This window comes from Cetorhinus maximus, unplaced genomic scaffold, assembly GCF_964194155.1.
Source record: "Cetorhinus maximus unplaced genomic scaffold, sCetMax3.hap1.1 HAP1_SCAFFOLD_540, whole genome shotgun sequence".
In the NCBI taxonomy this organism is placed as follows: Eukaryota; Metazoa; Chordata; class Chondrichthyes; order Lamniformes; family Cetorhinidae; genus Cetorhinus; species Cetorhinus maximus.
The window spans coordinates 168,419-238,897 of record NW_027596482.1 but is presented as its reverse complement, the minus strand read 5'-3'; the positions used below and the strand labels follow the sequence as shown (position 1 = coordinate 238,897).

At 52.3% G+C, this 70,479-nt stretch overlaps 3 non-coding genes and 6 pseudogenes across 3 annotated transcripts; all 9 read right to left on the bottom strand.

Annotated features, from left to right (window-relative positions):
• Nucleotides 1–10,495: 10,495 nt before the first annotated feature.
• LOC144674018 (U2 spliceosomal RNA) lies at nt 10,496–10,673 on the bottom strand (annotated as a pseudogene).
• Nucleotides 10,674–14,022: 3,349 nt separating this feature from the next.
• On the bottom strand, nt 14,023–14,200 carry LOC144674017 (U2 spliceosomal RNA; annotated as a pseudogene).
• A 7,473-nt stretch (nt 14,201–21,673) lies between these two features.
• On the bottom strand, nt 21,674–21,861 carry LOC144674039 (U2 spliceosomal RNA). The gene has a single exon (XR_013574462.1). It is a non-coding gene; the product is annotated as a U2 spliceosomal RNA (small nuclear RNA).
• Nucleotides 21,862–39,571: 17,710 nt separating this feature from the next.
• LOC144674016 (U2 spliceosomal RNA) lies at nt 39,572–39,749 on the bottom strand (annotated as a pseudogene).
• A 3,349-nt stretch (nt 39,750–43,098) lies between these two features.
• Nucleotides 43,099–43,276, bottom strand: LOC144674015 (U2 spliceosomal RNA; annotated as a pseudogene).
• A 3,349-nt stretch (nt 43,277–46,625) lies between these two features.
• On the bottom strand, nt 46,626–46,803 carry LOC144674014 (U2 spliceosomal RNA; annotated as a pseudogene).
• Nucleotides 46,804–50,152: 3,349 nt separating this feature from the next.
• Nucleotides 50,153–50,330, bottom strand: LOC144674013 (U2 spliceosomal RNA; annotated as a pseudogene).
• A 7,470-nt stretch (nt 50,331–57,800) lies between these two features.
• LOC144674041 (U2 spliceosomal RNA) lies at nt 57,801–57,992 on the bottom strand. Its single transcript, XR_013574463.1, has one exon. It is a non-coding gene; the product is annotated as a U2 spliceosomal RNA (small nuclear RNA).
• A 7,468-nt stretch (nt 57,993–65,460) lies between these two features.
• LOC144674038 (U2 spliceosomal RNA) lies at nt 65,461–65,648 on the bottom strand. The gene has a single exon (XR_013574461.1). It is a non-coding gene; the product is annotated as a U2 spliceosomal RNA (small nuclear RNA).
• Nucleotides 65,649–70,479: the final 4,831 nt, after the last annotated feature.

Here is a 70,479-nt window from a genome sequence, read left to right as displayed (position 1 = left end):
CTCCTCTTATGCCCGGATCCTTCCTGATGGACTCGGCAAAGGGTTCTATGCAGCACACAAAAAGGACAGGCGAGAGAGGGCAGCCCTGCCTGACTCCAGATTTAATCGGAAAGCTATCTGTTTCCCACCCATTGATTGAGACTGCGCTACTGATGTTAGTGTAGAGCAGTTGGATCCAATTTCGAATTCCCTCCCCAAAGCCCATTTTGGAGAGCACATCCCCCATGTAGGTGTGCGATATTCTGTCAAAGGCCTTCTCCTGATCCAAGCTGATGAGGCAGGTATCCACACCCCTGTCCTGTACATAGGCAATCGTATCCCTGAGCAGCGCCAGGCTGTCAGAGATCTTCCTGCCTGGCACAGAGCAGGTCTGGTCAGGGTGAATCACCAATTCCAGAGCGGATTTGACCCGGTTGGCGATGACCTTGGACAGAATCTTATAGTCCATATTCAACAGTGAAATGGGTCGCCAATTTCTAATTTCCTCCCTTTCCCCCTTGTGCTTGTAGATGAGGGTGATGATGCCTTTCCTCATGGATTCTGACATGCTGCCGGCCAGGAGCATACTCTCGTACACTTCTAGCAGGTCTGGGCCGATCAAGTCCCACAGAGCCGAATACAACTCCGCCGGCAGGCCGTCGCTTCCGGGGGTTTTACTCTTCTCGAAGGACTCGAGGGCCTTAGTCAGTTCGTCAGGAGTTAGCGGTTTGTCTAGGCTCTCCCGCGTACTGTGGTCTAGGACCTCCGTGATAGAGGACAGGAAGGACTGGGAGGCCGTGCTGTCCGTGGGCTTCACGTCATACAGTCCGGCATAAAAGGATTTGCTGATCCTCAGAATGTCGGACCGTGATGACTTTACTGAGCCGTCTTCTTCCTTCAGGCTGCTGATCACAGAGCGCTCTCTGTGTACCTTTTGGAAGAAGAAACGTGAGCACGTCTCATCCTGCTCCACGGAGCGGACTCTGGAACGGAAGATGATCTTGGAGGCCTCCGAGGCAAAGTGCGAGGCTTGCTGGCCCTTCACCTCTTGGAGCTCCTCCTTGACATCGACCCCCATCGACCGCAGCCGGAGCAGATTCTGCATCTTTTCCTGGAGTCGGGACATTTCCCTCTGTTCCTTTCTAGCTTTCTGGGTGCCTTTGAGGATGAAAAACCTCTTGATGCTTCCCTTGATCACTTCCCACCAGTGTGTCAGGGACTCAAAGAGGGGTTTCACGGTTCTCCAACCTTTGTAATCCCTCTTGAGCTCCTCAATGTTCTCTGGGGTCAGCAGTTGCACATTTAGCTTCCATGCCCCCCTGCCCACCCTCAGGTCTTCCTCCAAGTGGCAGTCCGCCAGTAGGAGGCAGTGGTCAGAGAAGAACACCGGCTTGACCTCGGTGGATCTGACTGTGAATGCACGGGACACAAACAGGAAGTCTATCCTGGAACGAATGGACCCGTCTGGCCGCGACCAGGTGTATCTACGCTGCGCTCCGTCTGCAGGGTTGCTGAAGACGTCGTGCAGCTTGGCATCCTTAACTGTTTCCATCAGGGATCTGGACGTAGCGTCCAATCTGCTTCCGGCCCTGCTGGATCGTCCAGCCGCATCGATGATGCAGTTGAAGTCCCCGCCCAGAATGACCGGCCTGGAGGTCGCCAGCAGCAGTGGGAGCTGCTGAAAAACCTCCAGCCGCTCAGCCCCTTGTGCCGGGCCGTACACGTTAATTAACCGGAGTGGAGCGTTCTTGTACATTACGTCTGCTACCAGGAGTCGCCCGCCCACCACCTCCTTGACCTCGGAGACGGTGAAGTTGCCTCCCCGCAGCAGAATACCCAGGCCGGAGGAACGAGAGTCGTTTCCGCCCGACCAGATCGATGGCCCGTGGGACCACCATCGTGACCATTGCCTGTAGGAGCTGAGGTGCGGTATCGCACACTCCTGCAGAAACAACAGGTCAGCTTTGACCTTGGCTAGGTAGTCCAAGGTCGCAACACATCGCGTAGTAGATTTAATGCTACGCACATTTATGGATACAATCTTTAAACCCATATTAAAGCATTTATTCTCCTACCAAACCCACTGTCTCTGAGAGTCCCAGACCTTTAGTCTGCTCCTTCATACCCGTAGTGAGCTCAAATTCCTTCACTTTGGATGGGCTGAGGTAGATCTCCTTGGCCGTGTTCTGCTCCAGTGGCATCTGGAGGTTCACGTAGTGAGCGGATTTTGAGATGACCTTTGCTGGAGAAGCTTCTCCAAAACTCACCCCCTCTGGGGGGTTGCTGTTCCCGGCTTCCTGGAGCTGGGGTGCGATGATTGCCTCACTGCTCCCAGATTCCAGGGGCTGTGGTGCACTGGCCTCCTCAGGTTGCAGGCAAAGTTGGGGTGCGTTGGTCTCCTTGTTGTCTCCAATTTTCTGGAGCTCGGGTGTCTCGTCCTCCAACGCCCTGGAGCTTTGCCGCCTCTTCTGTCGGTGCCGCTCTGGCACTTCCTCATCCGAAGAGCTGCTGCCCTTGTCATCCGTGTCGGATGGGAGACGCCTCTTGCCGCTTCTCTGGGAAACGCCTTTGCTTCTTCTTCGCTCCCTCTTACTTTTCTTGTTCTTCACCGTCCGCCACTCCCCCTGCTGCTTTTCCACTGCTGCCTCCTCCTCCATTGATTCGCTGTCCTGAGGACTGGAAGGTTCAGGGGGTGGTGCTGTTGATTGGCTCTCTGTTGCCTCAATCTCTTTCTCCACCTTGTCTCTCTCTGTGTCCTCCTTTGTCCCGTTGAGCTCCCTGGGGGCCTTGGTGGTTGGAGTGACACGGAACATTTCTTCTGCTTCCCCCTGGTCGGCTTTGGCTGCCTGTGCGTAAGTACGGCAGCGTTTGGGGCAGGTCCTGTAGAGGTGACTTGCCTCGCCACACAGGTTGCAGCACTTGGCCTGTTTGCAGTCTTTTGTCTGGTGCCCTTCCTGTTTGCAGATCTTGCAGAGGGAGGCGCTGCAGTTGGCCGCCACATGACCAGCCTTGCCGCATGAGCGGCAATGCTTGGGTTGCCCAGCGTAGACCAGGTAGCCACGGTTTCCCCCGATTGCGAAGCTGGAAGGAGGGTGGAAAATGGCTCCCTTACCATCGGTCTTTAGCGTGACCTTAAACAGGCGTTTGCCTGTCCAGATCCCCAAGTCGTCTCGAATCTCAGTGCCGCTCCCCACCTTATCGAAGTACCTGGTGAGGAAGGTGATCACGTCGGCGACAGGGACGAAGGGGTTGTACACATGCACCATCACCTCACGTTCCCGTTGCAACGGCAGAGAAAAGTGCGGCTCCGCCGTCAGGATCTTCATCTCCGGCAGGTCTCTCTTCTCCTCGAACACCCTCAGGAGCCGGACGCAGTCTGCCACTTGCTTGAAAGTGACGTCAAAATAACCACCTTTGCGGGAGTCGTGCAGGGTGAAGATCTCCGTAGCTTGGAAGCCGCACGCCTTCAACAGGATCCTCCTGGTGAAGAAGCCCCGATCCATAGGTGATCCTCCTTCGTCGCTGTGGTTCACCGTGACTCGGACGGTGATAGGTAACCCACGGTATGAATTCGGATTGCGATTGGTTATCGCCCTTCCATCCCGACCTTGCCATGGCAGGACCATGGTGTCGCCCCTGCAACACTTGATCTTAGCCAAGAGGCCGAGAAGCGATGCCGGCGCCGCCCTTGACTTCCCCGAGTGCCATCTGCCTTCCCTCCTTTAAAGCAGACTGACAGCGTTCAAAGACTTATGTATATATATATCTAAGCACTGACGGTTTCACTGTTGGCATATTTGTCCCGGGATTTCTAATTGGAAAAGTTGCCTTTGTTCTCTCTCTTTCAGTGAGACTGCATCAGAGTTATGTAGATCGGCAGTATTCCACCAATCAGATGGGAGAGGGTTGTGCCTATCCACATGGACGTCAGTGTCAGAGGCTGCTGTGGAAGAAGCTTTTGAAAGCAGTTGCGTGTCTTGCAGGGCGTGAGTGACAATGCAGCAAGCAAGTGTGCAGAGCTGCACACATAGAGTCCTAGATTGGTTAGAGCAGAAAAGGAGGCCATTCGGCCTGTCGTGTCTGTGCTAGCTCTTTGCAAGAGCAACTCCCCTAGTGCCACTCACCTGCCTTTTCCCCATAGCCCTGCAAATATTTTCTCTTCAGATAATTATCCGATTCTCTTTTGAAAGCCACTCTTGAAAGTGCCCCCAGCACACTCTCAGGCAGTGCATTGCAGATTCTAACCACTCGCTGCGCAAGAAGGTTTCTCCTCATGTCGCCTTAGTTCTTTTGCCATTCACTTTAAATGGGGGTCCTCCATGTTGTGTTTTCCACCTTACGCAAACACACCGACGACACAAAGAGGATCGCTAACTCAATTCTTTGATTTGAAGAGATGAAATATATACAACAATATCTAGGTCTCTAGGACAGCTCCTATCATCGGCCCGAGAATTATACATGAGTATATACACGTCACACCCTGCCTGGCGATGCACAGCAATTTTAGATACGCTCTTTAAAGGTATACCACAACAACTCCAAGCTGTACCCTTAAATAATAAGAACTATTTACATTACAACAAATTGCTCTTCTGTGTTTGAACCTACAATTGTACAAAGTGATCACCTTATGAGTCCCTGGGACGGAATGGTGGTTCGTTGATACTGTGAAGTTGGTTTGAGATTGCCGTACGTTCTCACAATTCTGGTTGTCTGTAGGAGTCTTGCGCTGGGATCGTGTCTTAGATCGCGTTCTGCTTGCGATGGGGTTACTTGGTGTTTCTTGTTCTGGTACTTCCCTGATTCGCCATCGGTTTCTTCACAATGGGTGCTCGTACTTGATCTGATCATGGTTCTGGACAGATGCTGCTGATTTCTGCCGGATTTCATGTTCCATCGGTTGGGTGTTGTAGTCATACCTTTTGTCCAATGATGACTGGGAAGGGTTGTTCGCACTGTAATTCTGCTGGTGAAGGAGTGGTTGCACTGAGCGCTGTCGCTCTAAGGTGTAGCATTGTGACAGGCCGTCACAAGCCTTGTTTACTTTGCTGACATTTCATAAGTAAGCACTTTACAGTATATACATTCCGCCATGCTATTGGACCTGGGGCAGTGTGGTGATGCGGTAGTACGGTCAACTCCCCACTTTTCACACATCGGTGCGCAGACCGATCAACACCTGCGACCACTTCGAACCGGCCTCGGGTGCCAAGGGTAAACCGTGGCAAGAGCGAGGCCGTGCCCTTTGGGAACTGAACTAAGCTTTGTCCCTTTCACCAGCAGGTCAGACTGCCTGAAGCTGCTGGGGATATGGTTCGGAGGGACCAGGGAATGCGTTAGAAACTGGAAGGAGCGAGTAGCCATGGTGAGAAAAGAACTGGGCTTGTGGGAGCAAAGCTCCCTCTCCATTGCGGGTAAGAACCTGCTCATCAGGCGTGAGGCACTCTCAGTGTTGTACATGGCGCAGGTCTGGCCCATTCCTCACTCCTGCGCTGTGGCGATCACGCGAGCCAACTTCCGCTTTGTCTGGAGGTCAAAAGTGGACCATGTTTGCAGGGACATGATGTAAAAAACCTCTGGATGAAGGGGGAGAAAACATGCCCAACATCACCCTCATCCTGATGGCCACCTTTGTGTATGGCTGTATCAAGCTGTGTGTAGACCCAAACACCAAGCGTCACTACGTGCTGAGGTTCTACCTGTCCCTGGTGTTGCGAAGGATGGGTCTGGTCACGCTGCCACGGAAAGCTCCAAGTGCCATATCACCTGTCCCGTGTGGAAAAATTATGCAGAGGAACCGCAAGTCCATCAGGCAGTGGTTAGCACGTATCACCCTAGAGGCCCTGCGGGAAAAGGAGATGGTGGATCCCGTCGGATGGTTCGCCGAACAGACTGTCAGGGTCATTTGGCAGAATGCCTCATCACCAGAACCTTCCAACAAGCACAAAGACGTAGCTTGGCTGGTGGTGAGAAAGGACCTTGCCGTCAGGTCCTTCCTACACGCCAGGAGCCTCACCCCCTCTGCACGTTGCCCTCGAGGTGGCTGTGGTGGGGAAGAGACCGTTGCCCACCTCCTTGTGGAATCTGCCTTTGCAGAAAAGGTCTGAAGAGAGTGGCCGTGGTTCTTGTCGAGGTTCATCCCGAGCAGTTCCGTGACACAGGTCCGGACACTGTGCTCTACGGGCTGTTCCCAGGGACACACGCCGAGACAAGCATCAACTGCAGCCGGAGGATCAACTCGGTGAAAGACGCTCTTTGGCTGCCTGAAACTTCTTGGTCTTCCATTGCAAAGAGTTGGCACATTCCAAGGTCCAGGACTACGTGCTGAGGGACGCACTAAAGTTTGGGGCAGAGGCGCAATGGGGAAAGGTGGCTGTCTACGACCTTTCAGCCATAGTGCACCAAGGGGCTGGGATTTGCATAGGCTCCTCGGGCTGTAAGACACACGGTGAATGTTTCCAGTGAATACTACATGTATCACTTTTGCCTTGAAGCACCTCAGAGTGAAACATGATCTATGTAGGCAACTTAAATACCATTGCACTGTCTGACTGTCTGTTATGACCATTTTGAAATGTCTGCAATGTTCCTTCCTGCAATGGTTGCGCTAGATGTGTCGTGTAACTGGCAGGTAATGGGAAATTTCGAGAAACGGTCAGTCACAAGGGAGAACACGTGACAGGCATGAGAGACAATCCACGAGTCTTTGTAGCTGAGTTTCCGTGTGAGCAACTAGCTCACAGCGCAGAGGAGTTCTTCGATCGAGGCCTGCTGTATTTTTGTCTTTGCTTTCAGTTTGGGCAGTCAAAGAACAAAGAACAAAAAAAACGTACAGCACAGGAACATGTATTTCGGCCCTCCAAGCCTGCGCCGATCAGTCTGTGGAGCTTGCCGGCTGACCTGGCATGCAGCTAAACTCCTTCCACATCTACAGGGAAGGCAAAGTCAGGAGCGTTTCTCTCAGAGCGTAGTGAGTCTTTGGAACTCTCTTCCTCAAAAGGTGGTGGAAACAGGGTCTTTGAATATTTTCAAGACAGAGCTGGATAGATTAACAAGGCGGGGTGGAAGGTTATCGGTGGTAGGCAGGAATGTGGGGTTGAGGTTGCAATCAGATCAGCCATGATCTTCTGAATAGTGGAGCAGGCTCTTGGGGCCCAGTGGCCTACTCCTGCTCCTAAGTTGTATGTTCGTACATGTAGGGGCATTAGTTTTTACTGATTCCAGTACTTCTCCTGCACTGAACCTGGAGAGTACTACGTCAGCTGCTGTTGAGTTGTTTCCTGATGCCCTGCTTTCTTTTGTACGAGCTGTCTAGCATCCTCGTTATGGGCTTCCTTTGCTTGGCATTGGGCCTTCTTTTGGGCTGACTGTTGGTCTATTTCCTTTACGGGATGTCAGCATGACATCACCAGAAGGGAAATGTGTCATGTTATGAAGTCACAGTAAATAAGTCCAATGCATTATATCATTATAATAACACAAGATGATGATCAGCAGTGAGAAGACAGGTGGCAGCAAGGATAAGTACAGGTACGACACAGTGAACAGCCTTAGATCCTGTTAAAATGTTGAAAATGTTTCTCCCCTTCTCAAAGATTATTTCCTTCAAAATTTTAGAAATCTTTCAGCTTCAACCAGAAGTCACATACAAGCCAAACAACAAAACCACCTGCATGCACAGCACAGCACAGCACAGCACAGTATCTGCCAGCCTGCAATGATGTCGGCTCTCTTTTAATCACCTTTTCACCTCCAATCAGTCCTATTCAGCAGGCAAGCAAAGGAGCGCAGAAAATACATCTGCACGGCTGCTTCTAACTTCTAGAAAGGGAACAGCCTTATCCTAGGAAAGTGAAAAATATCTATACTGTCACAAAGTGATGCACTTGAACTGCAAAACACCACGCTTACCTGAGCTTGTGTCACAGTTTTTGCTGTCTACCTCAGCCAGTATTTTTCTGTATTCTCAGTCGTCCATCCTGGCTTCTTGCTTTCTCTGCAGCTTTCAGATGCCTCCCCTTGGCCGGCCTCAGTGCTCAGTGACAGATCAGCGCTCGCTATTATTTGTCCTCAGTGGTAACTGCTAGGGGAGAAATGCTTGACTTTTTCAATCACCTTTTACCTCAGTAAAATCCAAGTAGAACCTAAAGTGGCAATGCTTCTCCCTCTCAGCACCCAACATGTCTTGCCTTTTCTTCAGGTTGGCTTTGAGTAAGCACAACAGTTGCTGCCTGGCTGCCATTAGAGACAGTTTTCAAGTACAGAGACAAGGGGCAGCCCCATGACCCCTCCCCCGACTCCTGCACAATATGCAAATGTAGCACATTGTCTGAGTGCAATTTGGGAGCTGAAGATGGTTTCACAGTGGGATACAAGATATGAGGAGAGGTCACAGTCAACGTTTCCTCACAGACACACCGCCACATAAGCCCCTTTAAATTTGCGCGGCTGTGCAAAAAATTTAATGGGCCCGCACACTTAAACAAATCGGTCACGCACTGTAATGACTCGCCTCATTCAGTTCAACAGAAATTAGGATCATGTTTTTAACCTGTGCCCTCGTTTTAAAATATTTTGTGTTCCATATTTACTTTCTCAATTTGTTATTAACTTACTTTACACTGCTTTATATCCTATCTTGTCGCAGATGTGGATCAGTCTGCGCACCGACAGCGGATCCGACCAGAAGACGGCGACGTCGTCCATGTACAGGGAGGCTTTTACCTGAATGCCTCCACTGCCTGGGATCGTCACTCCTCTTATGCCCGGATCCTTCCTGATGGACTCGGCAAAGGGTTCTATGCAACACACGAAAAGAACAGGCGAGAGAGGACAGCCCTGCCTGACTCCAGATTTAATCGGAAAGCTATCTGTTTCCCACCCGTTGATTGAGACTGCGCTACTGATGTTAGTGTAGAGCAGTTGGATCCAATTTCGAATTCCCTCCCCAAACCCCATTTTGGAGCGCACATCTACCATGTAGGTGTGCGATATTCTGTCAAAGGCCTTCTCCTGATCCAAGCTGATGAGGCAGGTATCCACCCCCCTGTCCTGTACATAGGCAATCGTATCCCTGAGCAGCGCCAGGCTGTCAGAGATCTTCCTGCCTGGCACAGAGCAGGTCTGGTCAGGGTGAATCACCAATTCCAGAGCGGATTTGACCCGGTTGGCGATGACCTTGGACAGAATCTTATAGTCCACATTCAACAGTGAAATGGGTCGCCAATTTCTAATTTCCTCCCTTTCCCCCTTGTGCTTGTAGATGAGGGTGATGATGCCTTTCCTCATGGATTCTGACATACTACCGGCCAGGAGCATACTCTCGTACACTCCTAGCAGGTCTGGGCCGATCAAGTCCCACAGAGCCGAATACAACTCCGTCGGCAAGCCGTCGCTTCCGGGGGTTTTACTCTTCTCCAAGGACTCGAGGGCCTTAGTCAGTTCGTCAGGAGTTAGCGGTTTGTCCAGGCTCTCCCGCGTACTGTGGTCTAAGACCTCCGTGATAGAGGACAGGAAGGACTGGGAGGCCGTGCTGTCCGTGGGCTTCACGTCATACAATCCGGCATAAAAGGATTTGCTGATCCTCAGAATGTCGGACCGTGATGACTTTACTGAGCCGTCTTCTTCCTTCAGGCTGCTGATCACAGAGCGCTCTCTGTGTACCTTTTGGAAGAAGAAACGTGAGCACGTCTCATCCTGCTCCATGGAGCGGACTCTGGAACGGAAGATGATCTTGGAGGCCTCCGAGGCAAAGTGCGAGGCTTGCTGGCCCTTCACCTCTTGGAGCTCCTCCTTGACATCGACCCCCATCGACTGCAGCCGGAGCAGATTCTGCATCTTTTTCTGGAGTCGGGACATTTCCCTCGGTTCCTTTCTAGCTTTCTGGGTGCCTTTGAGGATGAAAAACCTCTTGATGTTTCCCTTGATCGCTTCCCACCAGTGTGTCAGGGACTCAAAGAGGGGTTTCACGGTTCTCCAACCTTTGTAATCCCTCTTGAGCTCCTCAATGTTCTCTGGGGTCAGCAGTTGCACATTTAGCTTCCATGCCCCCCTGCCCACCCTCAGGTCCTTCTCCAAGTGGCAGTCCGCCAGTAGGAGGCAGTGGTCAGAGAAGAACACCGGCTTGACCTCGGTGGATCTGACTGTGAATGCACGGGACACAAACAGGAAGTCTATCCTGGAACGAATGGACCCGTCTGGCCGCGACCAGGTGTATCTACGCTGCGCTCGGTCTGCAGGGTTGCTGAAGACGTCGTGCAGCTTGGCATCCTTAACTGTTTCCATCAGGGATCTGGACGTAGCGTCCAATCTGCTGCCGGCCCTGCCAGCGAGTGTTGGGTGAGAGTGCGTGTTTTTTGTGTGTAGCTGCTGCGGGTGAGTGAGTGAGTGAGAGAGAGAGAGAGAGAGAGAGAAAGAAAGAAAGTTGGATTTTGGAACATGTACATGTTGAGAAGTAAAGAAAGCAGATGTTTGTAAGAAAACTATTTTTAGCATTGAAAATCCCCTGGAAAGGGGAGGGTGCACCGTTCCCAGAGATACTGCAATACCGGGTCGATGCGTGGAGTGGACGGAGCAAGCCCCTATTCCATCTCCCTGCTCCAAAAATCAATTTAATATATGGTCCCCAGATAAGGGACGTATCAGATATTAAACTGATAAGAACAGATTTTTTTTTTTTTTTGTAAAAATATACTTTATTCATAAAATATCTTCAATCACATTCCACACCATTTCAAAAACAACCTTACAAGGGTACAATCCAGGGTTAAACTTTTACAAAATGTATCACCAGGTGCATTAGTACAAACAATATTACAATCATTTACAGCCTTTCATTTTGATCTGTACAGCCCGAGGGGCTCTAAACAGTTCCCAGTCTCTCGGTGCGCTGTGGTAGAAAGGTCTTAGACAGCGACCCTTCCCCATTGCGCCTTTGCGGCAGCTGCCCCAAGCTTTAGTGCGTCCCTCAGCACGTAGTCCTGGACTTTGGATTGTGCCAGTCCGCAACAATCGGTCGGGGACAACTCTTTGTGCTGGAAGACCAACAAGTTTCGGGCAGACCAAAGCGCCTCTTTCACCGAGTTGATGATCCTCCAGCTGCAGTTGATGTTTGTCTCGGTGTGTGTCCCTGGGAACAGCCCGTAGAGCACAGAGTCCTGTGTCACAGAACTGCTCGGGATGAACCTCGACAGCAACCACTGCATCTCTCTCCAGACTTTCTTTGCAAAGGCACAATCCACAAGGAGGTGGACAACGGTCTCTTCCCCACCACAGCCACCTCGAGGGCAACGTGCAGAGGGGGTGAGCTTCCTGGCGTGTAGGAAGGATCTGACGGGGAGGGCCTTTCTCACCACCAGCCAAGCTACGTCTTGGTGCTTGTTGGAAAGTTCTGGCGATGAGGCATTCTGCCAAATGACTTTGACAGTCTGCTCGGGGAACCATCCCACAGGGTCCACCCTCTCCTTATCCCTCAGGGCCTCTAGGACGTTACGTGCTGACCACTGCCTGATGGACTTGTGGTCAAAGGTGTTTTTCTGCATCAATTTTTCCACCAGGGACAGGTGGTACGGCACGGTCCAACTACTTGGAGCGTTCCGCGGCAGCGTGGCCAGACCCATCCTTCGCAACACCGGGGACAGGTAGAACCTCAGCACGTAGTGACGCTTGGTGTTTGCGTACTGAGGGTCTACGCACCGCTTGATGCAGCCGCACACAAAGGTGGCCATCAGTATGAGGGCGATGTTGGGCACGTTTTTTCCCCCTTTATCTAGAGGCTTGTAGATCGCGTCCCTGCGGACACGATCCATTTTCGACCTCCAGATAAAGCGGAAGATGGCTCGAGTGATCGCCGTCGCGCAGGAGTCTGGAATGGGCCAGACCTGCGCCACGTACAGCAACAGCGAGAGTACCTCACACCTGATGACCAGGTTCTTACCCGCAATGGAGAGGGAGCGTCGATCCCACATGCCCAGTTTCCTTTTCACCATAGCCACTCGCTCCTTCCAGTTTCTAACGCATGCCCCGGTCCCTCCGAACCATATCCCCAGCACCTTCAGGCCGTCAGCCCTGACAGTGAAGGGGACAAAGGATCGGTCAGCCCAGTTCCCAAAGAACATGGCCTCGCTCTTCCCACGATTTACCTTGGCTCCCGAGGCCAGTTCGAACTGGTCGCAGACGTGCATCAGTCTGCGCACCGACAGCGGATCCGAGCAGAAGACGGCGACGTCGTCCATGTACAGGGAGGCTTTTACCTGAGTGCCTCCACTGCCTGGGATCGTCACTCCTCTTATGCCCGGATCCTTCCTGATGGACTCGGCAAAGGGTTCTATGCAGCACACGAAAAGGACAGGCGAGAGAGGACAGCCCTGCCTGACTCCAGATTTAATGGGAAAGCTATCTGTTTCCCACCCATTGATTGAGACTGCGCTACTGATGTTAGTGTAGAGCAGTTGGATCCAATTTCGAATTCCCTCCCCAAAGCCCATTTTGGAGAGCACATCCCCCATGTAGGTGTGCGATATTCTGTCAAAGGCCTTCTCCTGATCCAAGCTGATGAGGCAGGTATCCACACCCCTGTCCTGTACATAGGCAATCGTATCCCTGAGCAGCGCCAGGCTGTCAGAGATCTTCCTGCCTGGCACAGAGCAGGTCTGGTCAGGGTGAATCACCAATTCCAGAGCGGATTTGACCCGGTTGGCGATGACCTTGGACAGAATCTTATAGTCCACATTCAACAGTGAAATGGGTCGCCAATTTCTAATTTCCTCCCTTTCCCCCTTGTGCTTGTAGATGAGGGTGATGATGCCTTTCCTCATGGATTCTGACATGCTGCCGGCCAGGAGCATACTCTCGTACACTGCTAGCAGGTCTGGGCCGATCAAGTCCCACAGAGCCGAATACAACTCCGCCGGCAGGCCGTCGCTTCCGGGGGTTTTACTCTTCTCGAAGGACTCGAGGGCCTTAGTCAGTTCGTCAGGAGTTAGCGGTTTGTCTAGGCTCTCCCGCGTACTGTGGTCTAAGACCTCCGTGATAGAGGACAGGAAGGACTGGGAGGCCGTGCTGTCCGTGGGCTTCACGTCATACAGTCCGCCATAAAAGGATTTGCTGATCCTCAGAATGTCGGACCGTGATGACTTTACTGAGCCGTCTTCTTCCTTCAGGCTGCTGATCACAGAGCGCTCTCTGTGTACCTTTTGGAAGAAGAAACGTGAGCACGTCTCATCCTGCTCCATGGAGCGGACTCTGGAACGGAAGATGATCTTGGAGGCCTCCGAGGCAAAGTGCGAGGCTTGCTGGCCCTTCACCTCTTGGAGCTCCTCCTTGACATCCACCCCCATCGACTGCAGCCGGAGCAGATTCTGCATCTTTTTCTGGAGTCGGGACATTTCCCTCGGTTCCTTTCTAGCTTTCTGGGTGCCTTTGAGGATGAAAAACCTCTTGATGTTTCCCTTGATCGCTTCCCACCAGTGTGTCAGGGACTCAAAGAGGGGTTTCACGGTTCTCCAACCTTTGTAATCCCTCTTGAGCTCCTCAATGTTCTCTGGGGTCAGCAGTTGCACATTTAGCTTCCATGCCCCCCTGCCCACCCTCAGGTCCTTCTCCAAGTGGCAGTCCGCCAGTAGGAGGCAGTGGTCAGAGAAGAACACCGGCTTGACCTCGGTGGATCTGACTGTGAATGCACGGGACACAAACAGGAAGTCTATCCTGGAACGAATGGACCCGTCTGGCCGCGACCAGGTGTATCTACGCTGCGCTCGGTCTGCAGGGTTGCTGAAGACGTCGTGCAGCTTGGCATCCTTAACTGTTTCCATCAGGGATCTGGACGTAGCGTCCAATCTGCTGCCGGCCCTGCCAGCGAGTGTTGGGTGAGAGTGCGTGTTTTTTGTGTGTAGCTGCTGCGGGTGAGTGAGTGAGTGAGAGAGAGAGAGAGAGAGAGAGAAAGAAAGAAAGTTGGATTTTGGAACATGTACATGTTGAGAAGTAAAGAAAGCAGATGTTTGTAAGAAAACTATTTTTAGCATTGAAAATCCCCTGGAAAGGGGAGGGTGCACCGTTCCCAGAGATACTGCAATACCGGGTCGATGCGTGGAGTGGACGGAGCAAGCCCCTATTCCATCTCCCTGCTCCAAAAATCAATTTAATATATGGTCCCCAGATAAGGGACGTATCAGATATTAAACTGATAAGAACAGATTTTTTTTTTTTTTTGTAAAAATATACTTTATTCATAAAATATCTTCAATCACATTCCACACCATTTCAAAAACAACCTTACAAGGGTACAATCCAGGGTTAAACTTTTACAAAATGTATCACCAGGTGCATTAGTACAAACAATATTACAATCATTTACAGCCTTTCATTTTGATCTGTACAGCCCGAGGGGCTCTAAACAGTTCCCAGTCTCTCGGTGCGCTGTGGTAGAAAGGTCTTAGACAGCGACCCTTCCCCATTGCGCCTTTGCGGCAGCTGCCCCAAGCTTTAGTGCGTCCCTCAGCACGTAGTCCTGGACTTTGGATTGTGCCAGTCCGCAACAATCGGTCGGGGACAACTCTTTGTGCTGGAAGACCAACAAGTTTCGGGCAGACCAAAGCGCCTCTTTCACCGAGTTGATGATCCTCCAGCTGCAGTTGATGTTTGTCTCGGTGTGTGTCCCTGGGAACAGCCCGTAGAGCACAGAGTCCTGTGTCACAGAACTGCTCGGGATGAACCTCGACAGCAACCACTGCATCTCTCTCCAGACTTTCTTTGCAAAGGCACAATCCACAAGGAGGTGGACAACGGTCTCTTCCCCACCACAGCCACCTCGAGGGCAACGTGCAGAGGGGGTGAGCTTCCTGGCGTGTAGGAAGGATCTGACGGGGAGGGCCTTTCTCACCACCAGCCAAGCTACGTCTTGGTGCTTGTTGGAAAGTTCTGGCGATGAGGCATTCTGCCAAATGACTTTGACAGTCTGCTCGGGGAACCATCCCACAGGGTCCACCCTCTCCTTATCCCTCAGGGCCTCTAGGACGTTACGTGCTGACCACTGCCTGATGGACTTGTGGTCAAAGGTGTTTTTCTGCATCAATTTTTCCACCAGGGACAGGTGGTACGGCACGGTCCAACTACTTGGAGCGTTCCGCGGCAGCGTGGCCAGACCCATCCTTCGCAACACCGGGGACAGGTAGAACCTCAGCACGTAGTGACGCTTGGTGTTTGCGTACTGAGGGTCTACGCACCGCTTGATGCAGCCGCACACAAAGGTGGCCATCAGTATGAGGGCGATGTTGGGCACGTTTTTTCCCCCTTTATCTAGAGGCTTGTAGATCGCGTCCCTGCGGACACGATCCATTTTCGACCTCCAGATAAAGCGGAAGATGGCTCGAGTGATCGCCGTCGCGCAGGAGTCTGGAATGGGCCAGACCTGCGCCACGTACAGCAACAGCGAGAGTACCTCACACCTGATGACCAGGTTCTTACCCGCAATGGAGAGGGAGCGTCGATCCCACATGCCCAGTTTCCTTTTCACCATAGCCACTCGCTCCTTCCAGTTTCTAACGCATGCCCCGGTCCCTCCGAACCATATCCCCAGCACCTTCAGGCCGTCAGCCCTGACAGTGAAGGGGACAAAGGATCGGTCAGCCCAGTTCCCAAAGAACATGGCCTCGCTCTTCCCACGATTTACCTTGGCTCCCGAGGCCAGTTCGAACTGGTCGCAGACGTGCATCAGTCTGCGCACCGACAGCGGATCCGAGCAGAAGACGGCGACGTCGTCCATGTACAGGGAGGCTTTTACCTGAGTGCCTCCACTGCCTGGGATCGTCACTCCTCTTATGCCCGGATCCTTCCTGATGGACTCGGCAAAGGGTTCTATGCAGCACACGAAAAGGACAGGCGAGAGAGGACAGCCCTGCCTGACTCCAGATTTAATGGGAAAGCTATCTGTTTCCCACCCATTGATTGAGACTGCGCTACTGATGTTAGTGTAGAGCAGTTGGATCCAATTTCGAATTCCCTCCCCAAAGCCCATTTTGGAGAGCACATCCCCCATGTAGGTGTGCGATATTCTGTCAAAGGCCTTCTCCTGATCCAAGCTGATGAGGCAGGTATCCACACCCCTGTCCTGTACATAGGCAATCGTATCCCTGAGCAGCGCCAGGCTGTCAGAGATCTTCCTGCCTGGCACAGAGCAGGTCTGGTCAGGGTGAATCACCAATTCCAGAGCGGATTTGACCCGGTTGGCGATGACCTTGGACAGAATCTTATAGTCCACATTCAACAGTGAAATGGGTCGCCAATTTCTAATTTCCTCCCTTTCCCCCTTGTGCTTGTAGATGAGGGTGATGATGCCTTTCCTCATGGATTCTGACATGCTGCCGGCCAGGAGCATACTCTCGTACACTGCTAGCAGGTCTGGGCCGATCAAGTCCCACAGAGCCGAATACAACTCCGCCGGCAGGCCGTCGCTTCCGGGGGTTTTACTCTTCTCGAAGGACTCGAGGGCCTTAGTCAGTTCGTCAGGAGTTAGCGGTTTGTCTAGGCTCTCCCGCGTACTGTGGTCTAAGACCTCCGTGATAGAGGACAGGAAGGACTGGGAGGCCGTGCTGTCCGTGGGCTTCACGTCATACAGTCCGCCATAAAAGGATTTGCTGATCCTCAGAATGTCGGACCGTGATGACTTTACTGAGCCGTCTTCTTCCTTCAGGCTGCTGATCACAGAGCGCTCTCTGTGTACCTTTTGGAAGAAGAAACGTGAGCACGTCTCATCCTGCTCCACGGAGCGGACTCTGGAACGGAAGATGATCTTGGAGGCCTCCGAGGCAAAGTGCGAGGCTTGCTGGCCCTTCACCTCTTGGAGCTCCTCCTTGACATCCACCCCCATCGACTGCAGCCGGAGCAGATTCTGCATCTTTTCCTGGAGTCAGGACATTTCCCTCTGTTCCTTTCTAGCTTTCTGGGTGCCTTTGCGGATGAAAAACCTCTTGATGCTTCCCTTGATCACTTCCCACCAGTGTGTCAGGGACTCAAAGAGGGGTTTCACGGTTCTCCAACCTTTGTAATCCCTCTTGAGCTCCTCAATGTTCTCTGGGGTCAGCAGTTGCACATTTAGCTTCCATGCCCCCCTGCCCACCCTCAGGTCTTCCTCCAAGTGGCAGTCCGCCAGTAGGAGGCAGTGGTCAGAGAAGAACACCGGCTTGACCTCGGTGGATCTGACTGTGAATGCACGGGACACAAACAGGAAGTCTATCCTGGAACGAATGGACCCGTCTGGCCGCGACCAGGTGTATCTACGCTGCGCTCCGTCTGCAGGGTTGCTGAAGACGTCGTGCAGCTTGGCATCCTTAACTGTTTCCATCAGGGATCTGGACGTAGCGTCCAATCTGCTTCCGGCCCTGCCGGATCGTCCAGCCGCATCGATGATGCAGTTGAAGTCCCCGCCCAGAATGACCGGCCTGGAGGTCGCCAGCAGCAGTGGGAGCTGCTGAAAAACCTCCAGCCGCTCAGCCCCTTGTGCCGGGCCGTACACGTTAATTAACCGGAGTGGAGCGTTCTTGTACATTACGTCTGCTACCAGGAGTCGCCCGCCCACCACCTCCTTGACCTCGGAGACGGTGAAGTTGCCTCCCCGCAGCAGAATACCCAGGCCGGAGGAACGAGAGTCGTTTCCGCCCGACCAGATCGATGGCCCGTGGGACCACCATCGTGACCATTGCCTGTAGGAGCTGAGGTGCGGTATCGCACACTCCTGCAGAAACAACAGGTCAGCTTTGACCTTGGCTAGGTAGTCCAAGGTCGCAACACATCGCGTAGTAGATTTAATGCTACGCACATTTATGGATACAATCTTTAAACCCATTTTAAAGCATTTATTCTCCTACCAAACCCACTGTCTCTGAGAGTCCCAGACCTTTAGTCTGCTCCTTCATACCCGTAGTGAGCTCAAATTCCTTCACTTTGGATGGGCTGAGGTAGATCTCCTTGGCCGTGTTCTGTTCCAGTGGCATCTGGAGGTTCACGTAGCGAGCGGATTTTGAGATGACCTTTGCTGGAGAAGCTTCTCCAAAACTCACCCCCTCTGGGGTGTTGCTGTTCCCGGCTTCCTGGAGCTGGGGTGCGATGATTGCCTCACTGCTCCCAGATTCCAGGGGCTGTGGTGCACTGGCCTCCTCAGGTTGCAGGCAAAGTTGGGGTGCGCTGGTCTCCTTGTTGTCTCCAATTTTCTGGAGCTCGGGTGTCTCGTCCTCCAACGCCCTGGAGCTTTGCCGCCTCTTCTGTCGGTGCCGCTCTGGCACTTCATCATCCGAAGAGCTGCTGCCCTTGTCATCCGTGTCGGATGGGAGACGCCTCTTGCCGCTTCTCTGGGAAACGCCTTTGCTTCTTCTTCGCTCCCTCTTACTTTTCTTGTTCTTCACCGTCCGCCACTCCCCCTGCTGCTTTTCCACTGCTGCCTCCTCCTCCATTGATTCGTTGTCCTGAGGACTGGAAGGTTCAGGGGGTAGTGCTGTTGATTGGCTCTCTGTTGCCTCAATCTCTTTCTCCACCTTGTCTCTCTCTGTGTCCTCCTTTGTCCCGTTGAGCTCCCTGGGGGCCTTGGTGGTTGGAGTGACACGAAACATTTCTTCTGCTTCCCCGTGGTCGGCTTTGGCTGCCTGTGCGTAAGTACGGCAGCGTTTGGGGCAGGTCCTGTAGAGGTGACTTGCCTCGCCACACAGGTTGCAGCACTTGGCCTGTTTGCAGTCTTTTGTCTGGTGCCCTTCCTGTTTGCAGATCTTGCAGAGGGAGGCGCTGCAGTTGGCCGCCACATGACCAGCCTTGCCGCATGAGCGACAATGCTTGGGTTGCCCAGCGTAGACCAGGTAGCCACGGTTTCCCCCGATTGCGAAACTGGAAGGAGGGTGGAAAATGGCTCCCTTACCATCGGTCTTTAGCGTGACCTTAAACAGGCGTTTGCCTGTCCAGATCCCCAAGTCGTCTCGAATCTCGGTGCCGCTCCCCACCTTATCGAAGTACCTGGTGAGGAAGGTGACCACGTCGGCGACAGGGACGAAGGGGTTGTACACATGCACCATCACCTCACGTTCCCGTTGCAACGGCAGAGAAAAGTGCGGCTCCGCCGTCAGGATCTTCATCTCCGGCAGGTCTCTCTTCTCCTCGAACACCCTCAGGAGCCGGACGCAGTCTGCCACTTGCTTGAACGTCACGTCGAAATAACCACCTTTGCGGGAGTCGTGCAGGGTGAAGATCTCCGTAGCTTGGAAGCCGCACGCCTTCAACAGGATCCTCCTGGTGAAGAAGCCCCGATCCATAGGTGATCCTCCTTCGTCGCTGTGGTTCACCGTGACTCGGACGGTGATAGGTAACCCACGGTATGAATTCGGATTGCGATTGGTTTTCGCCCTTCCATCCCGACCTTGCCATGGCAGGACCATGGTGTCGCCCCTGCAACACTTGATCTTAGCCAAAAGGCCGAGAAGCGATTCCATTTGCCTTCCTTGTTACCTGCTGTACCTGCATACTAGCTTTCAGCGATTCGTGCGCGAGGACACCCAGATCCCTCTGTGCTGAAGCATTTCTGAAGTTTCTCTCCATTTGAATAATAAGTCGCCTTTTTATTCTTCTGACCAAAATGGATAACCGCACACTTATTAAACTTATTTAACTTAGTTAAACTCCATCTGCCAAATTTTGGCCCATTCACCTAACCTGTCCATATCCATTTGTAAATTTCTTATTTCTTCATTGCAACTTACTTTCCCACCTATTTTGGTGTCATCTGCAAATTTAGCTATAGTACCTTCTACTCCTGAATCCAAGTAAATAGTTGGGGCCCGAGGACCGAACCCTGTGGCACCCCACTAGTTACAGCTTGGCATCCACAAAAGACCCATTTATCTTGACTCTCTGCTTTCTGTTGGTTAGCCAATCCTCTATCCAAGCTAATATATTACCCTTAGCTGCGTGTGATCTTATCTTGTGTATTAATCTTTTGTGCGGCACCTTATCAAATGCCTTCTGGAAGTCCAGACATACTACATCTACAGGATCCCCGTTATCCACTTTGCTTGTCACATCTTCAAAGAACTCTAGCAAATTAGTCAAACACGATTTACTCTTCGTAAAGCCATGCCGACTCTGAGGGATTGCATTTTGACTTGCATTTTAGGAAGGTAGTGGAGGCATTGGAGAGAGTGCAGAAGAGGTTTACGAGTTTGGTTCCAGGGGCGAGGAAGTTGAGTTATGAAGTAAGATTGGAGAAGTTGGGACTGTATTCCTTGGGGAAAAGAAGTCTGAGAGGAGACTTGATAGAGGTATTGAAAATCATGAGGGCTCTGGAGAGAGTAGATAGGGAGAAACTGTTTGCACCGGGGCAAGGATCGAGAAGGAGAGGGCACAGGTTTAAAGTAACTGGCAAAAGAAGCAAAAGCGATAGGAGCAGCGAGCGGTCAGGGTCTGGAATGCACCACCTGATAGCGCGGCGGAGGCAGGTTCAATTGAAGAGGGAATGAGATGATTATTTGAAAAGAAAGCATGTGCCGGGTTACGTGGAGAAGGCAGGAGAAAGGCACGAGGTGAAATGTTCACCGGGAGAGCTGGTGCAGGCACGACGGGCGGAATGGGCTCCTTGTGCAATGTAAGGATTGTGTGAATGTGGATGTAGAGGTTTCGGAGTAGCTGTGTAAAGTGTGTGAGCTTTGAGGTGTGAGTTTTGATTGTTGCTGTGTCAGCAGCAGCAGCGGCAGCGGCAGCAGAGAGCTGGTTTAAAATGTTGTGAGGCGAAAGGTGCAGCTGAGAGAGTGTTTGAGAGGTGTATTTGCAAGTGAAAGCTGTTTTTGTATAAGTGAGGTAGAGTGTTTGTGAGATGAGAGTGCTGTCTGTGAGTGTTGGGTGAGCGTGCGTGTTTTTTGTGTGTAGCTGCTGCGGGTGAGTGAGTGAGAGAGAGAGAGAGAGAGAGAGAAAGAAAGAAAGTTGGATAAAAACAAAAAGCTAAAAGCTACTGCGGATGCTGGAAATCCAAAACAAAATAAAAACAGAATTACCTGGAAAAACTCAGCAAGTCTGGCAGCATCGGCGGAGAAGAAACCAGTCAACGTTTCGAGCCCTCATGGCCCTTCAGCAGAACTGAAGCATAGTTTCAACAAGGGAGAAATATAAATTGGTTTAAGGTGGGTGGGGGGGGAAGAGACACATTGAGGGTGTGGTGTGAGCAGATAATCAAAAGATGTCAGAGACAAAAGGGTCAAAGAGGTGTTGAAGGTGGTGGTCTTTGTCTGAGAAAAGTGCTAATTAAGAATGACTAAAGACCTTTAGTCTTTCCACCCCACCCCCACTAGAGCTGTACTTTGAATATCCTGTCTTGCATTCTTAATTAGCACTTTTCTCAGACAAAGACCACCACCTTCAACACCTCTTTGACCCTTTTGTCTCTGACATCTTTTGATTATCTGCTCACACCACACCCTCAATGTGTCTCTTCCCCCCCACCCACCTTAAACCAATTTATATTTCTCCCTTGTTGAAACTATGCTTCAGTTCTGCTGAAGGGCCATGAGGGCTCGAAACGTTGACTGGTTTCTTCTCCGCCGATGCTGCCAGACTTGCTGAGTTTTTCCAAAGAAAGTTGGATTTTGGAACATGTACATGTTGAGAAGTAAAGAAAGCAGATGTTTGTAAGAAAACTATTTTTAGCATTGAAAATCCCCTGGAAAGGGGAGGGTGCACCGTTCCCAGAGATACTGCAATACCGGGTCGATGCGTGGAGTGGACGGAGCAAGCCCCTATTCCATCTCCCTGCTCCAAAAATCAATTTAATATATGGTCCCCAGATAAGGGACGTATCAGATATTAAACTGATAAGAACAGATTTTTTTTTTTTTTTTTTTTTTATTGTAAAAATATACTTTATTCATAAAAAATCTTCAATCACATTCAAAACCATTTCAAAAACAACATTACAAGGGTACAATCCAGGTTAAACTTTTACAAAATGTATCACCAGGTGCATCAGTACAAACAATATTACAATCATTTACAGCCTTTCATTTTAATCTGTACAGCCCGAGGGGCTCTAAACAGTTCCCAGTCTCTCGGTGCGCTGTGGTAGAAAGGTCTTAGACAGCGACCCTTCCCCATTGCGCCTTTGCGGCAGCTGCCCCAAGCTTTAGTGCGTCCCTCAGCACGTAGTCCTGGACTTTGGATTGTGCCAGTCCGCAACAATCGGTCGGGGACAACTCTTTGTGCTGGAAGACCAACAAGTTTCGGGCAGACCAAAGCGCGTCTTTCACCGAGTTGATGATCCTCCAGCTGCAGTCGATGTTTGTCTCGGTGTGTGTCCCTGGGAACAGCCCGTAGAGCACAGAGTCCTGTGTCACAGAACTGCTCGGGATGAACCTCGACAGCAACCACTGCATCTCTCTCCAGACTTTCTTTGCAAAGGCACAATCCACAAGGAGGTGAACAACGGTCTCTTCCCCACCACAGCCACCTCGAGGGCATCGTGCAGAGGGGGTGAGACTCCTGGCGTGTAGGAAGGATCTGACGGGGAGGGCCTTTCTCACCACCAGCCAAGCTACGTCTTGGTGCTTGTTGGAAAGTTCTGGCGATGAGGCATTCTGCCAAATGACTTTGACAGTCTGCTCGGGGAACCATCCCACAGGGTCCACCCTCTCCTTATCCCTCAGGGCCTCTAGGACGTTACGTGCTGACCACTGCCTGATGGACTTGTGGTCAAAGGTGTTTTTCTGCATAAATTTTTCCACCAGGGACAGGTGGTACGGCACGGTCCAACTACTTGGAGCGTTCCGCGGCAGCGTGGCCAGACCCATCCTTCGCAACACCGGGGACAGGTAGAACCTCAGCACGTAGTGACACTTGGTGTTTGCGTACTGAGGGTCTACGCACCGCTTGATGCAGCCACACACAAAGGTGGCCATCAGTATGAGGGCGATGTTGGGCACGTTTTTTCCCCCTTTATCTAGAGGCTTGTACATCGCGTCCCTGCAGACACGATCCATTTTCGACCTCCAGATAAAGCGGAAGATGGCTCGAGTGATCGCCATCGCGCAGGAGTGTGGAATGGGCCAGACCTGCGCCACGTACAGCAACAGCGAGAGTACCTCACACCTGATGACCAGGTTCTTACCCGCAATGGAGAGGGAGCGTCGCTCCCACATGCCCAGTTTCCTTTTCACCATAGCCACTCGCTCCTTCCAGTTTCTAACGCATGCCCCGGTCCCTCCGAACCATATCCCCAGCACCTTCAGGCCGTCAGCCCTGACAGTGAAGGGGACAAAGGATCGGTCAGCCCACTTCCCAAAGAACATGGCCTCGCTCTTCCCACGATTTACCTTGGCTCCCGAGGCCAGTTCGAACTGGTCGCAGACGTGCATCAGTCTGCGCACCGACAGCGGATCCGAGCAGAAGACGGCGACGTCGTCCATGTACAGGGAGGCTTTTACCTGAGTGCCTCCACTGCCTGGGATCGTCACTCCTCTTATGCCCGGATCCTTCCTGATGGACTCGGCAAAGGGTTCTATGCAGCACACAAAAAGGACAGGCGAGAGAGGGCAGCCCTGCCTGACTCCAGATTTAATTGGAAAGCTATCTGTTTCCCACCCATTGATTGAGACTGCGCTACTGATGTTAGTGTAGAGCAGTTGGATCCAATTTCGAATTCCCTCCCCAAAGCCCATTTTGGAGAGCACATCCCCCATGTAGGTGTGCGATATTCTGTCAAAGGCCTTCTCCTGATCCAAGCTGATGAGGCAGGTATCCACACCCCTGTCCTGTACATAGGCAATCGTATCCCTGAGCAGCGCCAGGCTGTCAGAGATCTTCCTGCCTGGCACAGAGCAGGTCTGGTCAGGGTGAATCACCAATTCCAGAGTGGATTTGACCCGGTTGGCGATGACCTTGGACAGAATCTTATAGTCCATATTCAACAGTGAAATGGGTCGCCAATTTCTAATTTCCTCCCTTTCCCCCTTGTGCTTGTAGATGAGGGTGATGATGCCTTTCCTCATGGATTCTGACATGCTGCCGGCCAGGAGCATACTCTCGTACACTTCTAGCAGGTCTGGGCCGATCAAGTCCCACAGAGCTGAATACAACTCCGCCGGCAGGCCGTCGCTTCCGGGGGTTTTACTCTTCTCGAAGGACTCGAGGGCCTTAGTCAGTTCGTCAGGGGTTAGCGGTTTGTCTAGGCTCTCCCGAGTACTGTGGTCTAGGACCTCCGTGATAGAGGACAGGAAGGACTGGGAGGCCGTGCTGTCCGTGGGCTTCACGTCATACAGTCCGGCATAAAAGGATTTGCTGATCCTCAGAATGTCGGACCGTGATGACTTTACTGAGCCGTCTTCTTCCTTCAGGCTGCTGATCACAGAGCGCTCTCTGTGTACCTTTTGGAAGAAGAAACGTGAGCACGTCTCCTCCTGCTCCACGGAGCGGACTCTGGAACGGAAGATGATCTTGGAGGCCTCCGAGGCAAAGTGCGAGGCTTGCTGGCCCTTCACCTCTTGGAGCTCCTCCTTGACATCGACCCCCATCGACCGCAGCCGGAGCAGATTCTGCATCTTTTCCTGGAGTCGGGACATTTCCCTCTGTTCCTTTCTAGCTTTCTGGGTGCCTTTGAGGATGAAAAACCTCTTGATGCTTCCCTTGATCACTTCCCACCAGTGTGTCAGGGACTCAAAGAGGGGTTTCACGGTTCTCCAACCTTTGTAATCCCTCTTGAGCTCCTCAATGTTCTCTGGGGTCAGCAGTTGCACATTTAGCTTCCATGCCCCCCTGCCCACCCTCAGGTCTTCCTCCAAGTGGCAGTCCGCCAGTAGGAGGCAGTGGTCAGAGAAGAACACCGGCTTGACCTCGGTGGATCTGACTGTGAATGCACGGGACACAAACAGGAAGTCTATCCTGGAACGAATGGACCCGTCTGGCCGCGACCAGGTGTATCTACGCTGCGCTCCGTCTGCAGGGTTGCTGAAGACGTCGTGCAGCTTGGCATCCTTAACTGTTTCCATCAGGGATCTGGACGTAGCGTCCAATCTGCTTCCGGCCCTGCCGGATCGTCCAGCCGCATCGATGATGCAGTTGAAGTCCCCGCCCAGAATGACCGGCCTGGAGGTCGCCAGCAGCAGTGGGAGCTGCTGAAAAACCTCCAGCCGCTCAGCCCTTTGTGCCGGGCCGTACACGTTAATTAACCGGAGTGGAGCGTTCTTGTACATTACGTCTGCTACCAGGAGTCGCCCGCCCACCACCTCCTTGACCTCGGAGACGGTGAAGTTGCCTCCCCGCAGCAGAATACCCAGGCCGGAGGAACGAGAGTCGTTTCCGCCCGACCAGATCGATGGCCCGTGGGACCACCATCGTGACCATTAAACTGATAAGAACAGATTTTTTTTTTTTTGTAAAAATATACTTTATTCATAAAAATCTTCAATCACATTCAAAACCATTTCAAAAACAACATTACAAGGGTACAATCCAGGTTAAACTTTTACAAAATGTATCACCAGGTGCATCAGTACAAACAATATTACAATCATTTACAGCCTTTCATTTTGATCTGTACAGCCCGAGGGGCTCTAAACAGTTCCCAGTCTCTCGGTGCGCTGTGGTAGAAAGGTCTTAGACAGCGACCCTTCCCCATTGCGCCTTTGCGGCAGCTGCCCCAAGCTTTAGTGCGTCCCTCAGCACGTAGTCCTGGACTTTGGATTGTGCCAGTCCGCAACAATCGGTCGGGGACAACTCTTTGTGCTGGAAGACCAACAAGTTTCGGGCAGACCAAAGCGCCTCTTTCACCGAGTTGATGATCCTCCAGCTGCAGTTGATGTTTGTCTCGGTGTGTGTCCCTGGGAACAGCCCGTAGAGCACAGAGTCCTGTGTCACAGAACTGCTCGGGATGAACCTCGACAGCAACCACTGCATCTCTCTCCAGACTTTCTTTGCAAAGGCACAATCCACAAGGAGGTGAACAACGGTCTCTTCCCCACCACAGCCACCTCGAGGGCATCGTGCAGAGGGGGTGAGACTCCTGGCGTGTAGGAAGGATCTGACGGGGAGGGCCTTTCTCACCACCAGCCAAGCTACGTCTTGGTGCTTGTTGGAAAGTTCTGGCGATGAGGCATTCTGCCAAATGACTTTGACAGTCTGCTCGGGGAACCATCCCACAGGGTCCACCCTCTCCTTATCCCTCAGGGCCTCTAGGACGTTACGTGCTGACCACTGCCTGATGGACTTGTGGTCAAAGGTGTTTTTCTGCATAAATTTTTCCACCAGGGACAGGTGGTACGGCACGGTCCAACTACTTGGAGCGTTCCGCGGCAGCGTGGCCAGACCCATCCTTCGCAACACCGGGGACAGGTAGAACCTCAGCACGTAGTGACACTTGGTGTTTGCGTACTGAGGGTCTACGCACCGCTTGATGCAGCCGCACACAAAGGTGGCCATCAGTATGAGGGCGATGTTGGGCACGTTTTTTCCCCCTTTATCTAGAGGCTTGTACATCGCGTCCCTGCAGACACGATCCATTTTCGACCTCCAGATAAAGCGGAAGATGGCTCGAGTGATCGCCATCGCGCAGGAGTGTGGAATGGGCCAGACCTGCGCCACGTACAGCAACAGCGAGAGTACCTCACACCTGATGACCAGGTTCTTACCCGCAATGGAGAGGGAGCGTCGCTCCCACATGCCCAGTTTCCTTTTCACCATAGCCACTCGCTCCTTCCAGTTTCTAACGCATGCCCCGGTCCCTCCGAACCATATCCCCAGCACCTTCAGGCCGTCAGCCCTGACAGTGAAGGGGACAAAGGATCGGTCAGCCCACTTCCCAAAGAACATGGCCTCGCTCTTCCCACGATTTACCTTGGCTCCCGAGGCCAGTTCGAACTGGTCGCAGACGTGCATCAGTCTGCGCACCGACAGCGGATCCGAGCAGAAGACGGCGACGTCGTCCATGTACAGGGAGGCTTTTACCTGAGTGCCTCCACTGCCTGGGATCGTCACTCCTCTTATGCCCGGATCCTTCCTGATGGACTCGGCAAAGGGTTCTATGCAGCACACAAAAAGGACAGGCGAGAGAGGGCAGCCCTGCCTGACTCCAGATTTAATTGGAAAGCTATCTGTTTCCCACCCATTGATTGAGACTGCGCTACTGATGTTAGTGTAGAGCAGTTGGATCCAATTTCGAATTCCCTCCCCAAAGCCCATTTTGGAGAGCACATCCCCCATGTAGGTGTGCGATATTCTGTCAAAGGCCTTCTCCTGATCCAAGCTGATGAGGCAGGTATCCACACCCCTGTCCTGTACATAGGCAATCGTGTCAGAACAGATTTTTTTTTCTTTTGAGTTATCAACAGTCACAGATTGCAACTCTTTTGAGTACAATCACAGTTCTTGGTTTCCAGGAGTGGGACATGAACCCACAACCTTCTGATTCAAAGGCAAGGGTGCTATGGACTGAGCCACAGCTGACACCTCCCAGAACAGATTTTTTTTTTTTTTTTTTTTTTTTTTGTAAAAATATACTTTATTCATAAAAATCTTCAATCACATTCAAAACCATTTCAAAAACAACATTACAAGGGTACAATCCAGGTTAAACTTTTACAAAATGTATCACCAGGTGCATCAGTACAAACAATATTACAGTCATTTACAGCCTTTCATTTTGATCTGTACAGCCCGAGGGGCTCTAAACAGTTCCCAGTCTCTCGGTGCGCTGTGGTAGAAAGGTCTTAGACAGCGACCCTTCCCCATTGCGCCTTTGCGGCAGCTGCCCCAAGCTTTAGTGCGTCCCTCAGCACGTAGTCCTGGACTTTGGATTGTGCCAGTCCGCAACAATCGGTCGGGGACAAATCTTTGTGCTGGAAGACCAACAAGTTTCGGGCAGACCAAAGCGCCTCTTTCACCGAGTTGATGATCCTCCAGCTGCAGTTGATGTTTGTCTCGGTGTGTGTCCCTGGGAACAGCCCGTAGAGCACAGAGTCCTGTGTCACAGAACTGCTCGGGATGAACCTCGACAGCAACCACTGCATCTCTCTCCAGACTTTCTTTGCAAAGGCACAATCCACAAGGAGGTGAACAACGGTCTCTTCCCCACCACAGCCACCTCGAGGGCATCGTGCAGAGGGGGTGAGACTCCTGGCGTGTAGGAAGGATCTGACGGGGAGGGCCTTTCTCACCACCAGCCAAGCTACGTCTTGGTGCTTGTTGGAAAGTTCTGGCGATGAGGCATTCTGCCAAATGACTTTGACAGTCTGCTCGGGGAACCATCCCACAGGGTCCACCCTCTCCTTATCCCTCAGGGCCTCTAGGACGTTACGTGCTGACCACTGCCTGATGGACTTGTGGTCAAAGGTGTTTTTCTGCATAAATTTTTCCACCAGGGACAGGTGGTACGGCACGGTCCAACTACTTGGAGCGTTCCGCGGCAGCGTGGCCAGACCCATCCTTCGCAACACCGGGGACAGGTAGAACCTCAGCACGTAGTGACACTTGGTGTTTGCGTACTGAGGGTCTACGCACCGCTTGATGCAGCCGCACACAAAGGTGGCCATCAGTATGAGGGCGATGTTGGGCACGTTTTTTCCCCCTTTATCTAGAGGCTTGTACATCGCGTCCCTGCAGACACGATCCATTTTCGACCTCCAGATAAAGCGGAAGATGGCTCGAGTGATCGCCATCGCGCAGGAGTGTGGAATGGGCCAGACCTGCGCCACGTACAGCAACAGCGAGAGTACCTCACACCTGATGACCAGGTTCTTACCCGCAATGGAGAGGGAGCGTCGCTCCCACATGCCCAGTTTCCTTTTCACCATAGCCACTCGCTCCTTCCAGTTTCTAACGCATGCCCCGGTCCCTCCGAACCATATCCCCAGCACCTTCAGGCCGTCAGCCCTGACAGTGAAGGGGACAAAGGATCGGTCAGCCCACTTCCCAAAGAACATGGCCTCGCTCTTCCCACGATTTACCTTGGCTCCCGAGGCCAGTTCGAACTGGTCGCAGACGTGCATCAGTCTGCGCACCGACAGCGGATCCGAGCAGAAGACGGCGACGTCGTCCATGTACAGGGAGGCTTTTACCTGAGTGCCTCCCCTGCCTGGGATCGTCACTCCTCTTATGCCCGGATCCTTCCTGATGGACTCGGCAAAGGGTTCTATGCAGCACACAAAAAGGACAGGCGAGAGAGGGCAGCCCTGCCTGACTCCAGATTTAATCGGAAAGCTATCTGTTTCCCACCCATTGATTGAGACTGCGCTACTGATGTTAGTGTAGAGCAGTTGGATCCAATTTCGAATTCCCTCCCCAAAGCCCATTTTGGAGAGCACATCCCCCATGTAGGTGTGCGATATTCTGTCAAAGGCCTTCTCCTGATCCAAGCTGATGAGGCAGGTATCCACACCCCTGTCCTGTACATAGGCAATCGTATCCCTGAGCAGCGCCAGGCTGTCAGAGATCTTCCTGCCTGGCACAGAGCAGGTCTGGTCAGGGTGAATCACCAATTCCAGAGCGGATTTGACCCGGTTGGCGATGACCTTGGACAGAATCTTATAGTCCATATTCAACAGTGAAATGGGTCGCCAATTTCTAATTTCCTCCCTTTCCCCCTTGTGCTTGTAGATGAGGGTGATGATGCCTTTCCTCATGGATTCTGACATGCTGCCGGCCAGGCGCATACTCTCGTACACTTCTAGCAGGTCTGGGCCGATCAAGTCCCACAGAGCCGAATACAACTCCGCCGGCAGGCCGTCGCTTCCGGGGGTTTTACTCTTCTCGAAGGACTCGAGGGCCTTAGTCAGTTCGTCAGGAGTTAGCGGTTTGTCTAGGCTCTCCCGCGTACTGTGGTCTAGGACCTCCGTGATAGAGGACAGGAAGGACTGGGAGGCCGTGCTGTCCGTGGGCTTCACGTCATACAGTCCGGCATAAAAGGATTTGCTGATCCTCAGAATGTCGGACCGTGATGACTTTACTGAGCCGTCTTCTTCCTTCAGGCTGCTGATCACAGAGCGCTCTCTGTGTACCTTTTGGAAGAAGAAACGTGAGCACGTCTCATCCTGCTCCACGGAGCGGACTCTGGAACGGAAGATGATCTTGGAGGCCTCCGAGGCAAAGTGTGAGGCTTGCTGGCCCTTCACCTCTTGGAGCTCCTCCTTGACATCGACCCCCATCGACTGCAGCCGGAGCAGATTCTGCATCTTTTCCTGGAGTCGGGACATTTCCCTCTGTTCCTTTCTAGCTTTCTGGGTGCCTTTGAGGATGAAAAACCTCTTGATGCTTCCCTTGATCACTTCCCACCAGTGTGTCAGGGACTCAAAGAGGGGTTTCACGGTTCTCCAACCTTTGTAATCCCTCTTGAGCTCCTCAATGTTCTCTGGGGTCAGCAGTTGCACATTTAGCTTCCATGCCCCCCTGCCCACCCTCAGGTCTTCCTCCAAGTGGCAGTCCGCCAGTAGGAGGCAGTGGTCAGAGAAGAACACTGGCTTGACCTCGGTGGATCTGACTGTGAATGCACGGGACACAAACAGGAAGTCTATCCTGGAACGAATGGACCCGTCTGGCCGCGACCAGGTGTATCTACGCTGCGCTCCGTCTGCAGGGTTGCTGAAGACGTCGTGCAGCTTGGCATCCTTAACTGTTTCCATCAGGGATCTGGACGTAGCGTCCAATCTGCTTCCGGCCCTGCCGGATCGTCCAGCCGCATCGATGATGCAGTTGAAGTCCCCGCCCAGAATGACCGGCCTGGAGGTCGCCAGCAGCAGTGGGAGCTGCTGAAAAACCTCCAGCCGCTCAGCCCTTTGTGCCGGGCCGTACACGTTAATTAACCGGAGTGGAGCGTTCTTGTACATTACGTCTGCTACCAGGAGTCGCCCGCCCACCACCTCCTTGACCTCGGAGACGGTGAAGTTGCCTCCCCGCAGCAGAATACCCAGGCCGGAGGAACGAGAGTCGTTTCCGCCCGACCAGATCGATGGCCCGTGGGACCACCATCGTGACCATTGCCTGTAGGAGCTGAGGTGCGGTATCGCACACTCCTGCAGAAACAACAGGTCAGCTTTGACCTTGGCTAGGTAGTCCAAGGTCGCAACACATCGCGTAGTAGATTTAATGCTACGCACATTTATGGATACAATCTTTAAACCCATATTAAAGCATTTATTCTCCTACCAAACCCACTGTCTCTGAGAGTCCCAGACCTTTAGTCTGCTCCTTCATACCCGTAGTGAGCTCAAATTCCTTCACTTTGGATGGGCTGAGGTAGATCTCCTTGGCCGTGTTCTGCTCCAGTGGCATCTGGAGGTTCACGTAGTGAGCGGATTTTGAGATGACCTTTGCTGGAGAAGCTTCTCCAAAACTCACCCCCTCTGGGGGGTTGCTGTTCCCGGCTTCCTGGAGCTGGGGTGCGATGATTGCCTCACTGCTCCCAGATTCCAGGGGCTGTGGTGCACTGGCCTCCTCAGGTTGCAGGCAAAGTTGGGGTGCGTTGGTCTCCTTGTTGTCTCCAATTTTCTGGAGCTCGGGTGTCTCGTCCTCCAACGCCCTGGAGCTTTGCCGCCTCTTCTGTCGGTGCCGCTCTGGCACTTCCTCATCCGAAGAGCTGCTGCCCTTGTCATCCGTGTCGGATGGGAGACGCCTCTTGCCGCTTCTCTGGGAAACGCCTTTGCTTCTTCTTCGCTCCCTCTTACTTTTCTTGTTCTTCACCGTCCGCCACTCCCCCTGCTGCTTTTCCACTGCTGCCTCCTCCTCCATTGATTCGCTGTCCTGAGGACTGGAAGGTTCAGGGGGTGGTGCTGTTGATTGGCTCTCTGTTGCCTCAATCTCTTTCTCCACCTTGTCTCTCTCTGTGTCCTCCTTTGTCCCGTTGAGCTCCCTGGGGGCCTTGGTGGTTGGAGTGACACGGAACATTTCTTCTGCTTCCCCGTGGTCGGCTTTGGCTGCCTGTGCGTAAGTACGGCAGCGTTTGGGGCAGGTCCTGTAGAGGTGACTTGCCTCGCCACACAGGTTGCAGCACTTGGCCTGTTTGCAGTCTTTTGTCTGGTGCCCTTCCTGTTTGCAGATCTTGCAGAGGGAGGCGCTGCAGTTGGCCGCCACATGACCAGCCTTGCCGCATGAGCGGCAATGCTTGGGTTGCCCAGCGTAGACCAGGTAGCCACGGTTTCCCCCGATTGCGAAACTGGAAGGAGGGTGGAAAATGGCTCCCTTACCATCGGTCTTTAGCGTGACCTTAAACAGGCGTTTGCCTGTCCAGATCCCCAAGTCGTCTCGAATCTCAGTGCCGCTCCCCACCTTATCGAAGTACCTGGTGAGGAAGGTGACCACGTCGGCGACAGGGACGAAGGGGTTGTACACATGCACCATCACCTCACGTTCCCGTTGCAACGGCAGAGAAAAGTGCGGCTCCGCCGTCAGGATCTTCATCTCCGGCAGGTCTCTCTTCTCCTCGAACACCCTCAGGAGCCGGACGCAGTCTGCCACTTGCTTGAACGTGACGTCAAAATAACCACCTTTGCGGGAGTCGTGCAGGGTGAAGATCTCCGTAGCTTGGAAGCCGCACGCCTTCAACAGGATCCTCCTGGTGAAGAAGCCCCGATCCATAGGTGATCCTCCTTCGTCGCTGTGGTTCACCGTGACTCGGACGGTGATAGGTAACCCACGGTATGAATTCGGATTGCGATTGGTTTTCGCCCTTCCATCCCGACCTTGCCATGGCAGGACCATGGTGTCGCCCCTGCAACACTACACTTGATCTTAGCCAAGAGGCCGAGAAGCGATGCCGGCGCCGCCCTTGACTTCCCCGAGTGCCATCTGCCTTCCCTCCTTTAAAGCAGACTGACAGCGTTCAAAGACTTATGTATATATATATCTAAGCACTGACGGTTTCACTGTTGGCATATTTGTCCCGGGATTTCTAATTGGAAAAGTTGCCTTTGTTCTCTCTCTTTCAGTGAGACTGCATCAGAGTTATGTAGATCGGCAGTATTCCACCAATCAGATGGGAGAGGGTTGTGCCTATCCACATGGACGTCAGTGTCAGAGGCTGCTGTGGAAGAAGCTTTTGAAAGCAGTTGCGTGTCTTGCAGGGCGTGAGTGACAATGCAGCAAGCAAGTGTGCAGAGCTGCACACATAGAGTCCTAGATTGGTTAGAGCAGAAAAGGAGGCCATTCGGCCTGTCGTGTCTGTGCTAGCTCTTTGCAAGAGCAACTCCCCTAGTGCCACTCACCTGCCTTTTCCCCATAGCCCTGCAAATATTTTCTCTTCAGATAATTATCCGATTCTCTTTTGAAAGCCACTCTTGAAAGTGCCCCCAGCACACTCTCAGGCAGTGCATTGCAGATTCTAACCACTCGCTGCGCAAGAAGGTTTCTCCTCATGTCGCCTTAGTTCTTTTGCCATTCACTTTAAATGGGGGTCCTCCATGTTGTGTTTTCCACCTTACGCAAACACACCGACGACACAAAGAGGATCGCTAACTCAATTCTTTGATTTGAAGAGATGAAATATATACAACAATATCTAGGTCTCTAGGACAGCTCCTATCATCGGCCCGAGAATTATACATGAGTATATACACGTCACACCCTGCCTGGCGATGCACAGCAATTTTAGATACGCTCTTTAAAGGTATACCACAACAACTCCAAGCTGTACCCTTAAATAATAAGAACTATTTACATTACAACAAATTGCTCTTCTGTGTTTGAACCTACAATTGTACAAAGTGATCACCTTATGAGTCCCTGGGACGGAATGGTGGTTCGTTGATACTGTGAAGTTGGTTTGAGATTGCCGTACGTTCTCACAATTCTGGTTGTCTGTAGGAGTCTTGCGCTGGGATCGTGTCTTAGATCGCGTTCTGCTTGCGATGGGGTTACTTGGTGTTTCTTGTTCTGGTACTTCCCTGATTCGCCATCGGTTTCTTCACAATGGGTGCTCGTACTTGATCTGATCATGGTTCTGGACAGATGCTGCTGATTTCTGCCGGATTTCATGTTCCATCGGTTGGGTGTTGTAGTCATACCTTTTGTCCAATGATGACTGGGAAGGGTTGTTCGCACTGTAATTCTGCTGGTGAAGGAGTGGTTGCACTGAGCGCTGTCGCTCTAAGGTGTAGCATTGTGACAGGCCGTCACAAGCCTTGTTTACTTTGCTGACATTTCATAAGTAAGCACTTTACAGTATATACATTCCGCCATGCTATTGGACCTGGGGCAGTGTGGTGATGCGGTAGTACGGTCAACTCCCCACTTTTCACACATCGGTGCGCAGACCGATCAACACCTGCGACCACTTCGAACCGGCCTCGGGTGCCAAGGGTAAACCGTGGCAAGAGCGAGGCCGTGCCCTTTGGGAACTGAACTAAGCTTTGTCCCTTTCACCAGCAGGTCAGACTGCCTGAAGCTGCTGGGGATATGGTTCGGAGGGACCAGGGAATGCGTTAGAAACTGGAAGGAGCGAGTAGCCATGGTGAGAAAAGAACTGGGCTTGTGGGAGCAAAGCTCCCTCTCCATTGCGGGTAAGAACCTGCTCATCAGGCGTGAGGCACTCTCAGTGTTGTACATGGCGCAGGTCTGGCCCATTCCTCACTCCTGCGCTGTGGCGATCACGCGAGCCAACTTCCGCTTTGTCTGGAGGTCAAAAGTGGACCATGTTTGCAGGGACATGATGTAAAAAACCTCTGGATGAAGGGGGAGAAAACATGCCCAACATCACCCTCATCCTGATGGCCACCTTTGTGTATGGCTGTATCAAGCTGTGTGTAGACCCAAACACCAAGCGTCACTACGTGCTGAGGTTCTACCTGTCCCTGGTGTTGCGAAGGATGGGTCTGGTCACGCTGCCACGGAAAGCTCCAAGTGCCATATCACCTGTCCCGTGTGGAAAAATTATGCAGAGGAACCGCAAGTCCATCAGGCAGTGGTTAGCACGTATCACCCTAGAGGCCCTGCGGGAAAAGGAGATGGTGGATCCCGTCGGATGGTTCGCCGAACAGACTGTCAGGGTCATTTGGCAGAATGCCTCATCACCAGAACCTTCCAACAAGCACAAAGACGTAGCTTGGCTGGTGGTGAGAAAGGACCTTGCCGTCAGGTCCTTCCTACACGCCAGGAGCCTCACCCCCTCTGCACGTTGCCCTCGAGGTGGCTGTGGTGGGGAAGAGACCGTTGCCCACCTCCTTGTGGAATCTGCCTTTGCAGAAAAGGTCTGAAGAGAGTGGCCGTGGTTCTTGTCGAGGTTCATCCCGAGCAGTTCCGTGACACAGGTCCGGACACTGTGCTCTACGGGCTGTTCCCAGGGACACACGCCGAGACAAGCATCAACTGCAGCCGGAGGATCAACTCGGTGAAAGACGCTCTTTGGCTGCCTGAAACTTCTTGGTCTTCCATTGCAAAGAGTTGGCACATTCCAAGGTCCAGGACTACGTGCTGAGGGACGCACTAAAGTTTGGGGCAGAGGCGCAATGGGGAAAGGTGGCTGTCTACGACCTTTCAGCCATAGTGCACCAAGGGGCTGGGATTTGCATAGGCTCCTCGGGCTGTAAGACACACGGTGAATGTTTCCAGTGAATACTACATGTATCACTTTTGCCTTGAAGCACCTCAGAGTGAAACATGATCTATGTAGGCAACTTAAATACCATTGCACTGTCTGACTGTCTGTTATGACCATTTTGAAATGTCTGCAATGTTCCTTCCTGCAATGGTTGCGCTAGATGTGTCGTGTAACTGGCAGGTAATGGGAAATTTCGAGAAACGGTCAGTCACAAGGGAGAACACGTGACAGGCATGAGAGACAATCCACGAGTCTTTGTAGCTGAGTTTCCGTGTGAGCAACTAGCTCACAGCGCAGAGGAGTTCTTCGATCGAGGCCTGCTGTATTTTTGTCTTTGCTTTCAGTTTGGGCAGTCAAAGAACAAAGAACAAAAAAAACGTACAGCACAGGAACATGTATTTCGGCCCTCCAAGCCTGCGCCGATCAGTCTGTGGAGCTTGCCGGCTGACCTGGCATGCAGCTAAACTCCTTCCACATCTACAGGGAAGGCAAAGTCAGGAGCGTTTCTCTCAGAGCGTAGTGAGTCTTTGGAACTCTCTTCCTCAAAAGGTGGTGGAAACAGGGTCTTTGAATATTTTCAAGACAGAGCTGGATAGATTAACAAGGCGGGGTGGAAGGTTATCGGTGGTAGGCAGGAATGTGGGGTTGAGGTTGCAATCAGATCAGCCATGATCTTCTGAATAGTGGAGCAGGCTCTTGGGGCCCAGTGGCCTACTCCTGCTCCTAAGTTGTATGTTCGTACATGTAGGGGCATTAGTTTTTACTGATTCCAGTACTTCTCCTGCACTGAACCTGGAGAGTACTACGTCAGCTGCTGTTGAGTTGTTTCCTGATGCCCTGCTTTCTTTTGTACGAGCTGTCTAGCATCCTCGTTATGGGCTTCCTTTGCTTGGCATTGGGCCTTCTTTTGGGCTGACTGTTGGTCTATTTCCTTTACGGGATGTCAGCATGACATCACCAGAAGGGAAATGTGTCATGTTATGAAGTCACAGTAAATAAGTCCAATGCATTATATCATTATAATAACACAAGATGATGATCAGCAGTGAGAAGACAGGTGGCAGCAAGGATAAGTACAGGTACGACACAGTGAACAGCCTTAGATCCTGTTAAAATGTTGAAAATGTTTCTCCCCTTCTCAAAGATTATTTCCTTCAAAATTTTAGAAATCTTTCAGCTTCAACCAGAAGTCACATACAAGCCAAACAACAAAACCACCTGCATGCACAGCACAGCACAGCACAGCACAGTATCTGCCAGCCTGCAATGATGTCGGCTCTCTTTTAATCACCTTTTCACCTCCAATCAGTCCTATTCAGCAGGCAAGCAAAGGAGCGCAGAAAATACATCTGCACGGCTGCTTCTAACTTCTAGAAAGGGAACAGCCTTATCCTAGGAAAGTGAAAAATATCTATACTGTCACAAAGTGATGCACTTGAACTGCAAAACACCACGCTTACCTGAGCTTGTGTCACAGTTTTTGCTGTCTACCTCAGCCAGTATTTTTCTGTATTCTCAGTCGTCCATCCTGGCTTCTTGCTTTCTCTGCAGCTTTCAGATGCCTCCCCTTGGCCGGCCTCAGTGCTCAGTGACAGATCAGCGCTCGCTATTATTTGTCCTCAGTGGTAACTGCTAGGGGAGAAATGCTTGACTTTTTCAATCACCTTTTACCTCAGTAAAATCCAAGTAGAACCTAAAGTGGCAATGCTTCTCCCTCTCAGCACCCAACATGTCTTGCCTTTTCTTCAGGTTGGCTTTGAGTAAGCACAACAGTTGCTGCCTGGCTGCCATTAGAGACAGTTTTCAAGTACAGAGACAAGGGGCAGCCCCATGACCCCTCCCCCGACTCCTGCACAATATGCAAATGTAGCACATTGTCTGAGTGCAATTTGGGAGCTGAAGATGGTTTCACAGTGGGATACAAGATATGAGGAGAGGTCACAGTCAACGTTTCCTCACAGACACACCGCCACATAAGCCCCTTTAAATTTGCGCGGCTGTGCAAAAAATTTAATGGGCCCGCACACTTAAACAAATCGGTCACGCACTGTAATGACTCGCCTCATTCAGTTCAACAGAAATTAGGATCATGTTTTTAACCTGTGCCCTCGTTTTAAAATATTTTGTGTTCCATATTTACTTTCTCAATTTGTTATTAACTTACTTTACACTGCTTTATATCCTATCTTGTCGCAGATGTGGATCAGTCTGCGCACCGACAGCGGATCCGACCAGAAGACGGCGACGTCGTCCATGTACAGGGAGGCTTTTACCTGAATGCCTCCACTGCCTGGGATCGTCACTCCTCTTATGCCCGGATCCTTCCTGATGGACTCGGCAAAGGGTTCTATGCAACACACGAAAAGAACAGGCGAGAGAGGACAGCCCTGCCTGACTCCAGATTTAATCGGAAAGCTATCTGTTTCCCACCCGTTGATTGAGACTGCGCTACTGATGTTAGTGTAGAGCAGTTGGATCCAATTTCGAATTCCCTCCCCAAACCCCATTTTGGAGCGCACATCTACCATGTAGGTGTGCGATATTCTGTCAAAGGCCTTCTCCTGATCCAAGCTGATGAGGCAGGTATCCACCCCCCTGTCCTGTACATAGGCAATCGTATCCCTGAGCAGCGCCAGGCTGTCAGAGATCTTCCTGCCTGGCACAGAGCAGGTCTGGTCAGGGTGAATCACCAATTCCAGAGCGGATTTGACCCGGTTGGCGATGACCTTGGACAGAATCTTATAGTCCACATTCAACAGTGAAATGGGTCGCCAATTTCTAATTTCCTCCCTTTCCCCCTTGTGCTTGTAGATGAGGGTGATGATGCCTTTCCTCATGGATTCTGACATACTACCGGCCAGGAGCATACTCTCGTACACTCCTAGCAGGTCTGGGCCGATCAAGTCCCACAGAGCCGAATACAACTCCGTCGGCAAGCCGTCGCTTCCGGGGGTTTTACTCTTCTCCAAGGACTCGAGGGCCTTAGTCAGTTCGTCAGGAGTTAGCGGTTTGTCCAGGCTCTCCCGCGTACTGTGGTCTAAGACCTCCGTGATAGAGGACAGGAAGGACTGGGAGGCCGTGCTGTCCGTGGGCTTCACGTCATACAATCCGGCATAAAAGGATTTGCTGATCCTCAGAATGTCGGACCGTGATGACTTTACTGAGCCGTCTTCTTCCTTCAGGCTGCTGATCACAGAGCGCTCTCTGTGTACCTTTTGGAAGAAGAAACGTGAGCACGTCTCATCCTGCTCCACGGAGCGGACTCTGGAACGGAAGATGATCTTGGAGGCCTCCGAGGCAAAGTGCGAGGCTTGCTGGCCCTTCACCTCTTGGAGCTCCTCCTTGACATCCACCCCCATCGACTGCAGCCGGAGCAGATTCTGCATCTTTTTCTGGAGTCGGGACATTTCCCTCGGTTCCTTTCTAGCTTTCTGGGTGCCTTTGAGGATGAAAAACCTCTTGATGTTTCCCTTGATCGCTTCCCACCAGTGTGTCAGGGACTCAAAGAGGGGTTTCACGGTTCTCCAACCTTTGTAATCCCTCTTGAGCTCCTCAATGTTCTCTGGGGTCAGCAGTTGCACATTTAGCTTCCATGCCCCCCTGCCCACCCTCAGGTCCTTCTCCAAGTGGCAGTCCGCCAGTAGGAGGCAGTGGTCAGAGAAGAACACCGGCTTGACCTCGGTGGATCTGACTGTGAATGCACGGGACACAAACAGGAAGTCTATCCTGGAACGAATGGACCCGTCTGGCCGCGACCAGGTGTATCTACGCTGCGCTCGGTCTGCAGGGTTGCTGAAGACGTCGTGCAGCTTGGCATCCTTAACTGTTTCCATCAGGGATCTGGACGTAGCGTCCAATCTGCTGCCGGCCCTGCCAGCGAGTGTTGGGTGAGAGTGCGTGTTTTTTGTGTGTAGCTGCTGCGGGTGAGTGAGTGAGTGAGAGAGAGAGAGAGAGAGAGAGAAAGAAAGAAAGTTGGATTTTGGAACATGTACATGTTGAGAAGTAAAGAAAGCAGATGTTTGTAAGAAAACTATTTTTAGCATTGAAAATCCCCTGGAAAGGGGAGGGTGCACCGTTCCCAGAGATACTGCAATACCGGGTCGATGCGTGGAGTGGACGGAGCAAGCCCCTATTCCATCTCCCTGCTCCAAAAATCAATTTAATATATGGTCCCCAGATAAGGGACGTATCAGATATTAAACTGATAAGAACAGATTTTTTTTTTTTTTTGTAAAAATATACTTTATTCATAAAATATCTTCAATCACATTCCACACCATTTCAAAAACAACCTTACAAGGGTACAATCCAGGGTTAAACTTTTACAAAATGTATCACCAGGTGCATTAGTACAAACAATATTACAATCATTTACAGCCTTTCATTTTGATCTGTACAGCCCGAGGGGCTCTAAACAGTTCCCAGTCTCTCGGTGCGCTGTGGTAGAAAGGTCTTAGACAGCGACCCTTCCCCATTGCGCCTTTGCGGCAGCTGCCCCAAGCTTTAGTGCGTCCCTCAGCACGTAGTCCTGGACTTTGGATTGTGCCAGTCCGCAACAATCGGTCGGGGACAACTCTTTGTGCTGGAAGACCAACAAGTTTCGGGCAGACCAAAGCGCCTCTTTCACCGAGTTGATGATCCTCCAGCTGCAGTTGATGTTTGTCTCGGTGTGTGTCCCTGGGAACAGCCCGTAGAGCACAGAGTCCTGTGTCACAGAACTGCTCGGGATGAACCTCGACAGCAACCACTGCATCTCTCTCCAGACTTTCTTTGCAAAGGCACAATCCACAAGGAGGTGGACAACGGTCTCTTCCCCACCACAGCCACCTCGAGGGCAACGTGCAGAGGGGGTGAGCTTCCTGGCGTGTAGGAAGGATCTGACGGGGAGGGCCTTTCTCACCACCAGCCAAGCTACGTCTTGGTGCTTGTTGGAAAGTTCTGGCGATGAGGCATTCTGCCAAATGACTTTGACAGTCTGCTCGGGGAACCATCCCACAGGGTCCACCCTCTCCTTATCCCTCAGGGCCTCTAGGACGTTACGTGCTGACCACTGCCTGATGGACTTGTGGTCAAAGGTGTTTTTCTGCATCAATTTTTCCACCAGGGACAGGTGGTACGGCACGGTCCAACTACTTGGAGCGTTCCGCGGCAGCGTGGCCAGACCCATCCTTCGCAACACCGGGGACAGGTAGAACCTCAGCACGTAGTGACGCTTGGTGTTTGCGTACTGAGGGTCTACGCACCGCTTGATGCAGCCGCACACAAAGGTGGCCATCAGTATGAGGGCGATGTTGGGCACGTTTTTTCCCCCTTTATCTAGAGGCTTGTAGATCGCGTCCCTGCGGACACGATCCATTTTCGACCTCCAGATAAAGCGGAAGATGGCTCGAGTGATCGCCGTCGCGCAGGAGTCTGGAATGGGCCAGACCTGCGCCACGTACAGCAACAGCGAGAGTACCTCACACCTGATGACCAGGTTCTTACCCGCAATGGAGAGGGAGCGTCGATCCCACATGCCCAGTTTCCTTTTCACCATAGCCACTCGCTCCTTCCAGTTTCTAACGCATGCCCCGGTCCCTCCGAACCATATCCCCAGCACCTTCAGGCCGTCAGCCCTGACAGTGAAGGGGACAAAGGATCGGTCAGCCCAGTTCCCAAAGAACATGGCCTCGCTCTTCCCACGATTTACCTTGGCTCCCGAGGCCAGTTCGAACTGGTCGCAGACGTGCATCAGTCTGCGCACCGACAGCGGATCCGAGCAGAAGACGGCGACGTCGTCCATGTACAGGGAGGCTTTTACCTGAGTGCCTCCACTGCCTGGGATCGTCACTCCTCTTATGCCCGGATCCTTCCTGATGGACTCGGCAAAGGGTTCTATGCAGCACACGAAAAGGACAGGCGAGAGAGGACAGCCCTGCCTGACTCCAGATTTAATGGGAAAGCTATCTGTTTCCCACCCATTGATTGAGACTGCGCTACTGATGTTAGTGTAGAGCAGTTGGATCCAATTTCGAATTCCCTCCCCAAAGCCCATTTTGGAGAGCACATCCCCCATGTAGGTGTGCGATATTCTGTCAAAGGCCTTCTCCTGATCCAAGCTGATGAGGCAGGTATCCACACCCCTGTCCTGTACATAGGCAATCGTATCCCTGAGCAGCGCCAGGCTGTCAGAGATCTTCCTGCCTGGCACAGAGCAGGTCTGGTCAGGGTGAATCACCAATTCCAGAGCGGATTTGACCCGGTTGGCGATGACCTTGGACAGAATCTTATAGTCCACATTCAACAGTGAAATGGGTCGCCAATTTCTAATTTCCTCCCTTTCCCCCTTGTGCTTGTAGATGAGGGTGATGATGCCTTTCCTCATGGATTCTGACATGCTGCCGGCCAGGAGCATACTCTCGTACACTGCTAGCAGGTCTGGGCCGATCAAGTCCCACAGAGCCGAATACAACTCCGCCGGCAGGCCGTCGCTTCCGGGGGTTTTACTCTTCTCGAAGGACTCGAGGGCCTTAGTCAGTTCGTCAGGAGTTAGCGGTTTGTCTAGGCTCTCCCGCGTACTGTGGTCTAAGACCTCCGTGATAGAGGACAGGAAGGACTGGGAGGCCGTGCTGTCCGTGGGCTTCACGTCATACAGTCCGCCATAAAAGGATTTGCTGATCCTCAGAATGTCGGACCGTGATGACTTTACTGAGCCGTCTTCTTCCTTCAGGCTGCTGATCACAGAGCGCTCTCTGTGTACCTTTTGGAAGAAGAAACGTGAGCACGTCTCATCCTGCTCCATGGAGCGGACTCTGGAACGGAAGATGATCTTGGAGGCCTCCGAGGCAAAGTGCGAGGCTTGCTGGCCCTTCACCTCTTGGAGCTCCTCCTTGACATCCACCCCCATCGACTGCAGCCGGAGCAGATTCTGCATCTTTTTCTGGAGTCGGGACATTTCCCTCGGTTCCTTTCTAGCTTTCTGGGTGCCTTTGAGGATGAAAAACCTCTTGATGTTTCCCTTGATCGCTTCCCACCAGTGTGTCAGGGACTCAAAGAGGGGTTTCACGGTTCTCCAACCTTTGTAATCCCTCTTGAGCTCCTCAATGTTCTCTGGGGTCAGCAGTTGCACATTTAGCTTCCATGCCCCCCTGCCCACCCTCAGGTCCTTCTCCAAGTGGCAGTCCGCCAGTAGGAGGCAGTGGTCAGAGAAGAACACCGGCTTGACCTCGGTGGATCTGACTGTGAATGCACGGGACACAAACAGGAAGTCTATCCTGGAACGAATGGACCCGTCTGGCCGCGACCAGGTGTATCTACGCTGCGCTCGGTCTGCAGGGTTGCTGAAGACGTCGTGCAGCTTGGCATCCTTAACTGTTTCCATCAGGGATCTGGACGTAGCGTCCAATCTGCTGCCGGCCCTGCCAGCGAGTGTTGGGTGAGAGTGCGTGTTTTTTGTGTGTAGCTGCTGCGGGTGAGTGAGTGAGTGAGAGAGAGAGAGAGAGAGAGAGAAAGAAAGAAAGTTGGATTTTGGAACATGTACATGTTGAGAAGTAAAGAAAGCAGATGTTTGTAAGAAAACTATTTTTAGCATTGAAAATCCCCTGGAAAGGGGAGGGTGCACCGTTCCCAGAGATACTGCAATACCGGGTCGATGCGTGGAGTGGACGGAGCAAGCCCCTATTCCATCTCCCTGCTCCAAAAATCAATTTAATATATGGTCCCCAGATAAGGGACGTATCAGATATTAAACTGATAAGAACAGATTTTTTTTTTTTTTTGTAAAAATATACTTTATTCATAAAATATCTTCAATCACATTCCACACCATTTCAAAAACAACCTTACAAGGGTACAATCCAGGGTTAAACTTTTACAAAATGTATCACCAGGTGCATTAGTACAAACAATATTACAATCATTTACAGCCTTTCATTTTGATCTGTACAGCCCGAGGGGCTCTAAACAGTTCCCAGTCTCTCGGTGCGCTGTGGTAGAAAGGTCTTAGACAGCGACCCTTCCCCATTGCGCCTTTGCGGCAGCTGCCCCAAGCTTTAGTGCGTCCCTCAGCACGTAGTCCTGGACTTTGGATTGTGCCAGTCCGCAACAATCGGTCGGGGACAACTCTTTGTGCTGGAAGACCAACAAGTTTCGGGCAGACCAAAGCGCCTCTTTCACCGAGTTGATGATCCTCCAGCTGCAGTTGATGTTTGTCTCGGTGTGTGTCCCTGGGAACAGCCCGTAGAGCACAGAGTCCTGTGTCACAGAACTGCTCGGGATGAACCTCGACAGCAACCACTGCATCTCTCTCCAGACTTTCTTTGCAAAGGCACAATCCACAAGGAGGTGGACAACGGTCTCTTCCCCACCACAGCCACCTCGAGGGCAACGTGCAGAGGGGGTGAGCTTCCTGGCGTGTAGGAAGGATCTGACGGGGAGGGCCTTTCTCACCACCAGCCAAGCTACGTCTTGGTGCTTGTTGGAAAGTTCTGGCGATGAGGCATTCTGCCAAATGACTTTGACAGTCTGCTCGGGGAACCATCCCACAGGGTCCACCCTCTCCTTATCCCTCAGGGCCTCTAGGACGTTACGTGCTGACCACTGCCTGATGGACTTGTGGTCAAAGGTGTTTTTCTGCATCAATTTTTCCACCAGGGACAGGTGGTACGGCACGGTCCAACTACTTGGAGCGTTCCGCGGCAGCGTGGCCAGACCCATCCTTCGCAACACCGGGGACAGGTAGAACCTCAGCACGTAGTGACGCTTGGTGTTTGCGTACTGAGGGTCTACGCACCGCTTGATGCAGCCGCACACAAAGGTGGCCATCAGTATGAGGGCGATGTTGGGCACGTTTTTTCCCCCTTTATCTAGAGGCTTGTAGATCGCGTCCCTGCGGACACGATCCATTTTCGACCTCCAGATAAAGCGGAAGATGGCTCGAGTGATCGCCGTCGCGCAGGAGTCTGGAATGGGCCAGACCTGCGCCACGTACAGCAACAGCGAGAGTACCTCACACCTGATGACCAGGTTCTTACCCGCAATGGAGAGGGAGCGTCGATCCCACATGCCCAGTTTCCTTTTCACCATAGCCACTCGCTCCTTCCAGTTTCTAACGCATGCCCCGGTCCCTCCGAACCATATCCCCAGCACCTTCAGGCCGTCAGCCCTGACAGTGAAGGGGACAAAGGATCGGTCAGCCCAGTTCCCAAAGAACATGGCCTCGCTCTTCCCACGATTTACCTTGGCTCCCGAGGCCAGTTCGAACTGGTCGCAGACGTGCATCAGTCTGCGCACCGACAGCGGATCCGAGCAGAAGACGGCGACGTCGTCCATGTACAGGGAGGCTTTTACCTGAGTGCCTCCACTGCCTGGGATCGTCACTCCTCTTATGCCCGGATCCTTCCTGATGGACTCGGCAAAGGGTTCTATGCAGCACACGAAAAGGACAGGCGAGAGAGGACAGCCCTGCCTGACTCCAGATTTAATGGGAAAGCTATCTGTTTCCCACCCATTGATTGAGACTGCGCTACTGATGTTAGTGTAGAGCAGTTGGATCCAATTTCGAATTCCCTCCCCAAAGCCCATTTTGGAGAGCACATCCCCCATGTAGGTGTGCGATATTCTGTCAAAGGCCTTCTCCTGATCCAAGCTGATGAGGCAGGTATCCACACCCCTGTCCTGTACATAGGCAATCGTATCCCTGAGCAGCGCCAGGCTGTCAGAGATCTTCCTGCCTGGCACAGAGCAGGTCTGGTCAGGGTGAATCACCAATTCCAGAGCGGATTTGACCCGGTTGGCGATGACCTTGGACAGAATCTTATAGTCCACATTCAACAGTGAAATGGGTCGCCAATTTCTAATTTCCTCCCTTTCCCCCTTGTGCTTGTAGATGAGGGTGATGATGCCTTTCCTCATGGATTCTGACATGCTGCCGGCCAGGAGCATACTCTCGTACACTGCTAGCAGGTCTGGGCCGATCAAGTCCCACAGAGCCGAATACAACTCCGCCGGCAGGCCGTCGCTTCCGGGGGTTTTACTCTTCTCGAAGGACTCGAGGGCCTTAGTCAGTTCGTCAGGAGTTAGCGGTTTGTCTAGGCTCTCCCGCGTACTGTGGTCTAAGACCTCCGTGATAGAGGACAGGAAGGACTGGGAGGCCGTGCTGTCCGTGGGCTTCACGTCATACAGTCCGCCATAAAAGGATTTGCTGATCCTCAGAATGTCGGACCGTGATGACTTTACTGAGCCGTCTTCTTCCTTCAGGCTGCTGATCACAGAGCGCTCTCTGTGTACCTTTTGGAAGAAGAAACGTGAGCACGTCTCATCCTGCTCCATGGAGCGGACTCTGGAACGGAAGATGATCTTGGAGGCCTCCGAGGCAAAGTGCGAGGCTTGCTGGCCCTTCACCTCTTGGAGCTCCTCCTTGACATCCACCCCCATCGACTGCAGCCGGAGCAGATTCTGCATCTTTTTCTGGAGTCGGGACATTTCCCTCGGTTCCTTTCTAGCTTTCTGGGTGCCTTTGAGGATGAAAAACCTCTTGATGTTTCCCTTGATCGCTTCCCACCAGTGTGTCAGGGACTCAAAGAGGGGTTTCACGGTTCTCCAACCTTTGTAATCCCTCTTGAGCTCCTCAATGTTCTCTGGGGTCAGCAGTTGCACATTTAGCTTCCATGCCCCCCTGCCCACCCTCAGGTCCTTCTCCAAGTGGCAGTCCGCCAGTAGGAGGCAGTGGTCAGAGAAGAACACCGGCTTGACCTCGGTGGATCTGACTGTGAATGCACGGGACACAAACAGGAAGTCTATCCTGGAACGAATGGACCCGTCTGGCCGCGACCAGGTGTATCTACGCTGCGCTCGGTCTGCAGGGTTGCTGAAGACGTCGTGCAGCTTGGCATCCTTAACTGTTTCCATCAGGGATCTGGACGTAGCGTCCAATCTGCTGCCGGCCCTGCCAGCGAGTGTTGGGTGAGAGTGCGTGTTTTTTGTGTGTAGCTGCTGCGGGTGAGTGAGTGAGTGAGAGAGAGAGAGAGAGAGAGAGAAAGAAAGAAAGTTGGATTTTGGAACATGTACATGTTGAGAAGTAAAGAAAGCAGATGTTTGTAAGAAAACTATTTTTAGCATTGAAAATCCCCTGGAAAGGGGAGGGTGCACCGTTCCCAGAGATACTGCAATACCGGGTCGATGCGTGGAGTGGACGGAGCAAGCCCCTATTCCATCTCCCTGCTCCAAAAATCAATTTAATATATGGTCCCCAGATAAGGGACGTATCAGATATTAAACTGATAAGAACAGATTTTTTTTTTTTTTTGTAAAAATATACTTTATTCATAAAATATCTTCAATCACATTCCACACCATTTCAAAAACAACCTTACAAGGGTACAATCCAGGGTTAAACTTTTACAAAATGTATCACCAGGTGCATTAGTACAAACAATATTACAATCATTTACAGCCTTTCATTTTGATCTGTACAGCCCGAGGGGCTCTAAACAGTTCCCAGTCTCTCGGTGCGCTGTGGTAGAAAGGTCTTAGACAGCGACCCTTCCCCATTGCGCCTTTGCGGCAGCTGCCCCAAGCTTTAGTGCGTCCCTCAGCACGTAGTCCTGGACTTTGGATTGTGCCAGTCCGCAACAATCGGTCGGGGACAACTCTTTGTGCTGGAAGACCAACAAGTTTCGGGCAGACCAAAGCGCCTCTTTCACCGAGTTGATGATCCTCCAGCTGCAGTTGATGTTTGTCTCGGTGTGTGTCCCTGGGAACAGCCCGTAGAGCACAGAGTCCTGTGTCACAGAACTGCTCGGGATGAACCTCGACAGCAACCACTGCATCTCTCTCCAGACTTTCTTTGCAAAGGCACAATCCACAAGGAGGTGGACAACGGTCTCTTCCCCACCACAGCCACCTCGAGGGCAACGTGCAGAGGGGGTGAGCTTCCTGGCGTGTAGGAAGGATCTGACGGGGAGGGCCTTTCTCACCACCAGCCAAGCTACGTCTTGGTGCTTGTTGGAAAGTTCTGGCGATGAGGCATTCTGCCAAATGACTTTGACAGTCTGCTCGGGGAACCATCCCACAGGGTCCACCCTCTCCTTATCCCTCAGGGCCTCTAGGACGTTACGTGCTGACCACTGCCTGATGGACTTGTGGTCAAAGGTGTTTTTCTGCATCAATTTTTCCACCAGGGACAGGTGGTACGGCACGGTCCAACTACTTGGAGCGTTCCGCGGCAGCGTGGCCAGACCCATCCTTCGCAACACCGGGGACAGGTAGAACCTCAGCACGTAGTGACGCTTGGTGTTTGCGTACTGAGGGTCTACGCACCGCTTGATGCAGCCGCACACAAAGGTGGCCATCAGTATGAGGGCGATGTTGGGCACGTTTTTTCCCCCTTTATCTAGAGGCTTGTAGATCGCGTCCCTGCGGACACGATCCATTTTCGACCTCCAGATAAAGCGGAAGATGGCTCGAGTGATCGCCGTCGCGCAGGAGTCTGGAATGGGCCAGACCTGCGCCACGTACAGCAACAGCGAGAGTACCTCACACCTGATGACCAGGTTCTTACCCGCAATGGAGAGGGAGCGTCGATCCCACATGCCCAGTTTCCTTTTCACCATAGCCACTCGCTCCTTCCAGTTTCTAACGCATGCCCCGGTCCCTCCGAACCATATCCCCAGCACCTTCAGGCCGTCAGCCCTGACAGTGAAGGGGACAAAGGATCGGTCAGCCCAGTTCCCAAAGAACATGGCCTCGCTCTTCCCACGATTTACCTTGGCTCCCGAGGCCAGTTCGAACTGGTCGCAGACGTGCATCAGTCTGCGCACCGACAGCGGATCCGAGCAGAAGACGGCGACGTCGTCCATGTACAGGGAGGCTTTTACCTGAGTGCCTCCACTGCCTGGGATCGTCACTCCTCTTATGCCCGGATCCTTCCTGATGGACTCGGCAAAGGGTTCTATGCAGCACACGAAAAGGACAGGCGAGAGAGGACAGCCCTGCCTGACTCCAGATTTAATGGGAAAGCTATCTGTTTCCCACCCATTGATTGAGACTGCGCTACTGATGTTAGTGTAGAGCAGTTGGATCCAATTTCGAATTCCCTCCCCAAAGCCCATTTTGGAGAGCACATCCCCCATGTAGGTGTGCGATATTCTGTCAAAGGCCTTCTCCTGATCCAAGCTGATGAGGCAGGTATCCACACCCCTGTCCTGTACATAGGCAATCGTATCCCTGAGCAGCGCCAGGCTGTCAGAGATCTTCCTGCCTGGCACAGAGCAGGTCTGGTCAGGGTGAATCACCAATTCCAGAGCGGATTTGACCCGGTTGGCGATGACCTTGGACAGAATCTTATAGTCCACATTCAACAGTGAAATGGGTCGCCAATTTCTAATTTCCTCCCTTTCCCCCTTGTGCTTGTAGATGAGGGTGATGATGCCTTTCCTCATGGATTCTGACATGCTGCCGGCCAGGAGCATACTCTCGTACACTGCTAGCAGGTCTGGGCCGATCAAGTCCCACAGAGCCGAATACAACTCCGCCGGCAGGCCGTCGCTTCCGGGGGTTTTACTCTTCTCGAAGGACTCGAGGGCCTTAGTCAGTTCGTCAGGAGTTAGCGGTTTGTCTAGGCTCTCCCGCGTACTGTGGTCTAAGACCTCCGTGATAGAGGACAGGAAGGACTGGGAGGCCGTGCTGTCCGTGGGCTTCACGTCATACAGTCCGCCATAAAAGGATTTGCTGATCCTCAGAATGTCGGACCGTGATGACTTTACTGAGCCGTCTTCTTCCTTCAGGCTGCTGATCACAGAGCGCTCTCTGTGTACCTTTTGGAAGAAGAAACGTGAGCACGTCTCATCCTGCTCCATGGAGCGGACTCTGGAACGGAAGATGATCTTGGAGGCCTCCGAGGCAAAGTGCGAGGCTTGCTGGCCCTTCACCTCTTGGAGCTCCTCCTTGACATCCACCCCCATCGACTGCAGCCGGAGCAGATTCTGCATCTTTTTCTGGAGTCGGGACATTTCCCTCGGTTCCTTTCTAGCTTTCTGGGTGCCTTTGAGGATGAAAAACCTCTTGATGTTTCCCTTGATCGCTTCCCACCAGTGTGTCAGGGACTCAAAGAGGGGTTTCACGGTTCTCCAACCTTTGTAATCCCTCTTGAGCTCCTCAATGTTCTCTGGGGTCAGCAGTTGCACATTTAGCTTCCATGCCCCCCTGCCCACCCTCAGGTCCTTCTCCAAGTGGCAGTCCGCCAGTAGGAGGCAGTGGTCAGAGAAGAACACCGGCTTGACCTCGGTGGATCTGACTGTGAATGCACGGGACACAAACAGGAAGTCTATCCTGGAACGAATGGACCCGTCTGGCCGCGACCAGGTGTATCTACGCTGCGCTCGGTCTGCAGGGTTGCTGAAGACGTCGTGCAGCTTGGCATCCTTAACTGTTTCCATCAGGGATCTGGACGTAGCGTCCAATCTGCTGCCGGCCCTGCCAGCGAGTGTTGGGTGAGAGTGCGTGTTTTTTGTGTGTAGCTGCTGCGGGTGAGTGAGTGAGTGAGAGAGAGAGAGAGAGAGAGAGAAAGAAAGAAAGTTGGATTTTGGAACATGTACATGTTGAGAAGTAAAGAAAGCAGATGTTTGTAAGAAAACTATTTTTAGCATTGAAAATCCCCTGGAAAGGGGAGGGTGCACCGTTCCCAGAGATACTGCAATACCGGGTCGATGCGTGGAGTGGACGGAGCAAGCCCCTATTCCATCTCCCTGCTCCAAAAATCAATTTAATATATGGTCCCCAGATAAGGGACGTATCAGATATTAAACTGATAAGAACAGATTTTTTTTTTTTTTTGTAAAAATATACTTTATTCATAAAATATCTTCAATCACATTCCACACCATTTCAAAAACAACCTTACAAGGGTACAATCCAGGGTTAAACTTTTACAAAATGTATCACCAGGTGCATTAGTACAAACAATATTACAATCATTTACAGCCTTTCATTTTGATCTGTACAGCCCGAGGGGCTCTAAACAGTTCCCAGTCTCTCGGTGCGCTGTGGTAGAAAGGTCTTAGACAGCGACCCTTCCCCATTGCGCCTTTGCGGCAGCTGCCCCAAGCTTTAGTGCGTCCCTCAGCACGTAGTCCTGGACTTTGGATTGTGCCAGTCCGCAACAATCGGTCGGGGACAACTCTTTGTGCTGGAAGACCAACAAGTTTCGGGCAGACCAAAGCGCCTCTTTCACCGAGTTGATGATCCTCCAGCTGCAGTTGATGTTTGTCTCGGTGTGTGTCCCTGGGAACAGCCCGTAGAGCACAGAGTCCTGTGTCACAGAACTGCTCGGGATGAACCTCGACAGCAACCACTGCATCTCTCTCCAGACTTTCTTTGCAAAGGCACAATCCACAAGGAGGTGGACAACGGTCTCTTCCCCACCACAGCCACCTCGAGGGCAACGTGCAGAGGGGGTGAGCTTCCTGGCGTGTAGGAAGGATCTGACGGGGAGGGCCTTTCTCACCACCAGCCAAGCTACGTCTTGGTGCTTGTTGGAAAGTTCTGGCGATGAGGCATTCTGCCAAATGACTTTGACAGTCTGCTCGGGGAACCATCCCACAGGGTCCACCCTCTCCTTATCCCTCAGGGCCTCTAGGACGTTACGTGCTGACCACTGCCTGATGGACTTGTGGTCAAAGGTGTTTTTCTGCATCAATTTTTCCACCAGGGACAGGTGGTACGGCACGGTCCAACTACTTGGAGCGTTCCGCGGCAGCGTGGCCAGACCCATCCTTCGCAACACCGGGGACAGGTAGAACCTCAGCACGTAGTGACGCTTGGTGTTTGCGTACTGAGGGTCTACGCACCGCTTGATGCAGCCGCACACAAAGGTGGCCATCAGTATGAGGGCGATGTTGGGCACGTTTTTTCCCCCTTTATCTAGAGGCTTGTAGATCGCGTCCCTGCGGACACGATCCATTTTCGACCTCCAGATAAAGCGGAAGATGGCTCGAGTGATCGCCGTCGCGCAGGAGTCTGGAATGGGCCAGACCTGCGCCACGTACAGCAACAGCGAGAGTACCTCACACCTGATGACCAGGTTCTTACCCGCAATGGAGAGGGAGCGTCGATCCCACATGCCCAGTTTCCTTTTCACCATAGCCACTCGCTCCTTCCAGTTTCTAACGCATGCCCCGGTCCCTCCGAACCATATCCCCAGCACCTTCAGGCCGTCAGCCCTGACAGTGAAGGGGACAAAGGATCGGTCAGCCCAGTTCCCAAAGAACATGGCCTCGCTCTTCCCACGATTTACCTTGGCTCCCGAGGCCAGTTCGAACTGGTCGCAGACGTGCATCAGTCTGCGCACCGACAGCGGATCCGAGCAGAAGACGGCGACGTCGTCCATGTACAGGGAGGCTTTTACCTGAGTGCCTCCACTGCCTGGGATCGTCACTCCTCTTATGCCCGGATCCTTCCTGATGGACTCGGCAAAGGGTTCTATGCAGCACACGAAAAGGACAGGCGAGAGAGGACAGCCCTGCCTGACTCCAGATTTAATGGGAAAGCTATCTGTTTCCCACCCATTGATTGAGACTGCGCTACTGATGTTAGTGTAGAGCAGTTGGATCCAATTTCGAATTCCCTCCCCAAAGCCCATTTTGGAGAGCACATCCCCCATGTAGGTGTGCGATATTCTGTCAAAGGCCTTCTCCTGATCCAAGCTGATGAGGCAGGTATCCACACCCCTGTCCTGTACATAGGCAATCGTATCCCTGAGCAGCGCCAGGCTGTCAGAGATCTTCCTGCCTGGCACAGAGCAGGTCTGGTCAGGGTGAATCACCAATTCCAGAGCGGATTTGACCCGGTTGGCGATGACCTTGGACAGAATCTTATAGTCCACATTCAACAGTGAAATGGGTCGCCAATTTCTAATTTCCTCCCTTTCCCCCTTGTGCTTGTAGATGAGGGTGATGATGCCTTTCCTCATGGATTCTGACATGCTGCCGGCCAGGAGCATACTCTCGTACACTGCTAGCAGGTCTGGGCCGATCAAGTCCCACAGAGCCGAATACAACTCCGCCGGCAGGCCGTCGCTTCCGGGGGTTTTACTCTTCTCGAAGGACTCGAGGGCCTTAGTCAGTTCGTCAGGAGTTAGCGGTTTGTCTAGGCTCTCCCGCGTACTGTGGTCTAAGACCTCCGTGATAGAGGACAGGAAGGACTGGGAGGCCGTGCTGTCCGTGGGCTTCACGTCATACAGTCCGCCATAAAAGGATTTGCTGATCCTCAGAATGTCGGACCGTGATGACTTTACTGAGCCGTCTTCTTCCTTCAGGCTGCTGATCACAGAGCGCTCTCTGTGTACCTTTTGGAAGAAGAAACGTGAGCACGTCTCATCCTGCTCCACGGAGCGGACTCTGGAACGGAAGATGATCTTGGAGGCCTCCGAGGCAAAGTGCGAGGCTTGCTGGCCCTTCACCTCTTGGAGCTCCTCCTTGACATCCACCCCCATCGACTGCAGCCGGAGCAGATTCTGCATCTTTTCCTGGAGTCGGGACATTTCCCTCTGTTCCTTTCTAGCTTTCTGGGTGCCTTTGCGGATGAAAAACCTCTTGATGCTTCCCTTGATCACTTCCCACCAGTGTGTCAGGGACTCAAAGAGGGGTTTCACGGTTCTCCAACCTTTGTAATCCCTCTTGAGCTCCTCAATGTTCTCTGGGGTCAGCAGTTGCACATTTAGCTTCCATGCCCCCCTGCCCACCCTCAGGTCTTCCTCCAAGTGGCAGTCCGCCAGTAGGAGGCAGTGGTCAGAGAAGAACACCGGCTTGACCTCGGTGGATCTGACTGTGAATGCACGGGACACAAACAGGAAGTCTATCCTGGAACGAATGGACCCGTCTGGCCGCGACCAGGTGTATCTACGCTGCGCTCCGTCTGCAGGGTTGCTGAAGACGTCGTGCAGCTTGGCATCCTTAACTGTTTCCATCAGGGATCTGGACGTAGCGTCCAATCTGCTTCCGGCCCTGCCGGATCGTCCAGCCGCATCGATGATGCAGTTGAAGTCCCCGCCCAGAATGACCGGCCTGGAGGTCGCCAGCAGCAGTGGGAGCTGCTGAAAAACCTCCAGCCGCTCAGCCCCTTGTGCCGGGCCGTACACGTTAATTAACCGGAGTGGAGCGTTCTTGTACATTACGTCTGCTACCAGGAGTCGCCCGCCCACCACCTCCTTGACCTCGGAGACGGTGAAGTTGCCTCCCCGCAGCAGAATACCCAGGCCGGAGGAACGAGAGTCGTTTCCGCCCGACCAGATCGATGGCCCGTGGGACCACCATCGTGACCATTGCCTGTAGGAGCTGAGGTGCGGTATCGCACACTCCTGCAGAAACAACAGGTCAGCTTTGACCTTGGCTAGGTAGTCCAAGGTCGCAACACATCGCGTAGTAGATTTAATGCTACGCACATTTATGGATACAATCTTTAAACCCATTTTAAAGCATTTATTCTCCTACCAAACCCACTGTCTCTGAGAGTCCCAGACCTTTAGTCTGCTCCTTCATACCCGTAGTGAGCTCAAATTCCTTCACTTTGGATGGGCTGAGGTAGATCTCCTTGGCCGTGTTCTGTTCCAGTGGCATCTGGAGGTTCACGTAGCGAGCGGATTTTGAGATGACCTTTGCTGGAGAAGCTTCTCCAAAACTCACCCCCTCTGGGGTGTTGCTGTTCCCGGCTTCCTGGAGCTGGGGTGCGATGATTGCCTCACTGCTCCCAGATTCCAGGGGCTGTGGTGCACTGGCCTCCTCAGGTTGCAGGCAAAGTTGGGGTGCGCTGGTCTCCTTGTTGTCTCCAATTTTCTGGAGCTCGGGTGTCTCGTCCTCCAACGCCCTGGAGCTTTGCCGCCTCTTCTGTCGGTGCCGCTCTGGCACTTCATCATCCGAAGAGCTGCTGCCCTTGTCATCCGTGTCGGATGGGAGACGCCTCTTGCCGCTTCTCTGGGAAACGCCTTTGCTTCTTCTTCGCTCCCTCTTACTTTTCTTGTTCTTCACCGTCCGCCACTCCCCCTGCTGCTTTTCCACTGCTGCCTCCTCCTCCATTGATTCGCTGTCCTGAGGACTGGGAGGTTCAGGGGGTAGTGCTGTTGATTGGCTCTCTGTTGCCTCAATCTCTTTCTCCACCTTGTCTCTCTCTGTGTCCTCCTTTGTCCCGTTGAGCTCCCTGGGGGCCTTGGTGGTTGGAGTGACACGAAACATTTCTTCTGCTTCCCCGTGGTCGGCTTTGGCTGCCTGTGCGTAAGTACGGCAGCGTTTGGGGCAGGTCCTGTAGAGGTGACTTGCCTCGCCACACAGGTTGCAGCACTTGGCCTGTTTGCAGTCTTTTGTCTGGTGCCCTTCCTGTTTGCAGATCTTGCAGAGGGAGGCGCTGCAGTTGGCCGCCACATGACCAGCCTTGCCGCATGAGCGACAATGCTTGGGTTGCCCAGCGTAGACCAGGTAGCCACGGTTTCCCCCGATAGCGAAACTGGAAGGAGGGTGGAAAATGGCTCCCTTACCATCGGTCTTTAGCGTGACCTTAAACAGGCGTTTGCCTGTCCAGATCCCCAAGTCGTCTCGAATCTCAGTGCCGCTCCCCACCTTATCGAAGTACCTGGTGAGGAAGGTGACCACGTCGGCGACAGGGACGAAGGGGTTGTACACATGCACCATCACCTCACGTTCCCGTTGCAACGGCAGAGAAAAGTGCGGCTCCGCCGTCAGGATCTTCATCTCCGGCAGGTCTCTCTTCTCCTCGAACACCCTCAGGAGCCGGACGCAGTCTGCCACCCGCTTGAACGTCACGTCAAAATAACCGCCTTTGCGGGAGTCGTGCAGGGTGAAGATCTCCGTAGCTTGGAAGCCGCACGCCTTCAACAGGATCCTCCTGGTGAAGAAGCCCCGATCCATAGGTGATCCTCCTTCGCTGTGGTTCACCGTGACTCGGACGGTGATAGGTAACCCACGGTATGGATTTCGATTGCGATTGGTTATAGCCCTTCCATCCCGACCTTGCCTTGGTAGGACCATGGTGTCGCCCCTGCAACACTTGATCTTAGCCAAAAGGCCGAGAAGCGATTCCATTTGCCTTCCTTGTTACCTGCTGTACCTGCATACTAGCTTTCAGCGATTCGTGCGCGAGGACACCCAGATCCCTCTGTGCTGAAGCATTTCTGAAGTTTCTCTCCATTTGAATAATAAGTCGCCTTTTTATTCTTCTGACCAAAATGGATAACCGCACACTTATTAAACTTATTTAACTTAGTTAAACTCCATCTGCCAAATTTTGGCCCATTCACCTAACCTGTCCATATCCATTTGTAAATTTCTTATTTCTTCATTGCAACTTACTTTCCCACCTATTTTGGTGTCATCTGCAAATTTAGCTATAGTACCTTCTACTCCTGAATCCAAGTAAATAGTTGGGGCCCGAGGACCGAACCCTGTGGCACCCCACTAGTTACAGCTTGGCATCCACAAAAGACCCATTTATCTTGACTCTCTGCTTTCTGTTGGTTAGCCAATCCTCTATCCAAGCTAATATATTACCCTTAGCTGCGTGTGATCTTATCTTGTGTATTAATCTTTTGTGCGGCACCTTATCAAATGCCTTCTGGAAGTCCAGACATACTACATCTACAGGATCCCCGTTATCCACTTTGCTTGTCACATCTTCAAAGAACTCTAGCAAATTAGTCAAACACGATTTACTCTTCGTAAAGCCATGCCGACTCTGAGGGATTGCATTTTGACTTGCATTTTAGGAAGGTAGTGGAGGCATTGGAGAGAGTGCAGAAGAGGTTTACGAGTTTGGTTCCAGGGGCGAGGAAGTTGAGTTATGAAGTAAGATTGGAGAAGTTGGGACTGTATTCCTTGGGGAAAAGAAGTCTGAGAGGAGACTTGATAGAGGTATTGAAAATCATGAGGGGTCTGGAGAGAGTAGATAGGGAGAAACTGTTTGCACCGGGGCAAGGATCGAGAAGGAGAGGGCACAGGTTTAAAGTAACTGGCAAAAGAAGCAAAAGCGATAGGAGCAGCGAGCGGTCAGGGTCTGGAATGCACCACCTGATAGCGCGGCGGAGGCAGGTTCAATTGAAGAGGGAATGAGATGATTATTTGAAAAGAAAGCATGTGCCGGGTTACGTGGAGAAGGCAGGAGAAAGGCACGAGGTGAAATGTTCACCGGGAGAGCTGGTGCAGGCACGACGGGCGGAATGGGCTCCTTGTGCAATGTAAGGATTGTGTGAATGTGGATGTAGAGGTTTCGGAGTAGCTGTGTAAAGTGTGTGAGCTTTGAGGTGTGAGTTTTGATTGTTGCTGTGTCAGCAGCAGCAGCGGCAGCGGCAGCAGAGAGCTGGTTTAAAATGTTGTGAGGCGAAAGGTGCAGCTGAGAGAGTGTTTGAGAGGTGTATTTGCAAGTGAAAGCTGTTTTTGTATAAGTGAGGTAGAGTGTTTGTGAGATGAGAGTGCTGTCTGTGAGTGTTGGGTGAGCGTGCGTGTTTTTTGTGTGTAGCTGCTGCGGGTGAGTGAGTGAGAGAGAGAGAGAGAGAGAGAGAAAGAAAGAAAGTTGGATAAAAACAAAAAGCTAAAAGCTACTGCGGATGCTGGAAATCCAAAACAAAATAAAAACAGAATTACCTGGAAAAACTCAGCAAGTCTGGCAGCATCGGCGGAGAAGAAACCAGTCAACGTTTCGAGCCCTCATGGCCCTTCAGCAGAACTGAAGCATAGTTTCAACAAGGGAGAAATATAAATTGGTTTAAGGTGGGTGGGGGGGGAAGAGACACATTGAGGGTGTGGTGTGAGCAGATAATCAAAAGATGTCAGAGACAAAAGGGTCAAAGAGGTGTTGAAGGTGGTGGTCTTTGTCTGAGAAAAGTGCTAATTAAGAATGACTAAAGACCTTTAGTCTTTCCACCCCACCCCCACTAGAGCTGTACTTTGAATATCCTGTCTTGCATTCTTAATTAGCACTTTTCTCAGACAAAGACCACCACCTTCAACACCTCTTTGACCCTTTTGTCTCTGACATCTTTTGATTATCTGCTCACACCACACCCTCAATGTGTCTCTTCCCCCCCACCCACCTTAAACCAATTTATATTTCTCCCTTGTTGAAACTATGCTTCAGTTCTGCTGAAGGGCCATGAGGGCTCGAAACGTTGACTGGTTTCTTCTCCGCCGATGCTGCCAGACTTGCTGAGTTTTTCCAAAGAAAGTTGGATTTTGGAACATGTACATGTTGAGAAGTAAAGAAAGCAGATGTTTGTAAGAAAACTATTTTTAGCATTGAAAATCCCCTGGAAAGGGGAGGGTGCACCGTTCCCAGAGATACTGCAATACCGGGTCGATGCGTGGAGTGGACGGAGCAAGCCCCTATTCCATCTCCCTGCTCCAAAAATCAATTTAATATATGGTCCCCAGATAAGGGACGTATCAGATATTAAACTGATAAGAACAGATTTTTTTTTTTTTTTTTTTTTTTTTTTTTGTAAAAATATACTTTATTCATAAAAATCTTCAATCACATTCAAAACCATTTCAAAAACAACATTACAAGGGTACAATCCAGGTTAAACTTTTACAAAATGTATCACCAGGTGCATCAGTACAAACAATATTACAGTCATTTACAGCCTTTCATTTTGATCTGTACAGCCCGAGGGGCTCTAAACAGTTCCCAGTCTCTCGGTGCGCTGTGGTAGAAAGGTCTTAGACAGCGACCCTTCCCCATTGCGCCTTTGCGGCAGCTGCCCCAAGCTTTAGTGCGTCCCTCAGCACGTAGTCCTGGACTTTGGATTGTGCCAGTCCGCAACAATCGGTCGGGGACAACTCTTTGTGCTGGAAGACCAACAAGTTTCGGGCAGACCAAAGCGCGTCTTTCACCGAGTTGATGATCCTCCAGCTGCAGTTGATGTTTGTCTCGGTGTGTGTCCCTGGGAACAGCCCGTAGAGCACAGAGTCCTGTGTCACAGAACTGCTCGGGATGAACCTCGACAGCAACCACTGCATCTCTCTCCAGACTTTCTTTGCAAAGGCACAATCCACAAGGAGGTGAACAACGGTCTCTTCCCCACCACAGCCACCTCGAGGGCATCGTGCAGAGGGGGTGAGACTCCTGGCGTGTAGGAAGGATCTGACGGGGAGGGCCTTTCTCACCACCAGCCAAGCTACGTCTTGGTGCTTGTTGGAAAGTTCTGGCGATGAGGCATTCTGCCAAATGACTTTGACAGTCTGCTCGGGGAACCATCCCACAGGGTCCACCCTCTCCTTATCCCTCAGGGCCTCAAGGACGTTACGTGCTGACCACTGCCTGATGGACTTGTGGTCAAAGTTGTTTTTCTGCATAAATTTTTCCACCAGGGACAGGTGGTACGGCACGGTCCAACTACTTGGAGCGTTCCGCGGCAGCGTGGCCAGACCCATCCTTCGCAACACCGGGGACAGGTAGAACCTCAGCACGTAGTGACACTTGGTGTTTGCGTACTGAGGGTCTACGCACCGCTTGATGCAGCCGCACACAAAGGTGGCCATCAGGATGAGGGCGATGTTGGGCACGTTTTTTCCCCCTTTATCTAGAGGCTTGTACATCGCGTCCCTGCAGACACGATCCATTTTCGACCTCCAGATAAAGCGGAAGATGGCTCGAGTGATCGCCATCGCGCAGGAGTGGGGAATGGGCCAGACCTGCGCCACGTACAGCAACAGCGAGAGTACCTCACACCTGATGACCAGGTTCTTACCCGCAATGGAGAGGGAGCGTCGCTCCCACATGCCCAGTTTCCTTTTCACCATAGCCACTCGCTCCTTCCAGTTTCTAACGCATGCCCCGGTCCCTCCGAACCATATCCCCAGCACCTTCAGGCCGTCAGCCCTGACAGTGAAGGGGACAAAGGATCGGTCAGCCCACTTCCCAAAGAACATGGCCTCGCTCTTCCCACGATTTACCTTGGCTCCCGAGGCCAGTTCGAACTGGTCGCAGACGTGCATCAGTCTGCGCACCGACAGCGGATCCGAGCAGAAGACGGCGACGTCGTCCATGTACAGGGAGGCTTTTACCTGAGTGCCTCCACTGCCTGGGATCGTCACTCCTCTTATGCCCGGATCCTTCCTGATGGACTCGGCAAAGGGTTCTATGCAGCACACGAAAAGGACAGGCGAGAGAGGACAGCCCTGCCTGACTCCAGATTTAATCGGAAAGCTATCTGTTTCCCACCCATTGATTGAGACTGCGCTACTGATGTTAGTGTAGAGCAGTTGGATCCAATTTCGAATTCCCTCCCCAAAGCCCATTTTGGAGAGCACATCCCCCATGTAGGTGTGCGATATTCTGTCAAAGGCCTTCTCCTGATCCAAGCTGATGAGGCAGGTATCCACACCCCTGTCCTGTACATAGGCAATCGTATCCCTGAGCAGCGCCAGGCTGTCAGAGATCTTCCTGCCTGGCACAGAGCAGGTCTGGTCAGGGTGAATCACCAATTCCAGGGCGGATTTGACCCGGTTGGCGATGACCTTGGACAGAATCTTATAGTCCACATTCAACAGTGAAATGGGTCGCCAATTTCTAATTTCCTCCCTTTCCCCCTTGTGCTTGTAGATGAGGGTGATGATGCCTTTCCTCATGGATTCTGACATGCTGCCGGCCAGGAGCATACTCTCGTACACTTCTAGCAGGTCTGGGCCGATCAAGTCCCACAGAGCCGAATACAACTCCGCCGGCAGGCCGTCGCTTCCGGGGGTTTTACTCTTCTCGAAGGACTCGAGGGCCTTAGTCAGTTCGTCAGGAGTTAGCGGTTTGTCTAGGCTCTCCCGCGTACTGTGGTCTAAGACCTCCGTGATAGAGGACAGGAAGGACTGGGAGGCCGTGCTGTCCGTGGGCTTCACGTCATACAGTCCGGCATAAAAGGATTTGCTGATCCTCAGAATGTCGGACCGTGATGACTTTACTGAGCCGTCTTCTTCCTTCAGGCTGCTGATCACAGAGCGCTCTCTGTGTACCTTTTGGAAGAAGAAACGTGAGCACGTCTCATCCTGCTCCACGGAGCGGACTCTGGAACGGAAGATGATCTTGGAGGCCTCCGAGGCAAAGTGCGAGGCTTGCTGGCCCTTCACCTCTTGGAGCTCCTCCTTGACATCCACCCCCATCGACCGCAGCCGGAGCAGATTCTGCATCTTTTCCTGGAGTCGGGACATTTCCCTCTGTTCCTTTCTAGCTTTCTGGGTGCCTTTGCGGATGAAAAACCTCTTGATGCTTCCCTTGATCACTTCCCACCAGTGTGTCAGGGACTCAAAGAGGGGTTTCACGGTTCTCCAACCTTTGTAATCCCTCTTGAGCTCCTCAATGTTCTCTGGGGTCAGCAGTTGCACATTTAGCTTCCATGCCCCCCTGCCCACCCTCAGGTCTTCCTCCAAGTGGCAGTCCGCCAGTAGGAGGCAGTGGTCAGAGAAGAACACCGGCTTGACGTCGGTGGATCTGACTGTGAATGCACGGGACACAAACAGGAAGTCTATCCTGGAACGAATGGACCCGTCTGGCCGCGACCAGGTGTATCTACGCTGCGCTCCGTCTGCAGGGTTGCTGAAGACGTCGTGCAGCTTGGCATCCTTAACTGTTTCCATCAGGGATCTGGACGTAGCGTCCAATCTGCTTCCGGCCCTGCCGGATCGTCCAGCCGCATCGATGATGCAGTTGAAGTCCCCGCCCAGAATGACCGGCCTGGAGGTCGCCAGCAGCAGTGGGAGCTGCTGAAAAACCTCCAGCCGCTCAGCCCCTTGTGCCGGGCCGTACACGTTAATTAACCGGAGTGGAGCGTTCTTGTACATTACGTCTGCTACCAGGAGTCGCCCGCCCACCACCTCCTTGACCTCGGAGACGGTGAAGTTGCCTCCCCGCAGCAGAATACCCAGGCCGGAGGAACGAGAGTCGTTTCCGCCCGACCAGATCGATGGCCCGTGGGACCACCATCGTGACCATTGCCTGTAGGAGCTGAGGTGCGGTATCGCACACTCCTGCAGAAACAACAGGTCAGCTTTGACCTTGGCAAGGTAGTCCAAGGTCGCAACACATCGCGTAGTAGATTTAATGCTACGCACATTTATGGATACAATCTTTAAACCCATATTAAAGCATTTATTCTCCTACCAAAACCACTGTCTCTGAGAGTCCCAGACCTTTAGTCTGCTCCTTCATACCCGTAGTGAGCTCAAATTCCTTCACTTTGGATGGGCTGAGGTAGATCTCCTTGGCCGTGTTCTGCTCCAGTGGCATCTGGAGGTTCACGTAGTGAGCGGATTTTGAGATGACCTTTGCTGGAGAAGCTTCTCCAAAACTCACCCCCTCTGGGGGGTTGCTGTTCCCGGCTTCCTGGAGCTGGGGTGCGATGATTGCCTCACTGCTCCCAGATTCCAGGGGCTGTGGTGCACTGGCCTCCTCAGGTTGCAGGCAAAGTTGGGGTGCGTTGGTCTCCTTGTTGTCTCCAATTTTCTGGAGCTCGGGTGTCTCGTCCTCCAACGCCCTGGAGCTTTGCCGCCTCTTCTGTCGGTGCCGCTCTGGCACTTCCTCATCCGAAGAGCTGCTGCCCTTGTCATCCGTGTCGGATGGGAGACGCCTCTTGCCGCTTCTCTGGGAAACGCCTTTGCTTCTTCTTCGCTCCCTCTTACTTTTCTTGTTCTTCACCGTCCGCCACTCCCCCTGCTGCTTTTCCACTGCTGCCTCCTCCTCCATTGATTCGCTGTCCTGAGGACTGGAAGGTTCAGGGGGTGGTGCTGTTGATTGGCTCTCTGTTGCCTCAATCTCTTTCTCCACCTTGTCTCTCTCTGTGTCCTCCTTTGTCCCGTTGAGCTCCCTGGGGGCCTTGGTGGTTGGAGTGACACGGAACATTTCTTCTGCTTCCCCGTGGTCGGCTTTGGCTGCCTGTGCGTAAGTACGGCAGCGTTTGGGGCAGGTCCTGTAGAGGTGACTTGCCTCGCCACACAGGTTGCAGCACTTGGCCTGTTTGCAGTCTTTTGTCTGGTGCCCTTCCTGTTTGCAGATCTTGCAGAGGGAGGCGCTGCAGTTGGCCGCCACATGACCAGCCTTGCCGCATGAGCGACAATGCTTGGGTTGCCCAGCGTAGACCAGGTAGCCACGGTTTCCCCCGATTGCGAAACTGGAAGGAGGGTGGAAAATGGCTCCCTTACCATCGGTCTTTAGCGTGACCTTAAACAGGCGTTTGCCTGTCCAGATCCCCAAGTCGTCTCGAATCTCAGTGCCGCTCCCCACCTTATCGAAGTACCTGGTGAGGAAGGTGACCACGTCGGCGACAGGGACGAAGGGGTTGTACACATGCACCATCACCTCACGTTCCCGTTGCAACGGCAGAGAAAAGTGCGGCTCCGCCGTCAGGATCTTCATCTCCGGCAGGTCTCTCTTCTCCTCGAACACCCTCAGGAGCCGGACGCAGTCTGCCACCCGCTTGAACGTCACGTCAAAATAACCGCCTTTGCGGGAGTCGTGCAGGGTGAAGATCTCCGTAGCTTGGAAGCCGCACGCCTTCAACAGGATCCTCCTGGTGAAGAAGCCCCGATCCATAGGTGATCCTCCTTCGCTGTGGTTCACCGTGACTCGGACGGTGATAGGTAACCCACGGTATGGATTTCGATTGCGATTGGTTATAGCCCTTCCATCCCGACCTTGCCTTGGTAGGACCATGGTGTCGCCCCTGCAACACTTGATCTTAGCCAAAAGGCCGAGAAGCGATTCCATTTGCCTTCCTTGTTACCTGCTGTACCTGCATACTAGCTTTCAGCGATTCGTGCGCGAGGACACCCAGATCCCTCTGTGCTGAAGCATTTCTGAAGTTTCTCTCCATTTGAATAATAAGTCGCCTTTTTATTCTTCTGACCAAAATGGATAACCGCACACTTATTAAACTTATTTAACTTAGTTAAACTCCATCTGCCAAATTTTGGCCCATTCACCTAACCTGTCCATATCCATTTGTAAATTTCTTATTTCTTCATTGCAACTTACTTTCCCACCTATTTTGGTGTCATCTGCAAATTTAGCTATAGTACCTTCTACTCCTGAATCCAAGTAAATAGTTGGGGCCCGAGGACCGAACCCTGTGGCACCCCACTAGTTACAGCTTGGCATCCACAAAAGACCCATTTATCTTGACTCTCTGCTTTCTGTTGGTTAGCCAATCCTCTATCCAAGCTAATATATTACCCTTAGCTGCGTGTGATCTTATCTTGTGTATTAATCTTTTGTGCGGCACCTTATCAAATGCCTTCTGGAAGTCCAGACATACTACATCTACAGGATCCCCGTTATCCACTTTGCTTGTCACATCTTCAAAGAACTCTAGCAAATTAGTCAAACACGATTTACTCTTCGTAAAGCCATGCCGACTCTGAGGGATTGCATTTTGACTTGCATTTTAGGAAGGTAGTGGAGGCATTGGAGAGAGTGCAGAAGAGGTTTACGAGTTTGGTTCCAGGGGCGAGGAAGTTGAGTTATGAAGTAAGATTGGAGAAGTTGGGACTGTATTCCTTGGGGAAAAGAAGTCTGAGAGGAGACTTGATAGAGGTATTGAAAATCATGAGGGCTCTGGAGAGAGTAGATAGGGAGAAACTGTTTGCACCGGGGCAAGGATCGAGAAGGAGAGGGCACAGGTTTAAAGTAACTGGCAAAAGAAGCAAAAGCGATAGGAGCAGCGAGCGGTCAGGGTCTGGAATGCACCACCTGATAGCGCGGCGGAGGCAGGTTCAATTGAAGAGGGAATGAGATGATTATTTGAAAAGAAAGCATGTGCCGGGTTACGTGGAGAAGGCAGGAGAAAGGCACGAGGTGAAATGTTCACCGGGAGAGCTGGTGCAGGCACGACGGGCGGAATGGGCTCCTTGTGCAATGTAAGGATTGTGTGAATGTGGATGTAGAGGTTTCGGAGTAGCTGTGTAAAGTGTGTGAGCTTTGAGGTGTGAGTTTTGATTGTTGCTGTGTCAGCAGCAGCAGCGGCAGCGGCAGCAGAGAGCTGGTTTAAAATGTTGTGAGGCGAAAGGTGCAGCTGAGAGAGTGTTTGAGAGGTGTATTTGCAAGTGAAAGCTGTTTTTGTATAAGTGAGGTAGAGTGTTTGTGAGATGAGAGTGCTGTCTGTGAGTGTTGGGTGAGCGTGCGTGTTTTTTGTGTGTAGCTGCTGCGGGTGAGTGAGTGAGAGAGAGAGAGAGAGAGAGAGAAAGAAAGAAAGTTGGATAAAAACAAAAAGCTAAAAGCTACTGCGGATGCTGGAAATCCAAAACAAAATAAAAACAGAATTACCTGGAAAAACTCAGCAAGTCTGGCAGCATCGGCGGAGAAGAAACCAGTCAACGTTTCGAGCCCTCATGGCCCTTCAGCAGAACTGAAGCATAGTTTCAACAAGGGAGAAATATAAATTGGTTTAAGGTGGGTGGGGGGGGAAGAGACACATTGAGGGTGTGGTGTGAGCAGATAATCAAAAGATGTCAGAGACAAAAGGGTCAAAGAGGTGTTGAAGGTGGTGGTCTTTGTCTGAGAAAAGTGCTAATTAAGAATGACTAAAGACCTTTAGTCTTTCCACCCCACCCCCACTAGAGCTGTACTTTGAATATCCTGTCTTGCATTCTTAATTAGCACTTTTCTCAGACAAAGACCACCACCTTCAACACCTCTTTGACCCTTTTGTCTCTGACATCTTTTGATTATCTGCTCACACCACACCCTCAATGTGTCTCTTCCCCCCCACCCACCTTAAACCAATTTATATTTCTCCCTTGTTGAAACTATGCTTCAGTTCTGCTGAAGGGCCATGAGGGCTCGAAACGTTGACTGGTTTCTTCTCCGCCGATGCTGCCAGACTTGCTGAGTTTTTCCAAAGAAAGTTGGATTTTGGAACATGTACATGTTGAGAAGTAAAGAAAGCAGATGTTTGTAAGAAAACTATTTTTAGCATTGAAAATCCCCTGGAAAGGGGAGGGTGCACCGTTCCCAGAGATACTGCAATACCGGGTCGATGCGTGGAGTGGACGGAGCAAGCCCCTATTCCATCTCCCTGCTCCAAAAATCAATTTAATATATGGTCCCCAGATAAGGGACGTATCAGATATTAAACTGATAAGAACAGATTTTTTTTTTTTTTTTTTTTTTATTGTAAAAATATACTTTATTCATAAAAAATCTTCAATCACATTCAAAACCATTTCAAAAACAACATTACAAGGGTACAATCCAGGTTAAACTTTTACAAAATGTATCACCAGGTGCATCAGTACAAACAATATTACAATCATTTACAGCCTTTCATTTTAATCTGTACAGCCCGAGGGGCTCTAAACAGTTCCCAGTCTCTCGGTGCGCTGTGGTAGAAAGGTCTTAGACAGCGACCCTTCCCCATTGCGCCTTTGCGGCAGCTGCCCCAAGCTTTAGTGCGTCCCTCAGCACGTAGTCCTGGACTTTGGATTGTGCCAGTCCGCAACAATCGGTCGGGGACAACTCTTTGTGCTGGAAGACCAACAAGTTTCGGGCAGACCAAAGCGCGTCTTTCACCGAGTTGATGATCCTCCAGCTGCAGTCGATGTTTGTCTCGGTGTGTGTCCCTGGGAACAGCCCGTAGAGCACAGAGTCCTGTGTCACAGAACTGCTCGGGATGAACCTCGACAGCAACCACTGCATCTCTCTCCAGACTTTCTTTGCAAAGGCACAATCCACAAGGAGGTGAACAACGGTCTCTTCCCCACCACAGCCACCTCGAGGGCATCGTGCAGAGGGGGTGAGACTCCTGGCGTGTAGGAAGGATCTGACGGGGAGGGCCTTTCTCACCACCAGCCAAGCTACGTCTTGGTGCTTGTTGGAAAGTTCTGGCGATGAGGCATTCTGCCAAATGACTTTGACAGTCTGCTCGGGGAACCATCCCACAGGGTCCACCCTCTCCTTATCCCTCAGGGCCTCTAGGACGTTACGTGCTGACCACTGCCTGATGGACTTGTGGTCAAAGGTGTTTTTCTGCATAAATTTTTCCACCAGGGACAGGTGGTACGGCACGGTCCAACTACTTGGAGCGTTCCGCGGCAGCGTGGCCAGACCCATCCTTCGCAACACCGGGGACAGGTAGAACCTCAGCACGTAGTGACACTTGGTGTTTGCGTACTGAGGGTCTACGCACCGCTTGATGCAGCCACACACAAAGGTGGCCATCAGTATGAGGGCGATGTTGGGCACGTTTTTTCCCCCTTTATCTAGAGGCTTGTACATCGCGTCCCTGCAGACACGATCCATTTTCGACCTCCAGATAAAGCGGAAGATGGCTCGAGTGATCGCCATCGCGCAGGAGTGTGGAATGGGCCAGACCTGCGCCACGTACAGCAACAGCGAGAGTACCTCACACCTGATGACCAGGTTCTTACCCGCAATGGAGAGGGAGCGTCGCTCCCACATGCCCAGTTTCCTTTTCACCATAGCCACTCGCTCCTTCCAGTTTCTAACGCATGCCCCGGTCCCTCCGAACCATATCCCCAGCACCTTCAGGCCGTCAGCCCTGACAGTGAAGGGGACAAAGGATCGGTCAGCCCACTTCCCAAAGAACATGGCCTCGCTCTTCCCACGATTTACCTTGGCTCCCGAGGCCAGTTCGAACTGGTCGCAGACGTGCATCAGTCTGCGCACCGACAGCGGATCCGAGCAGAAGACGGCGACGTCGTCCATGTACAGGGAGGCTTTTACCTGAGTGCCTCCACTGCCTGGGATCGTCACTCCTCTTATGCCCGGATCCTTCCTGATGGACTCGGCAAAGGGTTCTATGCAGCACACAAAAAGGACAGGCGAGAGAGGGCAGCCCTGCCTGACTCCAGATTTAATTGGAAAGCTATCTGTTTCCCACCCATTGATTGAGACTGCGCTACTGATGTTAGTGTAGAGCAGTTGGATCCAATTTCGAATTCCCTCCCCAAAGCCCATTTTGGAGAGCACATCCCCCATGTAGGTGTGCGATATTCTGTCAAAGGCCTTCTCCTGATCCAAGCTGATGAGGCAGGTATCCACACCCCTGTCCTGTACATAGGCAATCGTATCCCTGAGCAGCGCCAGGCTGTCAGAGATCTTCCTGCCTGGCACAGAGCAGGTCTGGTCAGGGTGAATCACCAATTCCAGAGTGGATTTGACCCGGTTGGCGATGACCTTGGACAGAATCTTATAGTCCATATTCAACAGTGAAATGGGTCGCCAATTTCTAATTTCCTCCCTTTCCCCCTTGTGCTTGTAGATGAGGGTGATGATGCCTTTCCTCATGGATTCTGACATGCTGCCGGCCAGGAGCATACTCTCGTACACTTCTAGCAGGTCTGGGCCGATCAAGTCCCACAGAGCTGAATACAACTCCGCCGGCAGGCCGTCGCTTCCGGGGGTTTTACTCTTCTCGAAGGACTCGAGGGCCTTAGTCAGTTCGTCAGGGGTTAGCGGTTTGTCTAGGCTCTCCCGAGTACTGTGGTCTAGGACCTCCGTGATAGAGGACAGGAAGGACTGGGAGGCCGTGCTGTCCGTGGGCTTCACGTCATACAGTCCGGCATAAAAGGATTTGCTGATCCTCAGAATGTCGGACCGTGATGACTTTACTGAGCCGTCTTCTTCCTTCAGGCTGCTGATCACAGAGCGCTCTCTGTGTACCTTTTGGAAGAAGAAACGTGAGCACGTCTCCTCCTGCTCCACGGAGCGGACTCTGGAACGGAAGATGATCTTGGAGGCCTCCGAGGCAAAGTGCGAGGCTTGCTGGCCCTTCACCTCTTGGAGCTCCTCCTTGACATCGACCCCCATCGACCGCAGCCGGAGCAGATTCTGCATCTTTTCCTGGAGTCGGGACATTTCCCTCTGTTCCTTTCTAGCTTTCTGGGTGCCTTTGAGGATGAAAAACCTCTTGATGCTTCCCTTGATCACTTCCCACCAGTGTGTCAGGGACTCAAAGAGGGGTTTCACGGTTCTCCAACCTTTGTAATCCCTCTTGAGCTCCTCAATGTTCTCTGGGGTCAGCAGTTGCACATTTAGCTTCCATGCCCCCCTGCCCACCCTCAGGTCTTCCTCCAAGTGGCAGTCCGCCAGTAGGAGGCAGTGGTCAGAGAAGAACACCGGCTTGACCTCGGTGGATCTGACTGTGAATGCACGGGACACAAACAGGAAGTCTATCCTGGAACGAATGGACCCGTCTGGCCGCGACCAGGTGTATCTACGCTGCGCTCCGTCTGCAGGGTTGCTGAAGACGTCGTGCAGCTTGGCATCCTTAACTGTTTCCATCAGGGATCTGGACGTAGCGTCCAATCTGCTTCCGGCCCTGCCGGATCGTCCAGCCGCATCGATGATGCAGTTGAAGTCCCCGCCCAGAATGACCGGCCTGGAGGTCGCCAGCAGCAGTGGGAGCTGCTGAAAAACCTCCAGCCGCTCAGCCCTTTGTGCCGGGCCGTACACGTTAATTAACCGGAGTGGAGCGTTCTTGTACATTACGTCTGCTACCAGGAGTCGCCCGCCCACCACCTCCTTGACCTCGGAGACGGTGAAGTTGCCTCCCCGCAGCAGAATACCCAGGCCGGAGGAACGAGAGTCGTTTCCGCCCGACCAGATCGATGGCCCGTGGGACCACCATCGTGACCATTGCCTGTAGGAGCTGAGGTGCGGTATCGCACACTCCTGCAGAAACAACAGGTCAGCTTTGACCTTGGCTAGGTAGTCCAAGGTCGCAACACATCGCGTAGTAGATTTAATGCTACGCACATTTATGGATACAATCTTTAAACCCATATTAAAGCATTTATTCTCCTACCAAACCCACTGTCTCTGAGAGTCCCAGACCTTTAGTCTGCTCCTTCATACCCGTAGTGAGCTCAAATTCCTTCACTTTGGATGGGCTGAGGTAGATCTCCTTGGCCGTGTTCTGCTCCAGTGGCATCTGGAGGTTCACGTAGTGAGCGGATTTTGAGATGACCTTTGCTGGAGAAGCTTCTCCAAAACTCACCCCCTCTGGGGGGTTGCTGTTCCCGGCTTCCTGGAGCTGGGATGCGATGATTGCCTCACTGCTCCCAGATTCCAGGGGCTGTGGTGCACTGGCCTCCTCAGGTTGCAGGCAAAGTTGGGGTGCGTTGGTCTCCTTGTTGTCTCCAATTTTCTGGAGCTCGGGTGTCTCGTCCTCCAACGCCCTGGAGCTTTGCCGCCTCTTCTGTCGGTGCCGCTCTGGCACTTCCTCATCCGAAGAGCTGCTGCCCTTGTCATCCGTGTCGGATGGGAGACGCCTCTTGCCGCTTCTCTGGGAAACGCCTTTGCTTCTTCTTCGCTCCCTCTTACTTTTCTTGTTCTTCACCGTCCGCCACTCCCCCTGCTGCTTTTCCACTGCTGCCTCCTCCTCCATTGATTCGCTGTCCTGAGGACTGGAAGGTTCAGGGGGTGGTGCTGTTGATTGGCTCTCTGTTGCCTCAATCTCTTTCTCCACCTTGTCTCTCTCTGTGTCCTCCTTTGTCCCGTTGAGCTCCCTGGGGGCCTTGGTGGTTGGAGTGACACGGAACATTTCTTCTGCTTCCCCGTGGTCGGCTTTGGCTGCCTGTGCGTAAGTACGGCAGCGTTTGGGGCAGGTCCTGTAGAGGTGACTTGCCTCGCCACACAGGTTGCAGCACTTGGCCTGTTTGCAGTCTTTTGTCTGGTGCCCTTCCTGTTTGCAGATCTTGCAGAGGGAGGCGCTGCAGTTGGCCGCCACATGACCAGCCTTGCCGCATGAGCGACAATGCTTGGGTTGCCCAGCGTAGACCAGGTAGCCACGGTTTCCCCCGATAGCGAAACTGGAAGGAGGGTGGAAAATGGCTCCCTTACCATCGGTCTTTAGCGTGACCTTAAACAGGCGTTTGCCTGTCCAGATCCCCAAGTCGTCTCGAATCTCGGTGCCGCTCCCCACCTTATCGAAGTACCTGGTGAGGAAGGTGACCACGTCGGCGACAGGGACGAAGGGGTTGTACACATGCACC